This window comes from Euphorbia lathyris, chromosome 6 (assembly GCF_963576675.1).
Source record: "Euphorbia lathyris chromosome 6, ddEupLath1.1, whole genome shotgun sequence".
Lineage (NCBI taxonomy): Eukaryota > Viridiplantae > Streptophyta > Magnoliopsida > Malpighiales > Euphorbiaceae > Euphorbia > Euphorbia lathyris.
In genome coordinates, this window is record NC_088915.1 from 84,096,124 (window position 1) to 84,168,212 (window position 72,089).

General features: G+C 37.3%; 3 protein-coding genes across 4 annotated transcripts; 1 reads left to right on the forward strand and 2 right to left on the reverse strand.

The window, feature by feature from the left end:
* The first annotated feature begins 9,431 nt into the window (after positions 1 to 9,431).
* LOC136232169 (beta-glucosidase 46-like) lies at positions 9,432 to 17,376 on the forward strand. 2 transcript variants are annotated; one of them, XM_066021207.1, is made up of 11 exons: positions 9,432 to 9,623; positions 10,713 to 10,779; positions 10,966 to 11,024; positions 13,273 to 13,348; positions 13,579 to 13,653; positions 14,172 to 14,259; positions 14,900 to 15,152; positions 16,084 to 16,455; positions 16,536 to 16,638; positions 16,706 to 16,814; positions 16,918 to 17,376. In XM_066021207.1, exons 1-11 carry the CDS (start codon positions 9,486 to 9,488, stop codon positions 17,105 to 17,107), a joined length of 1,530 nt encoding a protein of 509 aa, XP_065877279.1. In that variant the 5' UTR covers positions 9,432 to 9,485; the 3' UTR covers positions 17,108 to 17,376. The 2 variants fall into 2 exon arrangements, with proteins under 2 accessions (XP_065877279.1, XP_065877280.1); XM_066021208.1 differs by having other exon boundaries at positions 9,545 to 9,623; positions 10,720 to 10,779.
* A 27-nt stretch (positions 17,377 to 17,403) lies between these two features.
* LOC136232170 (RNA pseudouridine synthase 6, chloroplastic-like) lies at positions 17,404 to 35,488 on the reverse strand. The gene is made up of 9 exons (XM_066021210.1): positions 35,230 to 35,488; positions 34,113 to 34,241; positions 32,576 to 32,830; positions 32,098 to 32,179; positions 30,810 to 30,925; positions 30,407 to 30,461; positions 29,860 to 29,971; positions 22,879 to 23,048; positions 17,404 to 18,586 (listed from the first exon to the last, which is right to left on the reverse strand). The coding sequence occupies exons 1-9, from the start codon at positions 35,448 to 35,450 to the stop codon at positions 18,209 to 18,211; spliced, it is 1,518 nt and encodes a 505-aa protein (XP_065877282.1). The 5' UTR covers positions 35,451 to 35,488; the 3' UTR covers positions 17,404 to 18,208.
* Positions 35,489 to 36,628: 1,140 nt separating this feature from the next.
* On the reverse strand, positions 36,629 to 42,749 carry LOC136232883 (RNA pseudouridine synthase 6, chloroplastic-like). The gene is made up of 9 exons (XM_066022342.1): positions 42,456 to 42,749; positions 42,218 to 42,349; positions 40,790 to 41,044; positions 40,588 to 40,669; positions 40,382 to 40,497; positions 40,145 to 40,199; positions 39,476 to 39,587; positions 38,389 to 38,558; positions 36,629 to 37,213 (listed from the first exon to the last, which is right to left on the reverse strand). Exons 1-9 carry the CDS (start codon positions 42,659 to 42,661, stop codon positions 36,929 to 36,931), a joined length of 1,413 nt encoding a protein of 470 aa, XP_065878414.1. The 5' UTR covers positions 42,662 to 42,749; the 3' UTR covers positions 36,629 to 36,928.
* Between the last annotated feature and the right edge of the window lie 29,340 nt (positions 42,750 to 72,089).

Below are 72,089 nucleotides of genomic sequence, written 5' to 3' on the forward strand. Positions count from 1 at the left end.
TTGAAACACCTTTCCACATAATTTTGATTTGACAAAATTGTTTAAGTATAATTGAAATACATATTCTAAACACACTAAGTTTAAATGCTTTGATTTATTCTACTAATGTGTTTGTTCAATGTTGAGTTAAAATTGTTTATAAGACACAAGAATTAAATGGCCTAAGCCCAATACGGAAGTCAAGGCCCAAGTCAAACAACTCAGTACAACTCGGCCCGCGTTTGTCAAGACGTTGCCATTTTGAACAAAACGCAACTCAGCAAAAGAAGGATCTAGAAGACCTTTGGGAACAACTTCAAGATGAAGCTGCTGAGTAGTCTCGACAAAGCGTACAAGACAGCAGCTGGCAAATGAAAACTTCCAGACAAAGTATTTCTACTTTGGGTAAAGTTCAGACGACACAGTATGCTGTCCAGTTGACTTTACCATAAAAGGAGAGACAGTCTGCTGAGCTGACCGAGGACAGAAGATACACAAATCTGATTGGCCGAGAGCTCTGAGCAAGTCAGGATGACAACGACAGGAAGCCGTTTCCCTCCAACGGTTATTTCAAAATTTGAAATGACTGATGCCCAGACGTCTCTATAAATAGTGCCATCAGAAGCTTCACTCATACAGAACTTGATCAACCCATTACGCTGACCAAATTTCTACACAAGTTCTGCAAGCAAAGAAGCAAAGCAAATCTTACACTACAATTCTTATATCTGTGTAAAAGTCTAGAGTGATTGTTTCAATCGTCTAAAGTGTCTTAGCAAATCTTTGTATAGGACAAAACACTTATCATTTCTAGAGATAGAAAGGAGAGGCTGAGTACTCGGTTTTAGTACTCAGCAAGAGATTAGGATTGAGTAGAGGTATAGAGGAAGGTACTCTTGTCATACTCAGTTGCTAAGATTGTAAAAGGTTTGAGGCTCTACCTTTAAAGAGCTCAGTAGAGGATTCGAAATCTCGGAACGTGTTCCGGGGACAGGACGTAGGCTTAGAAGAAGCCGAACCTGGATAAATCTGCTGAGTGAAGTATTTCTTACCTTTAACTCCTTATATATATTGCTTGCTTAAAATAACCAAAAACTGACCAAGTAAGGAGGTCAAGTTGAGTTGTGCGCGTTAAACGTCTGAGCTCAGGAATAGACTCTAAGTGCTATCTCCTGACTCAAGCTAAGAAACTGACCTAGTCACCAGTTGACTAAGCCATTATCTTGCTGTTTACTCAGCGCCGCTGTTAAAAACCTTTTTCTTTAGAAAAAGAAGTCTGCCCTAATTATCAAAAAGTTTAAATAGTTCCTAACCCCCCCTTGGAACTATACTTGCAACCTTACAAGGGACCAACACACTTGCCCCTAAGTAGTCGTAATGTCTAGTAGAGTTAAGAGCAATTTATAAAGATCACATCCATAGATATAGAGTTCGCACTCATAATATATATATTTCGTCATAGAAACTCTACCACTAGGCGTCGCGCTATCACATACCATCCTCAAACGAATGGTCAAGCGAAAATATCAAATAGAGAACTCAAATGGATACTTGAGAAAACAGTTTCGTCTTCTAGAAGAGACTGGGCACATAAACTTAACGATGCATTATGGGCATACCGTACTGCATTTAAAACACCTATAGGAATGACACCTTATAGACTAGTCTATGGTAAAGCTTGTCATTTACCAGTAGAGTTAGAACATAAAGCATATTGGACTATAAAAACCCTTAATTATGCAAAGCGCAGGAAAAAAGTGTTTGTTCGACTTAAACGAGTTGGATGAATTACGCTATTTATCCTACGAAAATGCAAGGGTTTATAAGGAAAAAGTTAAAAAAAATGGCATGATGCCAGAATTAGAGTTAAAAGCTTTAATGTTGGAGATAAAGTCTTACTTTTTAATTCCAGATTAAAGTTATTTCCAGGTAAGCTCAGGTCTAGATGGAATGGACCGTTTGTGGTTTTAACATTTGATTATGGAGCTTTAGAGCTAGAAAATTCCAAAGGCGATCGATTTAAGGTTAACGGTAATCGATGCAAAATTTATTACGAAGGAGCTCCAATTCAAGCAATTGAATTCGTGGACGAATTCTATGAGGATTAATTTATTTAGTTTTCATATTTTTAATTTTTAGTTTTTCTTATTATTTGTTCATAATTTTTATTTTTCTTTCTTTTTAAATTAATCTATTTTTATTTTAATTTTTAGGTTAATTTATTTTTTTTATTTTTTTTTTGAATTTGTGTACAAATAAGATTTTGTAAAATAAAATTTCAATTTAGTCATGTTTTGAAATATTTCTTAAAGTATTAAGTGTTTTTGAGAAAATATATATTTAGAAATCTCTGTGGAGATTCTAGAAATCTCAGTTGAGATTCTCCATGTTTTAGAATTAGGAAATTCTCAGTTGAGATTCCGAAAATCTCTGTTGAGATTTTCAGTATTTTAACATTTCAAAATAACTGTAAGAGATTACAGAAATCTCAGTTGAGATTTTTAGTCAGTTTTATCCAAAATGTATCAGTTTGATACCTTTTCATTTTCAACAAACACAACTTTTCACTTATGTAACCTATATATTCCTGTAGATTCAGAATTCTTTCATTACATTTCATCTCTTTCAGAATTCTGAGTGTCTTTCATCATTTCTAAAGGCTACAGACACAATCTTATTTCACAAACATGACCAAATATGCTAGGAAGAACACTTCTGCTCGTGGCAAGCGTGTAGATATCTCTTCACGCTATGGAGCATGGTTTCCCATCTACAATCATGATGAGGGAAGACGATATTTGCAGTTTAGATATGCACAGTTTTGTGGAATGCTATATATGGACGAGTTCCTGAACGAAGAACTCGGGATAAGCGATGACATGAATCGCTATCTGACAAACTTGGGATGGACCAAGTTTGCATCCATGAAGTTTTCTATTATTGGAAACTGGGTTCTAGAGTTTCTATCTACTGTTCGTTTCGTCAATAAGAGGCGTGTTCGTCTCAGTTTTTGTTGTGAGGGTAAGATATTCACTTTTGGATATCCTGAACTTCATTCTTGGTTTGGTTTTCCACCACGGGACACCACTCCGCACCATCCCAGCAGAGATATGACTTCTACAGATATATGGAGAATGTTGACGGGATTTTGGAGATTCAATCCACGTCTTGCCTACAACGAATCAATAAATTCTAACTCCATGCTGTATCTTCACAAATTTCTCTGTCATAGCCTGTTTGGTCGAGTCAGAAGCAGTGTCGTGCAGGATACATATTTGTATGTGCTAGGTGATATTTTCCAAGGTAACACAGTTAATTCCTCAAAGATTTTGATGGAGGGATTAGTTGCCGCTTCCCGTTCGAAGAATCAGAAAATAGGGTTTGGGAATATTATATGTGGAATAATTCTAGGAACCAAGGGATCAATTTCTGTTCCTTGGACTGATAAGGAACCCTTTCCTATTCTTAATTACGCGTTTTTGGAAAATGAGGGACTTGTCAAGAGAGTTTTTCGTTCTGGTCCAAAATTTCTTTCTCCTGGAGAAAGACAAATCTTCATTCAAGCGAAGATTGAGAGGGCCACTGCACGTCGTATTCCAATTCATAGGGATAATGTTTAAATTTATGTTATTTGATTGTACATAGTGTAAATATGTTTGTTGTTTATGTACATAGATGTTTTGTTTTTATGTATATATCTAGTAAGGTATTCAATGTAATTATCTTCATTATGATTAATAAATTTTCATTTTCTTTTCATCATTAATGTATCTTTTAATTAAGGCAAAACCTTTGGTTTTCCTTCAATTTAATGTTTCAGTTTTTGTTTTCAGGAATTAAACTTAGCATTAATGTTACTTAATTACAAGAGGAGTTGAATTAATCATGTTGATATTGTAAAAAATATCCAATTTTTAGCCAGCAATTCCGGAATCTCGGTTGAGATTCTGAAATCTCAGTTGAAACAGCGAAAGAACTAAGTTTTAGGAGAATTACATCCCCTGTAGGTCTTGCTGTCGCGACTAAGATTTTGAAATCACAGTCGCGACACACGACTTGTGTGGCGGGATTTGGGCTGAATTTTGCATTAATTCCTATTCCTACTCTAATTACATACCTATTAATCTACCCTATTTAATCCCTATAACTTAGACCTATATACATCACCTCTATTTTCACCAATCAATCATCTTTTACTCTTCCCAAAACCAAGATTCACTCACCTTCCCAATATATCTTTACCCTATTCATCTTCTTCTTCTCTAAATCACCACCATTATCTTTACTCTACCATTTATCTCTTTCAAATCTCTTTATCTCTTTCACCAATTTCACACAAAAATGCCTAGAGAAAAAAGAGTTGCTAACAAAACCAAAGCCACTAAAGTCAATAGATTATGAGTTCAATATGGAGCACCGTTCGATATTGCGATGGAGGCAGAGGGACGTAAATTTCGCCACTTTTCTCATCACAAGATCGAGTTCATCGATATGCCTTTTATCGATACTGACACGATAAACGTATTTTCTTTTACCGAATGTATTGATGAATTTTTATCCGTTCTTGGTTGGACAAAATTTGCTAGTATGCGTTTTCCTAGTAGTAAATCGCATATTGTGGAGTTTTTAGTCATTCTCACTTATGACAAGAACCGCGGTATTATTTCTTTTCGAAATAATGGGATTCGTTTTGAGGTCGGGTATGCGGCGATGGGCCGATGGTTTGGTTTTCCTACTCAAGATTTTTATTCAAAACCAAAGACTTTTGATGCACACACGTTTTGGCAATCTTTAACTGACTTAGATGCTTTTCATCCGAAGAACATGTCTAGCAAATTAATTAAGGATAATTGTATCTTTTTCTTTCACAAATTTTTATCCTTTTCTTTATTTGGTCGGGTTGAAAGTTCAAAGGTGCAAATCCGTGACTTGTTTGTGTTAGATTGTATTTTTAAGAATTTGACCATTGATAGTATTGGAATGATATTTACTAATTTGGTCCGAGCTTCCGCTTCACGTAGTAAGCAAGTGCCAATGGGTAATTTAATTACCGACATTGTTTTGGGTGCTCGGGGTGAATTAGCGGATTATCAAAATTTGCCTCATGTTGGTTTGCCTTCCTTGGATATCACGGTACTTCAAAGAGCCAATTTGTTGAAAAAATTGGGACCACCCACATTTATATCATATGAGGATCGTACAAGACGTATTTTTGCTACTTTGGGTGGTGAAGCTTCAAGTTCTCAAGGATTAGATGCCCACGAAGATGATGAGGAACATGATGAGGAATTTTATGAAGAAGAGGAGGAGGAGAATGTTGATGCAAATGCCCAAGAGCAAGCAAATGAGCAACCAAATATTGAAGAACAAGTTGGATGGCAACGTGTTTTGACACCAATGAACGAGAATAACCATCAAATAAATTTGCAGTTAGATGAAGTCGTTGCCAATAATACCGAAATGAGTTCGAGGATAAACACGGTGGATGCCAATATCACTACTTTGAGACGTGAGCACAAATCTACTCGTCGCCGGTTACTATCTTTCTTCCGACGCTAAAGAGTTGAGACTACGCCTTCACCACCGAGTTCACCTTGATAGGTTTTATCCTTTCTTTCTTTAACTCATTTTCGTTATTTTTATTATGTTGTGTTCAGTTTGGTACAATATTTCTAATTATGTTTGGTACACTTATATTTCTTATTATGTTTGAATGTTATCGTACCATATTTTTAATTCCCATTCGTATGATTTAATTTCGTACTATTTTTCGTGTTTTATCGATTTTTGCACCAATGAGGACATGGTCCAAATTAAGTGTGGGAGGAGATATTTCATATTCGTTTTAATATTAAGTACGAATGAATGCAACGAATGAGAATGAATGCTATTTATTTAAGTATAAATGCATGTTGTTATTAATGTTTAAGTAATGTACATAATGCAACATTTTCAAAACAAAAATGCAACATTTTTGTATAAAGTGCAAGTTTTTCAAAAACAATGGCATTTTTCATAAACATAATTTTTTGTTAAGTATATATTTCATATGTTTCAAATAATTCAACTTTCAAAATAATGTTTAACATATTTTAAGGTTATCATTATCGTTAGAAATAATATTTCTATACGGGCAATATCTTTTTGAAATATTTTTACAAATCTCCGAAACGATAAAACGTCTCGAGTAAATATATAAAAGTAAAATTTCTTTAGTTTCAAATCTCTATTTTATATCATGAATTCATGATAGATATAAATCTTATTTTCAATTTTCAATTAGGTTTATAGGCATAAATCGAACTAACAACTTTAGCTTTGTAGCTCGATATGATTTTCGTCTTACATTAAAAACCAATTGAAGTTTTTAAGGAAACTTTAGTCATAATACATGTTGAATTTCAAGTCAATATAGGATGAATGTGCTATTTTTCTTTCCCAATTTTATTTACATGTTAATTAAATTAAGTAGTCGTATTCTTAACTTTTGGCCACGATTGAGACCAACCTTATCACAATCGAGGTATGAAAGGAAAGAAAAAGTAAACAAACGGTACTTTTGGCCACGATTGCGACCACCCTTATCACGGTCGAGGTATGAAAGGAACGTTAGAAATTAAAACAAAATTAATCGTGTTTAAAGTTTTAAGTAACGATTGCGTCCACCCATGGCATGGTCGGTACCTCTTAAACGAACACAAAAATAAATGAATTCATATAAAGTCACGGACGAGACCACCCTTATCACGGGCGTGACTAAGTAAATATATTAAACCTAAGTCCTTAATAAATCTATATTTGTAATAGTTTAGGTTTGGGAAAGGAAAATTTTGTGCTTTGAAATGCCTTGAGAGAAAAGATTCAAAAACATGCGTGCTTACACCATCCCGAATACTTCAATATAAAAATTGAGATACAAGACGAATGATATATCTCTTTTACACTAGCTAGTTTGATACTTTGCGTATAAATTTACCATGAAAAGTTTTTCTTTCGGTTTAACTAATTTAAAGAGGAATATATGGATATATGTTCTATTTATAAAGAGATTGATTAAAGAATAAATTTAGTGAAATTTTGCTCGGGACTAGCAAAAGCTTAAGTGTGGGAGTTTGTTAAGCCCAAAATATACCTAAAATATCATATATAAATACGTAAAATTTACATTGAAATCATGCTAATTATATTCATTTAGAATATTTTTACGTCTTTATATACTTCTTTGATGCAAGGTACTTAATTATTTGATTAAATCCAAATAGGAGCTAAAACGGAGCTAAAACGAGGGAAAAACCTGAGTTACGTGCCAAAAATACGTATTAATCAGAAGACCAACTCAAGGAGACAAGAAGCGGTCGAGAGACGGGGAAAACGTCCCTGTCGCGACTGAGATTCTCAAAATCTCAGTAACGACACGCTAACCTCAGTCACCAAAAATTCGACTTTCGTCAGCCTTCTTCCATGCCCCCTGTCGCGACTGAGATTCTCGGAATCTCAGTTGAGACAGCGAAGAATTCTGCACAGCTTTCACATGTCAGAAATCCAAAAAACACATTTATTCGTTTGGATAAAAGCGACCCTTCACCAGCGGACACGACCCCTCATTACAACCATTCACCAACTATAAATAAGTGATTCATTTCAGAATTCAAGGGTTGGAAAAATTGGAGAAATGATAGTTTAGAGAGTTGTTATTATGTTCTGATTCAGAAAAGAGTTAGAAGTTTAGATACATTTCTATAAAAACAAACTTGATGTACATAAGTTGTTCTTAGATTAGTCATAAACACAGTAGTGATTAGTTTAGTTTCAAAGATTGTTCAGAGACAAGTTCTCATTCTGGTAGTGGACCTAGCGGTCTCTATTCCGAAGATTCAGCGAGAAGAACTAACGGCTGAAGCGCAAAATGGTCTGACAAACCTACGGAGATTGAGGGAAAGATTGACAACCCGGATCTCAAAGTTTTCGTCAAAATGCTATCCATGTTTCTTCCTCTCTGTTAACTTGTGTAGATTAACAATTCATCAATAATACATTTATCTTATTCAATATATTCTTCCTGTTGTTATTTTGATGTTGTTCTGACAAAATGATTTTCAAGATGATAAACTGGTGTTTTTATTAAAACGTTTTATATAATTATATTTACAAAGAAACTTTGTGGAACACTTGAAAGAATTAGTTTTTACGGATGATATGATCGTTAGCGCGGCTTATCGGATAAAAAATACTAATTTGATTAAGGTAGAAATCTGTTCCGATCCAGAGAGATTTCTACAGTTCGAAGCCATTTAATTGCATAAATTCTTGAATTATTACATGTTCATAATCTTACCAAAGTTATAGTTGCTTTCTTTGCTTAATGCGAATAAGTTTTATACATATTTCTATTTCACGAAAGCTTCTGGCTTGTGATTAATTCTCAAGACAGAATTGTACTCTAAGTTAATATAACATTCTCATCTAATCCTAATTAATCCAAACCAATACAATTAATTAAACGATTTTCTTAAAGTTAAACCTAAAGACGTGAATAAAACTGAATTAAAATAAGTTTTAGTTAAAAAGCGTTCCCTGTGGGTTCGATATCTTTTATTACTACAATCGTATACCGTGCATTTGCGGAAATCGCTCAACAGGCTCTGACACCATATAATGGAACCAATTGAACTAAAAGCTCGAGCTGGTAGTTGAGGCTCAATCTTAGATCTTATATTAATCTCTGACACACCCCACACGCAAATGCGCCTTGGGCTTGCAGCGTGCACAACATAGGCACATCCCACCATGTGTTTTAATTCCACAAATTTGCCAGGACTCGAACCTTCGACTGTTTGATCCTAGAGGCTCTGATACCAATTGTAACATCTTGATCCAATACCATGTAGATACTGTCCGCTTTATCCCAAATCCAACACCTTGTGCCTCGCGGCTTTAAAACGCATCTGAATGTATTGGATTCTCACTTTATTAATAAGTCTCAGTCACTCTCTCTCTCTCAATTTTCGATGTGGGATTCAGTTCATTCCTGCCCCCATCGTCATCCCTTAGGATCGCTCCTTGCTCAGGTCTTCTACCTCGACGCCACCCACTCCGGACCGGATCGTTACAGTAAATATAACTATGCTTACTAATTTTAATGATAAAATAATAAATAATGAGTGAATATGAAAAATATTGTTAGATTAGATATGATATGTCTTAATCGCCCTTCAAATATTATGAGTTAATTGTTTATATTATTTCCTGTGGATTAAGAATCCCTCAGAAATACTCATACATCAATGAATCAAATCAAAAAATTAATAAATTAATTAACAAAAGTTAAAGTAGGTGATGATGCTTTTTTGCAATTAATTAATTAATCACTCTACACAAAGTGGAAAACATGCCTACATATTCCTTAACTTTCTCTATTACCTCAACTTTTTTTTATTTAATCAGAGATTTCCATCTTTTTCTACACAATTTCTGATCATTAGCTCTAAATTAATTAAACTCCATTAATGGGTTTTGTTTCCTTGTATGGAGTTCTACTTCTTTTACAGGCAATTAATTTGTCAGAGTCATCTCATCTGAAATCTGTGAAGGATTCACCATTTCCTCCAAATTTCCTATTTGGAACTGCCTCTTCTTCTTATCAGGTATTCTTCTTCTACTCTTCTCTTCTTTTGTTCATATATCCAGTAACGGAGTCAGGAAAGAGAGTCTGCAGAAAGTACTGCAAGATTCTCTTTTTCGAAAAACGGCTGTCTGAAACCATCCCTTCTAAGATTGACTCTGTTCATCAGGCAAGGGCAGAACTACAAAGGGTCATGGAGAGTTAGGGAGAAAATAACGAAAAATTATACTTACCGACATAAAATTCCGTCTTTAATTTTCATCGGTAATTATGAATATTTCTAAAATTTGGGACTAAATTTTATGAATTTGGGACGGATATTCAGTTTCTGATTTTTTATCCTAAAAAAATATTGTGTTGTTTTACTAATTTGTTCACTGATTTTCCGAGTTTATGGTTCTGGTTTCGGCACTGTGATTAGGAGTACAATAGGATTTGGGAGTATATACAGTGGCGAATATAGGATTGTTTGTTTAGGGGGCCGATTTTACATGTGGCGTGTAAAAAAAAAATTGCTAAATCGAACTTGTTCAAATTTTTTTTTTGTATATATACATGTTATAATCTAAATGGTCAAAAACCAATTTTTAATTATCAATATAAAAAAATTTGTGTCTAATAGAAAAACTCGGATTTAGGGTAGCCTTAATAGGTAAAAAAAAAAATAGAAATTTGGATTTAAGGAGAGCCTAACACATAAAAAAAAATATATATATATATAGATTTAGAAATACTTAACTGGGCAAAAAAATTAGAATTTTGGATTTAAAGAGATGACGTGTACCTGGGTCAATTTTAGGTACTAGTTCAGCACCCGATCTAAATTCTTTTTGGAGATAGGGGAACCGGAACTACCACAGTCTTAAATTTTATAGAGATATGCCTGACTGAGGGGATGAATACAGCCCTCGGAGGCTTGGGGGTGCCAATTTTGCACCCCTAGCCTCCTTTTCTCTCAAATAGAGGAGCTAGAACTGCCCTACCAGGAGTGATTCTTGCAGCCGAGAGTGTTGCGACCATCCTCTGTTTCCGCCCCTGGACCCGTGTACCCCTCCCTCGGCCACCGAACATATTTGATTATCTTTATATTATGGTATGTTAATATTTTCAGTTTGAAGGTGCTTACTTGAGTGATGGTAAAGGTTTGAGCAACTGGGATGTTCATACTCATATTCCAGGTAAGAAAATTTGTCTTTCTATGGACTAAAACAAAACTTACTAATCTCGTAATGTATTTTCGATGATACGATGAGGATCGACTAGTGTAATTTGTAAAACATTAGGGACTAATAAGTATTTAGCCTTTACTTTTTAACAATAATACCCACTACACCTTTTTATGTTTTCTTTCTGTTTGTTTGTAGGGAAAATAATTGATGGAAGTAATGGAGATGTTGCAGTGGACCAGTATCATAGATATCAGGTATATATATATATATATATATATATATATATATATATATATATATATATATATATATATATTTTACAATTTTTAAATATTATCATATTGGTCCAAAATAAATTTTATATTATCAAATTAATCCAAAATTGATATAGGCCAATATATGATTTGTAGTTTATGATATATGTCATTATCAAAAAAATTTAAAGGTTTACATTAAATAAAAGAAAATTATATTAAAGATAAAGAAAAACCCTCAATTTATCCCACCAACGTGATTCCAACCTATGAGATTTATAGTCATATATGTCATTATCAAATAATTGGATCCAAAATGTTCAAAAGATAATTCAAAATTAATTATGCAATTCATGTTAAAAGATCAAATTTTCTGTTTATGAAAAATATAAGGTACAAAACACCCTTTTTAGTATCGGGAAACGGTATAATTGACAGGTAAAATTGGTAAGTTGAGCAAATTTCATATATTAGCGGAGTCTTCTCTTCAGTTACAAATCTCGTTATCTCAACTTTTATTTTTACATTATTTATAAAGTTTGAGATACAAGACATAATTCTGCTCCTTTCTCTGTAATAATAATAATAATAATAATAATAATAATAATAATAATAATAATAATAATAATAATAATAATAATAATAATAATAATAATAATAATAAAAAGAAGTGGGGTACAAAGATCCTACTTTTGAATACATAAATGATGGTAAATGCTATGCTTACTCTGTTTTTAACAAAGTAAGCCTTACTTTGTGTGTTTTCACCATTAGATAGCAAGAATACAACATAAATGATAAATTAATGGGTGGGGTTTAGTGGAGAAAAATATATCGTACTTTGATTACAAAAAAACTAAAGGTATCATCATTAAAAATAGGAATAATATTTGACGGATGGGAGTAAAAGAAAGAAACTCCAATCTCAAAATAATTGTAGACTAACCAATCAGGATTGATCGGTTGGGGCCGTTTTTACATGTGCGTGTGAACAAAAAAGTTTTTTTTGTTAAATCGAATTTGTTTAAAAAAAAATCGTATATATACGTGTTATAATCTGAGTGGTCAGAAATCAATTTTTAAATACCCATGTAAAACTTCTCAAAATTAAGTTACAGTGTGTTTAAGATTTTTAACATATAAAAAAATTGTGTCTAACATAAAAAATCGGATTTAGAGAGGAGAGTCTAATAGGCCAAAAACACTTAGAAATTTGGATTTAAGAATGGCCTAACATGCCAAAAAATTTAGAAAATTGGATTTAAGGAGGGTCTAATAGGCCAAAAAAATAGAATTTTGGATTTAGAGAGAGCTTAACAAATTAAAAAAAAATAGAATTTTAGATTTAGAGAGCGTCTAACAGACCTGGTCCAATTTTGTTGTGCTAATTCAGCACCCTATCAAATTTTCTTGGAGACAGGGGATCGGAACCACCATAGTCTCAAATTTTGTGGAGACAGAGGGACCGAAACTACCCCTAATTATAGTGGTTCCAGAGGCCGGAGGTGTCGGGCCCACTGGGCCGCTCCCTGTATTCACTCCTGAACAAATCCCAACTTGTTTAAGTTGGGCTTCATCTTATTAGAATTCAGTGGCTTGCAGGGGCAGAGACAGCTGAGGGCTGCAGCCCCCAGTCTCAGGCACCACCCTGAGTGAGAAATAATTATACATATAAATATGAATGTGAAATAAAACGAAAGAATAATTTAGCACATTTAGTTTAAGGAGTTAAAAACCTTTCCATGTCTAAGGAGTTAAAAACCTCTATATGCTTTTCAAGTTGGACACTTTGAATTTCATAGTTACCGCACCAAAACGAAGAACTTTTGTCCTATAAGAGGCTAAAAAAATTTGCTCAGCCAGTCAAACATTGGACACTTTTAATTTTATAGTTAATACACCAAAATGAAAAAGTTTATCATAAAAGAGGCTAATTTACCCCCTAAGATACGAAATCATGACCCCGCCACTGGTGGCTTGGTAAGAATATACCAGTTAAGCACGTTATGTAAGATATGAGATCATTTAATAAGCATTCTCTAACAATTAATGTGATAGTCGATAGCAATGTTCTTTGTTTATTCATAAAACACCGGATTTGAAGCAATGTAGTTGCTCATTGATTATCAAAGTGAAAATCGGGATGAATTCTCGATTTTAAGCGATTAAGCGATCCAGGCGCCTTGGTTTTCAACAACGTATATTCAGTTTCAATTCAAGTTCTACATGTCTATTTTTTTGTAAACAGGAAGATATAGATTTGATGGTCTCACTGGGAGTCAATAGCTACAGATTCTCAATATCGTGGGCACGAATTTTACCTAGTAAGATTTTATCAACTTCACCACCACTTTTTATTTCCAAGATGCATATAAAAAAATCTGGTTTTACATATTTGTAAGTAAAGAAATGTGTTATATTCATTATAAAAAATTGATGTTATGTTCGTTATTAATTAAAAACAAAAAAACAAGGTAAAAATATATTTTTAGATTTCTAATTATTGTGATTTCGATGGATTGAGTTTTTTATTTTTTATTTCAATATATTTCAGAAGGAAGATTCGGAGATGTCAATTTTGTTGGTATCCGCTACTATAACAAGCTCATTGATGCTCTTCTTCTCAAAGGTTTAAAAAAAAACATTCTCATAATTATATAGGATGAATTATATTCATATTTCCTGAAGTATAATCTTATCAATATTATAATCTATAAACTTTTTTTAATATAAAAATTCTTAAACGTTAACATCAATAAAAAAAATCCGCTATAAATTAATGAAATGATTATACGGATAAATTTAACTACATTATTGATTTATTTTTATCTACATCACCATAAATTTTGATCAAATACCTATTTTTATGTTTATATATATAATGAATTATATAAGGATAAAATAGGTATTTGATCAGAATTCATAGTGATGTCAATTAAAAAGCCAATGATGTAATTATATTTGTGTAGATCTTCATTTCGTTAATCTTTTAACGGGTTTCTGTTGATTTGAAGTTTTCAGAAATGAAATTTAAGCGCAATAATATTAATAATGGTATAATTCAGCGGCCATAAATGTATTTCACCCAATTGTCATAATAGATTTGGTTAAGGTAAAATAAGAAAAATCTTTACCTATTATTTTCAGGGATCCAACCATTTGTAACATTAGTTCACTTTGATTTGCCTCAAGAATTGGAGGCCAGATATAAAGGCTTTCTAAGTTCTGAATCTCAGTAAGTAATAACTTTTTAACTAATTCGAAAATTTCTATAATGAAATGGTACCAGTAATGGTTCCTTCCACTCAGATGATTCCACATCATCTCAACAGCTGATATGACATTATCTGAGTGGAGGGATCAATATTGATCCTGCTGTAGAGTAGAATTTCTCTAACTATTCTATTGATTTTACAAAGCCGTGAACTTTAACAGTGAAAATTCTTGAACAGTCCGGGTCCATTTGAATGATCTGACCAATCATGCATGGACACATCAACATATAGTGTTCTCTTAGTATTGAAAAAATACTAAAAAAGGTCTACTTCCAAGTTGTTAAATTAGTCCAAAAATAGATGGAAAAATATGTGGATCGCTAAATACCCTCCCCATTTGGACATTTTTGCCTTCTCATAATTTTGATCAAAAACTGAAAATTCTTTCTCTAAAATTACAAATCTGAACAATAATTGAAATTATGAAAATAATTGATTCGTGACAACTCGGGAACCCTGGAAATAGATGATTACGAGTCGGAAACATTAAAATTTACGTAATAATGTATATTTTTTGTGACGATTTTGTATTTTTCGTCACAAAAAATTAGACAATTTTGTATTTTTCGTCACAAAAAATTTGACGATTTTGTGTATCAGGAAGGATTTTGGATATTATGCAAACATATGTTTCAAGTATTTTGGAGATAGGGTCAAGCTCTGGGCCACCTTTAATGAACCAAACTATCAAGTCATCTTAGGTTACCGGTCAGGTCAATTCCCGCCATCTCGTTGTTCCAGCTATTTTGGAAATTGTACGGAAGGAAATTCAGAAAATGAACCTTTTGTAGCAGCACATAACATAATCTTGTCACATGCAACTGCAGTTCAAATTTACAGAACCAAATACGAGGTATTCAAAACCAAGACATATTTTCGGGTTTCATTTAGCTGTCGTTGTTGTTGCAGTTAGCTGCAAGGGTGAAACCAAGGTAAATTTTTTCACAGGATATGATGTCGCCAATTCAAGAAAATTTGTCAGAAATTCTCTCCGAATTTTTTTTCGCGACGTAATCTATAAATTTTATTTTGGGATAAGGTGCAAAAGTACCTCCTAAAGTTTACATCCATGAGCAATTTTACCTTTAACGTCTAAAATGGTACAATTTTACCCCTAATTTTGCCAGTCAAGAGCCATTTCACCCCTAACGTTGTCAAGTTGGATCAATTTTAAAAATAATTCATCAAACTGTCTTCTCGATCATGAATTTTATCATTTACATTTCACATGTAAGTCATTTTATCATTTATTAGTGACAGATCATAGACGTGAATTTTTTTTTAAAAAAAATACTGTTTATTTTATGAGTTTGACAAAAAAAATTCAAAATATTTCTCCGAATTAATAAATATTAACCTCCAATTCTATTATTAAATCATAGAAAATATAAATTTTTTTTAACCGAAGTGATATGCAATTAATGCAGAATAAGAAACAAAATATATGTGTTTTATAATAATGTCTGAAATTGACCCAACTTGTCAACTTTATGGGTAAAATTGCTCTTCGATGCCAGCATTAGGGGTAAAAATTATACTATTTTAGACGTTAGGGGTACTTTTGCACCTTATCCTTTTTATTTTTGTTATTTTCTATCCGGATTCCGAGGGTTATAAACCCCCATGACCCATTTATTTACATACTTTGCTCCATATATATAATGTTAGACCTCACATCAAACTATTTTGTACGTTAAATCTAAATTTATTATTCCCGAATAGTCATAAAATTGTATCTTATCACACGGATTAACGTACTTACGACGTTTGTATATAAAAACCAGAAAGATCAAGGAGGCAGCATTGGAATTGTGGTGCATTTCCACTGGTTTGAACCTATCAGCAATTCCACAGCAGACAAGTTAGCTTCTGAAAGAGCTCAAGCTTTCTTCTCCAACTGGTTCTTGGATCCGATAATCTTCGGAAAATATCCTAGAGAAATGGTTGAAATTCTCGGTTCAACTTTACCCGAATTTTCGAATAATGATCAGGAGAAATTGAAGAACGGACTTGATTTTATTGGTATTAACCATTACACTAGTTTCTATGTCCAAGACTGCATGTATTCTTCGTGCAAAATCGGCAGAGGAAGCTCCGAGACAGAAGGTTTTTGTCGCCAAACTCAACAGAGAAACGGAGTTCCCATCGGTCAACCTGTATGTGATCTAGATGGTTTTAGGCTTCTTTTTGTAGCGAAAGGTTAATATTTATTTGTTCATTTTGTCGGTAATTGCAGACGGATTCGGATATACTATACGTCTACCCCGACGGAATGGAGAAGATGGTCACCTATGTTAAAGACAGATACAAAAATGTACCTATGATCATTACAGAAAATGGTAAGTAGAGAACTTAGAGTTACGACGAAGTTTTTTCCGATGTAAGATTAATGAACAATGCTTGTAGGTTACGACGAAGCGAACAACCCGAAACTAAGCATTGAAGAAGTTGTTGATGATGTGAGAAGGGTAGAGTACATATCCGGTTATTTGGACGCGTTAACTACTGCAATGAGGTGAGGAGAAATGCTTGTTTTCGTAATATGTAGATATAGATATAGAATGTATAACACGATTATGAAACAACAATCTGTTTTGAAACACATAAAATTTTACCAGGAAAGGAGCGGACGTAAGAGGCTATTTTGTGTGGTCATTGCTCGATAATTTTGAGTGGACAGGAGGTTATACACATAGATTTGGACTTCATTATGTTGATTTTGCGACACTTGAGAGAATTCCAAAATCGTCAGCAACTTGGTTCAAAGAATTCGTTGCAACGCATAAGCTATCAAAATCCAACATCTGACGATGAACTCCCCGACTCCGGAGAAAAAATAATTAGATGTACAGATGAAAATTTTCATTGCTAAATGTATAATTTTTACATGAAATTTCACTCTATTTAGAATATAACGGTTTTAGCATCACTGACAGAATCTGAGACGGAAAAATCGTCTATGGTCCGAAAATATATGTAATTTTTAACATATTTTCACTCCTTGGTCCCGAGCATTTTGTTCTGACTCTACTATTACAGAGCTTACTTCCAAAGTCAAACAGAGATCTCTTTATAGTATCTAACTCTATTTACGCTTTAAAATGTAGACAGCGGAACAATGTCTCAATAAGATCACAAAAGTTTATTTTACATCAATAAATTAATTCCCTTTACATTTTGAACCGAAAAAGTCACTTTAACGTTTTTCGACCAAATTCTCGTCGGGAATGTTGACTAGAACGCTTAATACATTCAACTTAGCCACCTAAGCACCACACGTACTACTTTACTGCCACGTGACACTCACTTTCTCTTACCTCTCAACGACGAATTAACCTCAATTTACCTAACTATTTTAGCAAGTAAACTAACCAACCCCAAACTCACCGGTTAATTGTATCCAGGGTCCTCCAAGTACCCGAAATGGAACGCCAATGCCATAAAACTTCATTTCTGAACGTCAAACTCATCCAATTTCTCATTTGATTTCTTCTATAATCATTTTGTCCGAATTCCGACAATAATAGTCAATGAAATTGTCACGTCAGACAAATTTTTCACTTGACATATCACCAAGTCCAATCAAGCATGTTCACAAAAAAATGTCGACCCTGACCATTCTCCTTTTAACACAGGTCGAGTCGGTTCAATCAAGTTGTATTTGGTGACATGTCAAAAAAAAAATCCACATGCAAAATTTGTCTTATGTGTCGTCCAGGTGTCCATTCCGGTGACTGTTATTGCAAGACTCCAGTTAAAATGACTATAAGAGAAATCAAATACAAAGTAAAGTTAGATGAGTTTAATGTTCAAAACTGAAGTTTTATGGCATTAGCTTTCCATTTCTGATACTTAGAAGACTATGGGTGCAATTAACCCCGAACTCGCTATCAAAATTGACTAAAAGTTCTAGTCAGCATTTTCGGAAATTCTACGTCTCCACCAGGGAGATCCAGCATTGTAAGTGTGTTTTCCATCGTCCCATGAAATTTGACAGGCCTGAAGACCAATAGCAATAAGTGGTTCCTTTCCATGCTTTAAAACCCAGTCAGCAATAGCACTTGATTCATCATCATCTTCATCGTTGAATTGTTTTTCGTATTTTCCAAATGGTTTAATTCCATGTTCTTCAATCCATTCAGCAATATCTTCATCTTTATCATTGAATTGTTTTTTGTGTTTGCCAAATGGGTTAATTCCAGGATTTTCAATTTCTGCAATTGCAGCAGGCATATACATGGAATCACCCACTAATGGTGCACCACAGGCAGCAAACTGAGCTCGAATCTGCAGCACGTTAATTGGTTAGTAGCCTATTTTGCACGGAAACCGAAACAGAATATGGATAAGGTATCAAAACAGCTTCAAGGTTTCTGGGGAAGCGCCAATGTAGCCCAACCTAGAAAATAGCACAATTTTAGCCTCAACGTTTGTTAAATGGTGCAATCATAGTCCTAGGTAAAGGAACTTAGGACTAAATTGGTACCATTTTACAAACGTTTGAGGAGTCAAATTCCGTTACCCAAAGCTATAATTGCACCATTTCATAAACGTTGAGGCTAAAATAGTGTAATTTTGTATGTTGGGGGCTATTTTAGTACCTTATCCCTTACTTTTAGATAGTCTTCAAAGCACAGTTGTTAGAATCGAACTAGTCGATTCCATATGATTTCGAGTCGTATTTATGGTATGACTTGAAATCATACCTGAATCGGACATGAATCACATGAATTGGTGGTGAATCGGCCGAGTCCACCGATTCATGTTAACAGGAGACTCTACGAATTCTATTTCCAAAATCGGAAAACAGAGCATTAACTTGAAGAGGCATCAAGTCTCAACAATCAACATATATTGCCATCATCAAATATCAAAAAGGCACATAGATTTGAATTTTAACTTGGCTTGGTTGATAACTTGATATAACTTCTATTTTGACAATAAAATTGCATTTTTAGACTAATATTTAAAGTTAAACATGGTTAATATTTTATTTTTTATAATATTTGGAATTTGATCCGAATCTTATGATTCAGTTCGAATCACAAAATGACGTCATGAGTTGAATCTCGATTTAATAATTATGCTCTACTCTACTCAGAAATTGCACAAAACTGTGAAAAACACCTTACGCCTTTCTTTCTAGCAAAGGCTGCTGATTTTCATACACAAAACTTATCCTACAACACTACTTTTTACATTATCTACGGGTAAATTTCAACTATGGTGTACAACCTTTGCCCTATTTCACACTTTGGTGTACAACCTTCAATTTGTCTCACTAATATATACGAACTTAGGGATGCCCTCCCACTATGATGTACAGCCGGTGAAAATGACCGGTCAAACCTGCCCTGTCACGTTTTTCAACTCATTTTTTAAAAAATGTGGGACCCATCTTATATTAAATTACCATCCTATCATCTTCTTCATCACACTCTCTAAGTCTACAACTCCTCTTTCTCTTTCTAAAACCTCATATTTCATAATTCATTTCATCTCAGATTCGAAAGTATTACTGCAAATCAAGAGTTTCAACAGAAAATATGTGACATGCAAATCGGTTCAGATTGGGAAATTCAAAATCGCATGAAAAAGGAACTGCAAGCAACATACTGGATAAGTTTGGGTTGGAAAATTATCAATCTGCTGATTCATCCCTTTCCACAGCCTTCAATCCCAACAGGGTAAATAATAACAATAATTATAAGAATCAATAAAAACATAAATTTCTCAAAAAGAAGAAGGTATTTTGAGCACAGTGACCGCAAAAGTGGAACCAATTTCTGCACTTTGGCATTAGTACCTTCCTCTTTCCTAATTCTTTCATGTAATTGTTGAATTTTTTTTTTTGTAAAAGGTTTGCCTTTCTTTCATTCTTCAGAAATTCAAATGATTAAAATAAAAAATAGCCATCTAATAATTCCCAAAACCGTTCGAAGAAATCACACAGTAGAGATTGGGCGCTTAATTTCTCTACAGAAACTCTCATATTGTAGGGTTCCTTCTCTTCCCCATAAGTTGAGTGTTCATCGGTACTGTACTCATCCAACTTGAACTGTCGTTCAAATTGCAGAAACACCATTAAAATGTTAACCGTCTGGAATGGCCACGGGCAGCCGACTAGTCATCAACGCCCTTGTGAAATAGCTCAAACAAACTGAACGATGTCGCTTCAGTGAAGCAACATATTGATAATGTTCCAACCCAGTCTGAACTTATCCAATATGTTGCTTGCATTTTGCATCTCAGCCAGGTAATTCAATTATGTGTTTTTAGGCGTTTTTGCCAAATTTTAGAGAGAGAAAGGGAAAGGGAGAGGGAGAGGGTATAAAAGTAATTATATTAGGTGGTCAAACTTTGACTTTTTTGACCGGTCAAACGGCTGATGTGGCGTGTTGACTTTCGTGTTGACCGGTCATTTTCACCGGCTGTACACCATAGTGGGAGGTCACCTCTAAGTTCGTATATATTAGTGAGACAAATTGAAGGTTGTACACCAAAGTGTGAAATAGGACAAAGGTTGTACACCATAATTGAAATTTACCCCATTATCTACTAACATTTATTATACAATCTTTAAGGAGATGACAAATAATCAGATTATCCAGCATTGTGCAATGAGGAGAATAGTAAATCAACACCACATCCTACCGGTAACTGGCTTCGCGGGCCCATTTCGGTCCACACATGGCTGAGCTCCTGGTGCGGTGGCCTATCGTCAACTAACGAACTAGAATGAAGCAAGATTGGCTGAAAGAACAATAAATATAATTGATTAAGATTGAGAAACTTACTTTTTAATCCGTACCATCCAAGATTTGGGTACTGATACTGTTTTTAATAGTAAGACCGAGTAGAATGACAACCGAGCATGGCTTTTGTTCCAACTTCAAAAAAATTAGCTTCAACCAAGCTTTCCCATCCACTATTAAGAAATTTGCCACTGGACCAGTAGGTTTGATAACACATGCGAAATGATTTGTCATCGTCAAGATCATTTAAAAAGATTATAAGAACTTTTGACGCATCACCCCTGGGTATTTCTGTAGAAGTGCTTCTTCTACTGTGGCATTAAAAGTCTTCTTCTACAACCACAACCTCTGTTTGAGGTCACTTGCAATGAGGACTTTTACGAGCCTCCAATTAAGCAGTAGTTGTTTTTGCGTCAATTCTTATGGGTAAATTACACCCATGGCCACTAAACTTTACCCATTTTAACATTGTGGCCACTGAACTTCAATTCTTAACGGTATGGCCATTAAACTTTATACTTTTTAACATCGGTGGCCACTCAACTTTAACCAAGTCCTCAAAATGACCGTTAACGACCTCAAAATGAAAATATTCAAGAATTAAAGTTGTTGAGAACGACATTTACCATGAAACCACATTTTTTATTTTCCAAAATCACATTTTTTTGAGCTTTATCTCTCTAAAAATTCACTCTCTCTCCTAACCAAACAACACCTAAATGACCTCAAAACGAAAATTTTCAAGAATTAAAGTTGCTTAGAATATCATTAACTCTTCGAATTTTTTATTTTCAGACCGTCAGTGGTCGTTTTGAGGCGTTGAATGGCCACCAGTGTTGAAAAGTGTAAAGTTCAGTGGTCATACGGTTAAGAATTGAAGTTCAGTGGCCATAATGTTAAATGGGTAAAGATCCCCAATTCTTATATCAGTTTTTATACCGATACGAGAATCAGCACAAAAACAACTATTGATGAATTGGAGACTCATAAAAGTCCTTGCTACAAACGACATCAAACAGAGGTTATGCTCGGAGAAGAAGACTTTTAAAGCCACAATAGAAGAAGAACATCTGCATAAATAACCAGGGGGTGATGTGTCAAAAGGTCTTACAAATTTTTTGATACGATCTTGACGATGACAAATCATTTAGCATGTGTTATCAAAAATACTGGTCGGGTGGTGAAGTTCTTAATAGTGGATGGGAAACCTTGGTTGAAGCTAAAAGTTTTGAAGTTGGAACAAAAGTCATGCTCCGTTGGCATTCTACTCATGGTCTTACCATTAAAAAACAGTAGCAGCACAGCACCCAAATCTTGGGTGATATGGATTACAAAGTAAGTTTCTCAACCTTAATCAATTATATTTATTGTTTTACTATTCTGCCCATTGCATAATGTTGGATAATCTGATTATTTGCCATCTTCTATTATAACAAATATTAGTGTTTTTTATCTCCTTAAAGATTGTCTAATAAAGGTTAGTAGATAGGATAAGTTTTGTATATGAAAAATCAGCAGCAGTTGCTAGAAGGAAAGGTGTTTACTTCTATTGTTTTTCACAGTTTTGTGTATGAACTTATGCGAGCAACTCACGAACAGAATGTTGAGCTCGAGCTCGTCCATTTTCTGCCAAGCCGAGCATGAGCAAGCCAAAGTTTGGCTCGATTACAACCCCACAATTGTTTACCTTAAGCAAATTCAAATGGTTAATAGCTAGAAAGAAAACTTTTTAGAAATAATGTTTCCTGGTATCCGTTTCCGTGATAGCCACAAAGAAAACAACTCAAACTTAAGCCGAGGAAAAAGGAAGTATGGGTTATTAACCTGATGTGTTCGGCCAGTGAGAAGATTGACCTTACACTCATAGGCATAATCTTTAGTGGGCCACCAAGAATCTGAAATAGAATATTCTTCTTCAGTTATAGCATCTGGCCAAGGGACCTTTTTGCATTCTAAGACCTCAAGCTTACACAAGGTCCATCCTTTAACAAACTCTGCATACAATCAATAACACATCTTTTAAGCTTATTTTAAACTGGAGTTGGTAATTATGTACACGGAACGAAATTTAGTAAGTTTGTATTTTATTAAATAGGTAATGAGTCATTTCTAGGGTAACATGAAATCGACATGTAACTTTTTGAGTTGAGTTAGAGTTTAACTTACTAACTTAAAAATGACAAGAGTATTTAAAATTACTATTATATCCTCATGTTTTTACATGTTGCCTTAATAGAGGTAATAAAATTAAAAGTGACTTGCAAACGTGAGTTGAACCTCCTATATTTTATATGTCCTCCCTAATAGAGATACCTAAATTACCTGTGATCTGTTAGCACATTACACAAATCCAACATAATATTAGTTTATCCAGAGTTTATTAAATAGATTTCCTCCAAGTTGGCCTTCAAAGCATATTTCCCCCAAGTTGGCCTTAAAAGAATGTTGGCCCCCAAACTTTGAAAAGACTGATTAACTTTTTAAAATTGCGCTAAGTCGCATGATTAACCCCCTAAGTTCTAGGTGGCAAAGCAAAGTGGAGATTTTTAGACAAGTTGAAGGGCGTATAAGTTTAAGCAAATTCACGAGGTTAATAAGTCACTTCAAGCAGATTCAAGAAGTCAATAGGTTACTTTACCCTTTGTGATAAGGAAAGGGCTGCTAATGTGTTGGATCAACCCAGTAGGCCCAAGGAATGGAAAGTTTACACTAGAAAGAAGAAAGGGGGCCCACAAGTAAGTTAGTTACGGGAAATGCATAGCTGGCTAGTTTGTTAGGGAAAAGGGAATATATGTAAAGGGGAATGGGTACGGTGGAGGCAGGTATTGTTTAGCTAATTCTCTTGTTTGGCTGCTGTTAGCAGAGGATCTGCCTTATTGGTAGATTGGGAATTGGGTTCTTGCAATTCGATTATCTTGTTTGTTATTTCTTCCTTTTATTAAGTAAACATCAGTGGATTCCACTGTTTCTATGGATGAATGATATTAATAGCTGAAATTGGTTTATTTGAGAAGAGTTTTGATTCATTCCCTATCAATTTGGTCCGACCTGCCGGATCTCTTGGAGATGGGGAAATCAGTAGAAGGAGCACTACAAGCAAGGATAGAGAGTCATGAAGCACAGCTGGAAACTATGGAGAACAAGATGGATACCCTCAGCAGTTCGGTATCATCCATCCAACACACGGTGACGGTTGTACATCAACGGAATGTAGAACGTGATGAGAAACTTGATGTTATACAAACTGACCTGGGAGAACTGCGTGAACTACTCACGGGATTGATGAAGCAACTCGGTAAACGACCTATGGGAGAGACTGCGTTTGACTTCAAAGAGGCCAGTAAAAATGATACAGTTCATCATCAACATCAGTCCGTTGAGAATCAAGGAAGAAACCAGAACCAGGGGCACCACCAACACACAGGGTCGCCTGAGATGCGATTCACGATGCGGCCAAACCATTTCACCGACTCAACTTTCGCCTTGCAGAAGGTTAAGTTGCCAGTTTTTTCCGGTCATGATCCTCGCGGGTGGATTACGAAAGCAGAGCTGTATTTCAGCGTTAATGATACTCCCAACCAGCGTCAATTATCACATGCTCAGATGTGTATGGAGGGACCAGCAATACATTGGTTTTCCATTTTGATGGATTCTTGTCCGCGAATTCAGTGGGACCAGTTTAAGGTCGAACTTATGAGCCGCTTTAGTGGCGTGGTCTTGTACAATGCCCAGGAAGAATTGGCAGCGCTACGACAAACGGGTTCTATTACAGAATACATAGATGCATTTGAATTAATTGCATCACAAATGCGAGCTCACCCATCTGAAGATTTTCTGGGTTTATTTATCAATGGGTTACGTAAGGAGGTGAAGGGCTGGGTTCGAATCATGAGACCATCAACTAGGGTTGAGGCCATGAGGGTGGCTAGAGATGTGGAGTCCTCCAATTTAGCACCCGTGTCGACGGCGACTATTCCTTATAAGGGAACAATGAATTCAAGCAGAGACGGTTACAGGGGATCTCACAGCCACGTGACAATGGTTACAAGGATAGAAGAGACAAAGGCAACGGGTCAGATCCGAAATTAAATGGAGGATCCGAATCCTTGAAATATCCAGTGGGAGGATCCGAATCTTTGAAATACCCAGAACGCAAAAATAACGATAGGTATCGTAATGACCGCCATATTGGAATGAGGGAAATGGAGGAGCGCAGGCGGCGGGGTTTATGTTTCAAGTGTGGGCTTAAATATAGCCCTCAACATCGATGCACAGAGGGTAGTTTTCGATTGATTGTTGTTGATGATGAAGCGTCGGACGATGGGGAACCAGACCAATTTGTCGATGCTAAGGAATCCGAGGTTGAAGAAGGTGAATGTCATCTATCGGAATTCAATGGAATTTCTGGGGGTCCAGATTCTGCTATGCACACTATCAAACTGAGGGGCGAGTTACACGGGATACCGATTTTATTGATGGTTGATTCAGGTGCTTCGCATAACTTCGTCTCTACCAGGTTAGTGCGTATTTTGGGTTTGGCTTGTGTTCCAATTGCCCCCATTAGCATTCAATTAGGCGATGGACACCGAATATTGGTCACAAAAAAATGTCGGCAGTTACAATTGAAATTGGGAGCCATGGATTGCGACCTTGATGCATTAGTGTTTGATTTGGGTACCCTTGATATGGTTTTGGGCATGGCTTGGCTTCGAACTTTGGGAGTGGTAACCCATGATTGGGATTCCAAATGGATGAAATTTATTTACAAAGGGCAGTCAGTTCAGTTACAAGGGATGGGAGATCAGTCCCTGGCAGCCGACTCTCTCCATATGTGGTTGAAAGGGAAACATGGGCAGTTGTGTCAAGTTGAGACCAGTTCTGTCCCTACCCTAACTGATAAACAACAACAGAGGATGGGTTCTTTGCTTCAACAGTTTTCCGTGGTGTTTCAGGACCCTCAAGGTCTTCCACCCAAAAGATCCCATGACCATGCGATTAATCTACTGCAGGGAGCCGGTCCAGTAAGTGTTCGTCCCTATCGTTATGCCTATGCGCAGAAAACTGAAATTGAGAAGCAGGTGGCAGAGATGTTAGGACAGGGTATTATACGGGTCAGTCAAAGTGCATATTCGAGCCCAGTACTTCTAGTCAAGAAGAAGGATGCTTCCTGGAGGTTATGTATCGACTATCGGGAGCTAAATAAGGTTACTGTCCCTGACAAATATCCCATTCCTGTAGTTGAGGAATTATTAGATGAATTGTCTGGATCTAAATATTTTTCTAAGATCGATTTAAAGTCGGGATACTACCAAATTCGAATGAAGGAAGGGGATGAGGCAAAAACGGCTTTCCGGACTCATGATGGCCATTACGAGTTCTTGGTCATGCCCTTTGGGCTAACCAATGCTCCGTCTACATTTCAGAGTGTCATGAATGAGATTTTCAGACCTTGGCTCCGCAAGTTTGTCTTGGTATTCTTTGACGATATCCTTATCTATAGCCCTACTTGGGATACTCACCTCCAACAAGTTGCAATGGTGCTACAAGTCTTAGAACATCATGGTTTTAAAGCGAATAGAAAGAAATGTTCTTTTGGTCAGCGTGAGGTTGATTATTTGGGTCATGTGGTTTCAGAATCGGGGGTAGCTATGGACCCGCATAAGGTGAGTGCTGTTCAACAATGGCCAATTCCGAAGAATGCGAAAGGCGTTCGAGGATTTTTGGGGTTAACGGGTTATTACCGTAAGTTTATTAAAGACTATGGGAAGCTAGCAAGACCGCTCACGGAGTTGACCAAGACGAACAATTTCGGTTGGAATGAGCATACCCAACAGGCGTTTGATACACTGAAAGCCAAGTTAAGTTCAGCCCCAGTTTTAGTCCTTCCCAATTTTACCAAACCATTCGCTATCGAATGTGATGCTTCCGGTTCTGGCATAGGGGCTGTCCTAATGCAAGATAAACAACCAGTAGCCTATTTCAGCAAGGCCCTCTCCGAGCGTACCCTTGCTAAATCAACTTATGAGAGAATTAATGGCACTAGTCCTTGCAATTCAGCATTGGCGGCCATATCTCCTGGGCCAGCGCTTCATGGTTTATACAGACCACAAGAGTCTTCGCCACTTGTTAATGCAACGGGTCACTACGGCTGATCAACAAAATTGGTTAGCCAAGCTGATGGGCTACCAATTTGACATTCAATATAAACCAGGCCACACAAATGGAGCTGCTGATTCGCTATCCAGACAACAGGAGGGGGGCGAGTTGACAGTTTTACTTTCTACGCCTCAGTGGCCGGACGGGAAGAAATTATTAGAAGAAAGTCAACAGGACCACCATTTGCAGGCCATTGTCTCAGCTCTCCAACATGATCCCGAATCTAAACCCGGTTATCAAGAAAAAAATGGTGTTTTATACCATAAAGGCAGGTTGGTAATTTCTTCTTCCTCCCGTTGGATTCCTGTGTTACTGCGCGAATTTCACAGCTCCCCCACCGGTGGCCACTCCGGTTTTTATAGAACTTACAGACGGTTGGCTGCTAACATTTTCTGGGTTGGGATGGTTAAGGCTGTTAAACAGTTTGTGCAGCAATGTGATACATGTCAGAGGTATAAGTCGTCCACATTGGCCCCTGGCGGGTTGTTGCAACCTCTGTCAATTCCAGATATAGTTTGGGATGAGATCTCCATGGATTTCATCACCGGCTTACCTAAATCTCGGGGCTTCGAAGCCGTTATGGTCGTCGTGGATCGTCTGTCTAAATACAGCCATTTTGTGGCACTCAAGCATCCTTACACTGCCCGTACAATTGCTGAAATCTTTGTTAAAGAAATCGTGCGTCTGCATGGGATCCCTCGTTCGATTGTGAGTGATCGTGATCCATTGTTCATTAGCAAATTCTGGCAGGAGCCTTTAAACTGCAGGGTACTCATTTAAAATTCAGTTCGGCCTACCATCCCGAGTCTGATGGTCAAACGGAAGTCATAAATCGCTGTCTCGAATCCTATTTGCGTTGCTTCGCTGCGGAACAACCAAAAACATGGTTCCATTGGTTGGCATGGGCAGAATATTGGTATAACACCACCTATCATATTTCGACGGGTACCACCCCTTTTGAGGCTGTTTATGGTCGGAAACCACCTGTTATTTCTCAGTTTATCCCGGGGGAGATCCATGTGGAAGCTGTGGCACGAGAGTTACAGGACAGGGATGAAGCCATTCGTCAACTCAAACGACACCTATGGCATTCTCAACAACAAATGAAGCGGTCAGCCGACCACCATCGTCGCAATGTGGTCTTTGAGGTGGGGGAATGGGTGTTCTTGAAACTGCGGCCCCATCGTCAACAATCTGTTGTACGCCAGATTTGTCCCAAGTTGGCCCCTCGATTTTACGGACCATACCAGATTGTTGCTCGGATTGGCAATGTTGCATATAAGTTGCTGTTACCAGATACTAGTAAGATTCATCCGGTGTTCCATGTTTCCCTGTTGAAACGTGCTATTGGACAGCATTCCACCACCACACCTCTGCCTCCTGAATTAGAAATTGACACGTCTGATACCATGGTTCCAGCAGCGGTTTTAGCCAAACGCGTGGTTCAGAAACACGGGGACACCATCTCCCAATGGCTTATTCAGTGGCAAGGCCAGCCGACGGACAACGCGACTTGGGAGGATGCATTTACTATGCAAGCCGAATTTCCTACTATTAGTCTTGTGGACAAGCCTCTTTTTGAAGATGGTGGTATTGATAAGGAAAGGGCTGCTAATGTGTTGGATCAACCCAGTAGGCCCAAGGAATGGAAAGTTTACACTAGAAAGAAGAAAGGGGGCCCACAAGTAAGTTAGTTACGGGAAATGCATAGCTGGCTAGTTTGTTAGGGAAAAGGGAATATATGTAAAGGGGAATGGGTACGGTGGAGGCAGGTATTGTTTAGCTAATTCTCTTGTTTGGCTGCTGTTAGCAGAGGATCTGCCTTATTGGTAGATTGGGAATTGGGTTCTTGCAATTCGATTATCTTGTTTGTTATTTCTTCCTTTTATTAAGTAAACATCAGTGGATTCCACTGTTTCTATGGATGAATGATATTAATAGCTGAAATTGGTTTATTTGAGAAGAGTTTTGATTCATTCCCTATCACTTTGTTTGAGAGTTGGGAGGTTAATGGAAGTGAGAGTTAGAAGAGACAATGGAAGGGAAAGGAAAGGGAACTGATGGAAATAAGGTTAAAAAGTTAACCTTTGTTTTCGAGTTTATAGATGTAAAGGCAGGTGGGAGTTTCAACAACAACAACAAAGCCTTAGTCCCGAAATGATTCGGAGTCGGCTAACATGAACTGTCATACGAAACCGTGAAATCAAATCGTGTCAGCGACATAAATTCTCTCTCTCCACTCCGTCCTATCCACTACTATATTTTCCCCAATCCCCAATAAACTCATATCACTCTCTCTCAATCACCTTCTTCCAAGTTTGCTTAGGCAGGTGGGAGTTTATGGACAAAAATTTATAAAGAAGCTTACATTACTCCCATTAACACCCAATTTGGAAGTTAAAGTTTAGAGGATAACACGAGTAAAAAGTTAACTCCCATTAACCTTCATTTACTCTCCAAACAAAACTCTTAAACAAGGTTGATCTAATAGTTTACATTCCATTACTACTCCCAAAAAAGGGCTTGAGCAGGTTTAGGGGGACAATAAATCGCTTTAAGCAAGTCCAAGGAGGATTGGGCAGCTAATGAGAAATAGATGTATTAAGCTAATTTTGTATGATGAATGTAATGGTGGGTGCAGATAATTACCTTCTGAAACAAGTCTTGGAGCAACATTAACCGGACGCATGTAATGTGTAATAACTCCAATCGGAAGAGGAGATGCAGAAAGAGCAAGATAAAGCTTCTGCACTGTTTTCTCCTGTTCTTCACAAAAAAAATAAAACTTACAATTATGCATTAAATTGTAATAATCTTAAAATTTTGTAGTCCAATTTTAATAATGATGCATTTAATTTATTCAATTTTGAACATATTATCTAATTCTAATACTACTATCATTTTACAATTATAATAATACTAAATAATAAATTATTATCTACTCCTTTTACAGCCTTAATAATACTAAATAATAATGCTAATATTCTTTTTACAATCATGATAATGCTAAAACCTTCATTAAAAATAGTAAATTGAGTTCGGTTCAATAAAAACCAAACTACATGAAAAATACAACAAACTGAATCAACGAACTATAAATTGGTTCGGTTTTTCGGTTTTCAATTCGATTTTTCTCACCTCTAGATAGCCTCTTTACAACTAACATATTGATATGAAGATAAAGTAATCAACTTACTCGGATTTTCCCATGGAAAACTGAGCAGTAACCCTTTGACCTAGCCAGGACCACACTGAAAATGAAGAAATAGCCATGGCTAAAGCACAGGTTCAAGCTCTAAAGCAGAAAAAGCAACTAAACCAATAACTAAAAGGATAAGGTACCGAAATAGCTTCAAGGTTTTTGGGAAAGTATCAATTTAGCCCCAACGTACAGAATAGGACCATTTTAGCCTCAACATTTGTGAAATGGTGCGATTATACCCCTGGGTAACGGAATTTGAGGCGTCAAGTTCGGTTACCTAGGGCTATAATTGAGCCTAAAATGGTCCTATTCTGTACGATGGGGCTAAATTGATACTTTACCAATTGAAGCTATTTTGGTACCTTATCCCATAATTAAATAAAATAAAAATATATACCAGCCCTCTGTGCAATTATCAATCTGATGGGTAGTCTTCAATGGGGTCGTTAATCCCAAGGCACGAGTGGCAAATGTTGCACAACTTTCTTCAATATTATCTATAGTTCCTCCGACCTGAGCCCAAGTTCAAATTAAATCAATCAATTTACAGATGTGGTTATATAACTCTCTAATTAAATAATGTGAGATATCTAATACACATGGAACCATTTGGATCATGAAGCAAATATCCATGGGTGACCAAACATTGAATACAAGAATCTGATACTATGTTAAAGAATCATTTGATTCAAAAGCTTAAGCTGATAGGTAAGGCTCAAGAATAGCTTTTATTATTATGTCCGACACACCTGGCGCACTAATGCACTTGGGCTTGGGCTTGAAACATATACAACATAAGCTCATTTTGTCATGTATTGAAATTTCATTAGCAAATGAAGTTATCAGGATTTGAATTCTCAACCACTCGGTCCAAGTGTTGTTGATACCATATGAAGGAACATATGTTGCACGGAAACAGAAACGAAAACGGACACTGGAAAATGTTATTTCTAAAAAGTATATAGCCAGGAAACGGTAATGGAAACAAAAACAGATATGAAACCTGAAAACACTAATGAAGAAGAGTTCCCAAGCAACATAATAAGGAACCATTTGACACAAAAACTTGAGCTCATAGATAAGTCCCAAGAATAACTTTTACTATTTTCTTTGACACACTCACACATGCGAATACCCCTTGAGCTTGAAGGGTGTACAACCTGATCTTACTATATGTTGAGATTCCATTAGCATATGAATCAGAATTTGAACTCTCGACCACTTAATCTAAGAGGCTCCGAAAACATTTGACTTTCTTTTTGAAACCCAATGCATATCACATTTTGATACAACCATATAGTAAAAAAAAAAAAAGGATAAGGTACCAAAACAGCCTCAAGGTTTTGGGGCAGTGTCAATTTAGCCATAACGTACAAAATAGCATTATTTTAGCCTCAACGTTTGTGAAATAGCACCATTTTAGTCAAACGTTTGTAAAATAGCACCATTTTAGCCTGAACAATGTGAAGTGGTGCAATTTTAGCCTCCATGGGTTAACGGTAGGTATATTTGAGGTGTCAAGTTCCGTTACCAGACGTATAATTGCACCATTTCACAAATATTGAGGCTAAAATGTTGTTATTTTGTATGTTAGGGCTAAATTGGCATTTCTCCAAAACTTTTGAAGTTATTTTGATAACTTATCCCTCAAAAATAAGAAAGCAAGCAATGGATGAATCACATACCGATGTACCAGCAGGTTTGTCCAAAACCACAAAAGTTTTAGTAACATCTATAATTCTTGATTTCCAATCAATTTCATAGCACCTGAATGAAATTTCAAACATCAATAAGCATCACTTTTATGGAAACTAACAAAAAAAATAATGCATCCATGGTCCTCCGGATATCAGAAATGGAATGCTATTACCATTTCTTAACCTAAAACTCGTAACAATTTCAATACGATGTCACCCTTTGTCCTTTTGTCTGGATCCCACCAAATATAGTCCCCCGAGGCAAAATTTTGCAAGGTGTCTCCCACGTGTCATCTCCAGCGACTTTATTTGTTGGAACCCGGATAAAATGATAACAGGTGCAGTGAAATGATATTCAAATTGTAATGGGTTTTACTTTAAGAAATTTAGATTTATAGCAACAATAGCATTCCATTTCTAATACTTAGAGAACCAATCAGGGGTGTCATTAACCTGTAAACATCACCTTGGGAAACGTTTCGGATGAACATGAACACGCAAATACATTCCAGGTTCAAGAAACTGGTCGGCATGAGTTACCCGAAACGTTTTTTGTGCTTCTCGTTTAGTTTTCCCTTTGATGGAAGCTCTGTTCTTCAGAACTTCTGGTGCTGTAACTTCCTCAAATAAGCTAACCTGCTCAGGCGTTGCTGTTGGAGGTGGCTGTGGACACACAAGGGCATAATGTACAGCTCCAAAATGGATAAGGTCTGCAACAAACCTTCAAAGAATGAAATTTCCTATGTATCACTCCGTCTAGATTAACATTCATACAAATATTACAGAAAATCAAAGAGTAATCCATAGTTATTAAAGGCGCAAGGCGCACTGAGTAATCCATAGTTATCAAAGAGTAATCCATAGTTATTAAAGGCCCAAAGCGCAAGTTGCAAGCACAGGTCTGCGCGATAAAGAAAATATATATACAAGGGTTAAGGTACCAAAATAGCTTGGAGGTTTTTGGGGAAGTGTCAATTTAACCCCAACATACAAAATAGCACCATTTTAGCCTTAATGTTTGTGAAATTGTGCAATTATAGCCCTAGCTACTGGAATTTGGGGATAAGCTGGTACATTTCACAAATGTGCGTTGGGGCTAAATTGGCACTTTCCCTAAAACCTTGAGGCTATTTTGGTACCTTATCCCTATATACAAGGACTAATACATGCAGTCCCCCCCAAGATGTCCATAAAAGGCAATTGACCGTCTCGAAATTTGAAAACGGAGGATTAACTACTTCAACTTGTCCAAATATCCTCTTGCTTTGCCATGTAAGACTTAGGGGGTTATAATGTAACTTCAAGCAACTTCAAGGGGCTAACTGGTCATTTTCAAAATTGAAGGGGTCATTAGACGTTTCTAGACAAGATTTGACCGGCTATGGATTTATTAAGCCTATATGAAATTACAAAAACATTTATAAAATGCAACAAATAGTCAAATACTTAATCATAAATTCTAGCATGAAATAAATTCCAAAATAACTATTAACTCTTCCATAACCATGATTCATAATAATAAATTTTAAATCTAAAGACTAAAGTTCAATCAAGGCCTAAGTTAAGTAATATTATAATAACTACTTTTCTTTGAGACTAATGTCTCAATTTGCAATAATTCAAAACTCTTCAAAATGGAAGAGCGTTTTTTTGTGTTGTTCTTTGCAATGCGATATTTCTACCGTCCAAATCTTCTTTCCTTTCTTATTTACTTCTTTTTCTTCTACTCTAATATCGGCCATGCATCATATAACTAGAAAAGGGCTGAAATTAAAACATCCTTTTTTAACTTGGATCCGAAAAAACACTATGTAGCTTATAAATTTGCACCTAGACACTCCTCCAGCATCTCAGAAAAGCACACTCAGGCATGCACCTCTTGAACAGAGCCTGCCTTTCGACTTCTCAAACGACATACTAGACCATCTTTTGGTCCTGAGGTGCGCCTTTGATAACTATGCACCAATCAATAAACATCTAGAAGAGAAGGAAGGAACACTTACAGTGGAGGAAGATCTAGTGCTTGGCAGATATAATCAAGTACACGAGTTTCCTCTAAAACAACCAAGTGTTCAACTCTTGGAGGTCTATTGAATGAGGGGCAAGGAAGCAATCGATCATACTCAAAGTGACTGAAACAAAATTAGAGTTCAACATTTCAAATCCACAAGAACAACTTTGTAATAAAAATCATTCCAAAGTCTAAACAAATAAACATAACAAAACAAGTAATGTGTTATTTTTTGGTTGACACACAAACTGAATATAAATAAACAGATTAGGGGTTTATTAAATAGATTTTTGGATCAAACTTTTGAATAACCTGCTGTATTATATCTTCTAATACTTTCAAATGTATGTAGCCTGCAAATACCACATGAAAATAACACTAATCCCATTGAACTGACATGATCATGGCAGAGAATTTGTTTGGGTTAATTTTGGATTTGATTCATTTGAATCACTAACCCCATAATTGACACGAACACAGTCTATTTACACGAATTATCACTCCCTAGGAATAAGAACGAGACAGAATTGAAAACTCCATTTCTCTTAAGTTATTATAACACCAAACCACAGTGGCAAACATAAGCAGCAGCAGCACCACATTTAACCTACCACAGCAGCAAACATAAGCAGCACCACATTTAAGCTATAAATTTAGACTCATTAACTAAACACTGAGTTTTTTCATGTGTAATTTCATGTTCTAATAGCTTTTCAACTTCCATTACTCTGGATTTAACTTAAGATAGACCTCAAAAAAAAAAAAAAAACTTAAGGTAGTACTGTATGTGGAGGCTAACTACACTCCCCAATGGTAAAGTGTCAAATAGCACCATTTTAGCTTCAACATTTGTTATTATAGCCCTACTTAACAGAATTTGAAGCCCCAACATTTGGGAAATGGTACCAATTTAACCTAAATTCCATTACTCAAGCTATAATTGCACTAAAACAACGTTATTTGTAGGTTGGGACTAAATTGACCGTTATTCAAAAATTAATTTGGTAGCTTATCCCATTATTAAACAAAAGCAATCAACCAAAACAAAATATCTTAAATCAATGGAAAAGCGTTAAAAGACAATAAAGTGAAGATAAAATATGAAGTACCCGTTAACAGAAGAGGTGGAAGTGGAAGTGTAAGCAGGTTCTAGATTGGAGGTTTGACAGGCGAAATCTCTCTTATTCGACCTGAAAGAAATTGCATTCTTTCTCCGGTGCTTAGTGATGGAATAAGAAGGGAGGAATGCTAAAGTTCGGAGGAGAGAAGCTGGAGCACCGAAATTCCGGTAGCCGCCGGCTAAAATTGAAGCTAAACTTAAAGATGTCATCTATACTCCGGAATCGGATAATGAGGGGCTGGTCTGGATTGTCGAAGATATATGCAGAAGCAGAAGATAGAGGGGGTTGGGTTTAAGATGGGTTTTACAGTGACTATTTGGGCCTTTTGCCATCCAAATTAATTGGTTTAATTTCAGTACTTCGATCCATGAATTAATTTCATGTTGGTCCAACAACTATCATGAAATATTGTAAATTTTACTCCATCCGTTTCAAAATAAATTACGTTTTAAAAGAATTTAATAAAAATTAAAAAATATAATTAATTTATTTAATAATTTAACTAAAAACTTTATTATTTTTATATCAATTACATCCGCTAATTAATTCGATATATTCTTGATAAAAATCAATGAAGTCGTATGGATTAAATAAAAAATATCATATATTATATCTACATTGAAACAAATTGAGTAAAATTTAATTAGATAAGGTCGAGTTATGGACAGACTCCGCCCCTTCACTCAACCTTCTTACATTATCATAACTACCCTTTATTTGATATCTTGCGCTCTGCGCCACCAATAGTTTAAAGTGGGAAAAAAAAATCGATTCAAGAAACGCAATAAGCATTTTTAAAGTTAAAATGTCATCAGCAATTTGAACAGACTATTTTAGCGATTTCAAATAAATTTGATAAATTAAAACAATTTCATGCATTTTGTCAAATCGTTTGTAACTATCCTAATAAACTTAATAAATTTTAGGGTAAAGTTCAAATAAAACCCTTGTAATTTCACTAATTTTCAGATAAATAACAGTGGTTTACTTTTTGTCAAAACGATGACTGAGGTTTTCAACTTTAGCAAAATAAGGATTTTTTCAATTGATACTATTAAAATCACCCTTAACAACTTCAAAAATGACATATTTTAAGAACTACTAATATTCTAAGCAACTTTAATTCTTCAACTTTTTTATTTCGAGATTATTTAGATGATGTTTGGTAAAGAGAGAGAAAGTTAATGTTTAGAGAAAGAAAGTTCCAAAAAAGATGATTTTCTAAAATCGAAAATGTAGTTCCATAGAAAATATGACATTGAACAACTTTAATTCTTGAAAATTTTCATTTTCAGGTTGTTAAAGATAGTTTTAATAGCATTATTAAAAGTGCGAAACCTCAGTTCTCGTTTTGACAAAAAGTAAACCACAATCCTTTATCTGAAAATTAGTGAAACCACGTGAGTTTTATTTGAACTTTCCCCTAAATTTTATACAGCTTTTTGTGATTAATTTATACATTACATACTTAATTTTATCTCTAAAAAAACAATTAAGAATTGGACCCCTTCAGTTGAGGAGCCCTAAGCGATCGTCCCATATATCACCTTCAAGGCCGGCCCTGGCGTCCTTTCCTTTTCCAATTAAAACTTGTTACATGTGTTAAGAATCGAATTCAACACCCAGCTTAAACGTCTATAAAGATCAGTCAACAGCAACAACAAATAGCAACCGTATCTTCTAACTTCTAGATATCTCTCCTCCACCAGGGAGATCCAGCCTTGTAAATATGGTTTCCATCATCCCAGGAAATTTGACAGGCCTGAAGAGCAATGGCTACATTTGGTTCCTTTCCATGTTGTTCAATCCATTTAGCAATAGCTATTGATTCATCATCCTCTTCATCATTGAATTGTTTCTTGTGTTTGTTAAAAGGGTTAGTTCCAGGATTTTCTATTTCTGCAATTGCAGCCGGCATGTACATAGAATCACCCACTATTGGTGCACCACAGGCAGCAAGTTGAGCTCGAATCTACATAATACTGGTATTAGGCTATGTTGTTTTTTACTGAAATTAAGTAAACTGAACTGAATTGAATGCTAATGAACTGAACTGAATTCTACTGAAACTGAAATAATAATATAATCCTTTAAAAATAGCAATAATTAAAATAAAAAGCTCATAAAAATAAAAATGCTTCTAATAATAATAAATAATTATAATAAATAGTGATATACTACTGAACTGAATACTACTGAACTGAAATTAGTGATACTGAAATTAAGTGACAAAGAATAAAGCCTTGCTACTGATAATTGTGAGTCATACTAACATTATAGCTTCTAAACTTCATTTATCAACATAAAAATCCTTAAATTTTTTACACTACTCTAACATTAAAGTCAACAAAACTCCGTAAAAAAAGTTAACAAAATGATGACCGGTATAAGTTTAACAACATCTTTTAACGGGTTTTCGTTGATTTGGATTTTAATGTTACAGAATGTAAAATTCGAGGATTTTTATGTTAAGAAATGAAGTTTAGGAGACACTTATAGTTCAGAAACCATGAATATAATTTACTCAAAAAACTATGAGCTCAAGAATATTGGGACAGGGTAAAAGGATACTCCTTATAGTTGTCAAGCCAAGAGCAATTTTACTAAATGGTACAATTAAGGACCTAACTTCAGGAAGTTGGGCCAATTTCTGTCAACGGAACCTCTTCTCAATAATGAATCTCGTTATCTCTCTCCACATATGTGCCATGTCATCATCTATAAGTACTAGGTCAAAGATATGTATCCACACACGGCATTGTATTGTAGGGGTCCTATATTGTTCGGATTCTGGGAAAAATTTTGAAAAAAACCCAAACAAAATAAGAATCTGGACAAAATGGAACCCATAAGAATGTTTTCGTGTTATGTACATCAAATGTGCTTCTAGGTTTACTCAGCTTACATCTCGACAGAATATTTGGTTTTCGTACTTTCTTTATCCAACACGTGATAAGAATCCGAACAAGATGAAATTCATACCATGTCACGAGCGTACACATCTCTTTATGAATGATGACATGACGCACAGGTGCAGATTGGAGGAAAGGGCACCGATTTGATCCTTAATTGTACTATTTATAACAATTATGGATAAAATTATTCTTGACTGGCAACGATAAATGTATTTTTATAAGGTTGACTAACCTGATGTGTTCGACCAGTCAAAAGATTGATCTTACACTCATATGCGTAATCTTTCAAGGGCCATCCACAATCTTCAACAGAATATTTCTCTTTAGTAACAGCATCAGGCCAAGGAACCTTTTTGCATTCCAAGACCTCAAGTTGGCATAAGTACCACCCTTTTCTAAACTCTGCATAACATATTTTGGAAAACAGTTTGTTTGAGAAATTGCCCAAACAGAAAGTAGTTGCACTACCTTCAATTTTAGTAACCATTATAATCCATTTATGTCATTCAGATATGATAAATGGAACTATAAAAGTTTGAAGCAACAACAAAGGCTTATACATCAGACTCCCCTGTAATTGTCCAGTTTATCCAATTTACCGATTCGGTCCCTGAATTTCGGAGATGTCTTATCAACTTGCTTAAAATGTCTAGTTGGTTTACACTATCTTCAATTAATACGTGTATCACTTTAAGCAAGTTCAGGAGCAAATACGTTATTATAACAATTTACGGGGCCAACGTGTCAGTTTAAGCAAGTTTATGACATTAATAATAATAAGACATCTCCAAATTTCTGGGCGCCAATCGGATAAGCTGGACAAGTACAGAGGGCTTCTGATGTATTAAGCCCAATAATGAATTATCAATATGAAGGAAAGTTAAAAGCTATTTGATAAGAGATGAGGTACAAAATACTCTTTATTGTTGCTAGTCATGAGTAATTATACTCCTAACGGTATAAATGGTACACTTATAGTCTAACGTTGATAAGTTGGGGCAATTTTAAACATTATTAATGAAACCTTCTTCTCAGGTATGAATCTTATTATCTTCACTGCACGTGACCTAACATCCTTAGTTTCTGAATTAACTGATGTGCAACTAGTGCAGAACATGTGACCAAACATTTAAGTTTTTTTAACGAAGACTAAAATTGGTTCAGCTTGTCATTTGTCAACGTTAGGCCCTCAATTGTATCATTTATGACGTTACAAGTAAATTGATCTTGGCAGGCAACAATTGAGATATAAACACTTTGACAAAGTCCAAAGTAATTTTGCATGGTCAATCATTGCTTAATATAAATTACTTTTTTACCTTCTGAAACAAGTTTTGGAGCAATACTAACAGGACGCATGTAATGTGTAACAACTCCAATTGGCACAGGGGATGCAGATAGAGCAAGATAAAGCTTCATCACTTCTTTCTCCTTATGAAAAATAAACATAACTTTCAGGTCATGAGATTAACGTGACGTGGGTTAATTATACCTATGGTCCTCTAACTATCAAGATAGAACAGAATTGTCATTAACCCTTTAATTCTTAACAAGAAACCCCTCGATGTTTAACTTTTTACGCCTTTTGTTGTCTTTTTAACTGGAAATCAGCAAACCTATTTGCCGTAGGTTCCACATCAACCATTTCTAACCACGTGAAAAATATTAAAAAAAAAACAACAATTTTCTTTTTCTTAGCTTCCCTAAATCTTAATGTGAAGAGTAGTGAATTTATATTCACGTGGCATCTCCGGTAAATGGATTTACTGGTTTGCGGTCAAAAGGATAACAGAAGAAACAAAAGCCAAACGACAAGGGGTTTCTTGTTAAGAATTAGAGAGTTATGGGAATTTTGTACTATTTTTGATAGTTCAAGGACCATAAATGTAATTAACCCGATAAACTTAAATGCATTAGCATGTCCTCCTTAAAGGTAAAACTTACTAGATCAAATATAAGAATAATAATGTAAAGTACAATCAATTTACTCTGATTTTTTTCTGGAAATCTGAACAAAACTCCTTGGTCCTAGCCAACACAACACTGCAAATGAAGTAAAGGCCATGTTTGGCTGATTTCCAGTCAAAAGGACAACAAAAGAAATAAAAGTCAAACGGTAAGGGTTTTCTCGTTAAGAAGTAAAGTGTTGTGACAATTTTGTTCTATTTTTAGTAGTTAAAGGACCATAAATGTAATTAACTCCAAATGTCATGAAAATTTTATACCAGCCCTCAGTGCAATTATCAATCTGATGGGTAGTCTTTAATGGGGTTGCTAATGCCAAGGCACGAGTTGAAAAGTTCACACAAGTTTCTTCAATGTTATTTGTAGTTCCGCCTACCTGATTGAAAGTTCAAAGCACTGAATTAATTAGTATCACAAAGCACAATTAAGGGTCAATCACAGATAAATTAGTGGATGAATCACATACTGATGTACCAGCAGGTTTGTCCAAAACAACATACGATTCAGTCACAGCAATAATTCTTGATTTCCAATCAATCTCATAGCACCTGACCAATAAATTGATCAACTGTCAAGTGATAAACATTAGGGGTGGCAATTCGTGTAAGTGAGTCGTGTTCGTGTTGTGTCAATTATCGGGTTAATGTCAAATGAAGCCATGATTTTACCTTGGAAAGCGTCTTGGATGCACATAAACACGCAAATACATTCCAGGCTCAAGAAACTGATCGGCATGAGTTACCCGGAACGTTTTTTGTGCATTTTGTAATGTTTTACCTTTGAGGGAAGCTCTCTTCTTGAGAATTAATGGCGATGTAAATTCCTCAAATAATCTAATCTGCTCTGCAGTTGCAGTTGGGGGTGGCTTTGGGGATACCAGTGCATAATGTACAGCTCCAAAATGGATAAGGTCTGCAACAAACCTTCACAGAATGAAATTTACTATCTATCACTCTATCATATCCTCATTGATAATGGACAAATTGCATTGACGGTTACTGAAGTTCGGAATCAATTTCACAAAGGTTACTGAATTTCGTTTTCTTTCAATAAAATCATTGAACTTTACTTCACATTTAATTTCAAAAAGTCATTCTGGCCAATATGTAAATAAGAACTAACCGCAATATTAACATGACACATAAGATAATTGTCGAAGCACCGCGCCGGACAAGGGGACAGGGGCTCATAGAGGGTCCATTGACCCCTGACTCAAGGGGAAAATAGAAAAATAAATAAAAATTACCAATGGCAAGTCTGTCACTGAATATATAACTCGTTGGTAATTTATATTCAGAATTTGTAAGAAAATTGGCATCACCGACAGAATCTGTGACAGAAATGTATGTCCTAGTTCTAATGCTTAGTCTCGAAAATATCTGTAAATTTTTATGTGGCTTAGGATCATGTGACACGTGGCACACACATGGCTACCACGTTACTGCCACAACAACCATAAATATCAAACATGTTCACCATGACGCTTAATTGGCATATAGACAATTGTCTACCGTGTCACGTCAACATTCCACTGAGTTTTTTTTACAAATTAACTTAAATGGCTTTATTTAAATCAAATGTGAAGTTTGATGAGTGAGTTATATAGCTCATTTCCATCCATTGAGATACTTTTTGGAATGAGTTGGACTTTTATTTACATGATATTAGAGTCGTGTATGAAATTCCGGGCCTCGTTGATATATGTATTTTGGTGAGTTAAGCATTTATTTACAAAATTTCAGTAATTTTATTAACGGAGACTGTTGATGGAATTTACTAGATTAGTACGGATAAGGTACCAAAATAACCTCAAAATTTCTGGGGAAGAGCCAATTTAACAAGCACTTATAAAACAGCAAAATTTTAGTCTCAACATTGATCAAATGGCACAATTATGGCACAAATTTGTAATTCTGGAAGATGCAAGTGATATTGGAAATGAAATAGGTAGCATCTCGGGGTAGGGAGTGATTAACGACACAGTGATCTAATGTGTCAATCTATGTTCGTGAAATTTACTCTATTGTTAATTTCAGAACTCCTGTGTCAGTCAGGCAATTTATCAAACAGTTAGAAGGCAGGAAAGCAACACTTACAGAGGAGGAAGTTCCAGAACTTTGGAGATATAATCAATAACAGGTCCTTCCTCTAAAACAATCAAATGTTCAACTCTCGGTGGTCTATTCTTGTATGGCGGACATGGAAGCAAGCGATCATAGTCAGAGAACCTGAACGCAAAATTAAATCTCAAGATTAATTAAAACTCTGTAACAAGGAAATGAAAACGCCTTTAATCAAAGAACAGCAGTAATCAAAATTGAAAGTAGAAATTACCTAGAAGAAGAAGAGGTAGATATGAAAGCAGCTTCAGGATTGGAGAATTGAAAGCGAAAAGTTGTGGTGTTTGAAATCAAAGAAAGCGAAGGTAAAGTATTCTTGCTGTGGTGATTATACAAGGAATAAGAATGGAGAGATGCTAAAGTGCACAGGGGGGCAACCGGAGCACCAAAACTCCGGCAGCCACCGGCTAAAGACGTCATCCTTACTTCATTAATTGGATTATATGGCTGGGTTGGTATTGGGAATTTGGGATAGACGACGATATATGGATTGTGGAATGATTGGCTCGTACGAGGATCGAAAAAGTGTTACACTTTTTTTTTTTTTAAGTAAAATAGGGAAAATGCCTCCAACCAGTGCCCTCATCCCAACTAGGCTGGCACTTCCAAACTCAGAGTAGATAAAACCCGAATAAAAAAAGGGACGGCTTGGTGCATTACGCGTCCCCACTAACATACCAGACATCAGCTTCCAGGCAAAGAGCTTGATCTTAGGTGGTAATTCCTCTCTCCAGAGGGCTTTCCAACCTTCAACATCTCCTTGGTTATTACGATTCACGGCCTGCAAATTATAGCCCGATTTTGACGAATACAGCCCATCTCTCGTGTAATGCCAGATCAATCTATCTGCTTTTTATGAGTAAGGAATAACCATTAAACCAATATTCTTTGCCACCTCTTCATTGAAATAGTTCCTCAGCTTCCCACGATCCCATATCCTTGACCCATCCACAAACAATTCCTCCACTTTTACTTCTCTATCTGTACTGTTGTTAAAGGGGTCAGGCAAAAGTCTGTCCTGATTCCAGACCCATGTATCCTCGTGTGCCATTACCTGATCACCCCTTCCAATACTCCAACGCAGGCCTGCTTTCAACAAATTAATAGAGCTCCAAATACTTCTCCAAATAAAACTAGGATTATTGCCTAATTTGAATTTAAGGAAAGTCCTTCCAGGGTAGTATTTAGCTTTGAACATTCGACTCACCAAAGTATTAGGCTCATCAATTAACTTCCAACCTTGCTTCCCTAGTAATGCTACATTGAAATCTCTAAGATCACGGAAGCCCAAGCCACCTGTACTCTTCTTACCACACATACGTTTCCATTCTAGCCAGTGAATCCGCTTACTCCCATCTCCCTTCGTACCCCACCAAAACGAGTTCATCATCCTATGTAGCTCTTCACAAGTAGATTTAGGGAGTAGGAACGTACTCATACAAAAAGTTGGAAGGGCCTAAGCTACAGATTTCAGGAGAACCTCCTTGCCTGCGGCAGACAGGAAACGGAAGGTCCAATTACTGAGGCATTTTGACAGTCTCTCCTTCAAAAAACCAAAAATGGACTTCTTCGACCTACCAATCAGAGAAGGCAGGACAAGATACCTCCTAGTATCCAAGGGAGTCTGGACCTGAAGGGTATTACAGATAGTCGTGCTTACTTCTCTCTTCACATTCGAACTAAAGAAAATTCCAGATTTGCTCAGGTTTACTGCCTGACCGGATACTTTCTCATAATTAGTTAGGAGGTCTTTAATTTGAAGCCCCTCTTCCGCTGAGGCATCAAAGAACAGGAAACTGTCATCAGCAAAGAAGAGATATGTTATACTGGGTGCCTCATTGCAAATACGACAACCCCTTATCCGGCCCTCCAATTCCGCATTTTGGATCATCTGAGAAAGGACCTCAACGCATAATAAGAACAGATACGGGGATAGAGGATCCCCTTGCCTGAGTCCTCTTCCAGGCTTGATAGGACCAATCAGATCAGAGTTTACCGCAACAGAGTAGGAGACAGTGCAAATACAGAGCATAATCCAACTAACCCATTTGTCACAAAAGCCCATCCTTTCCACTACTTCCTTCAGGAAACTCCAATCCACCATATCATAGGCCTTGCTAATGTCAATTTTCAGGGCTACTTGACCCTTGGCACCTCTATTATTTCGCTTCATAAAATGGATTACCTCAAAAGCCACCTGCACACTGTCAATTAATGATCTTCCAGGGACAAAAGCAGATTGGCTCTCCGAAATTACCTCAGGAAGAATTACTTTCAGTCTGTTTGCTAGGACTTTGGCGATCAGTTTATACAGGACATTACAAAGCGAAATCGGTCTCAACTCTATCATCTGACGTGGATTTTTGCATTTGGGTATCGGGGTAATAATTGTATCATTGAGATGTTCTGGGAACTCAATCTTATCAATCCATTCCACGCACGCAGTAAATACTTCTCTCCCAATTACTGGCCAGAAGTGCTGGAAAAAGCCCGGATTCAGCCCATCAGGTCCAGGGGACTTGTCATGGTGCATCTGATTAACCGCTGTAGTGAATTCCTCAAGAAGGGTTGTGTGAGAACATCATTCATTTCCAGCGACACCTTCACCGGAAGAGGGACAATCTCCTCTCTTCTTACCTCCTCCCCTTCCAAAAATACCTTCTCAAAGTAAGCTTTTGCCACATCTCCCAAGTCTTGTTTACCCGTAACCTCAATACCCTCATTGTTTACTAGGCTAGAGATTTTATTCATTTGCTTGCGTGCCTTTACACTAGCGTGGAAAAACTTTGAATTACAATCTCCCTCTTTTAGCCAAAAGGCCTTAGCCCTCTGGTACCAATAGTTTTCCTCCTGCTCGAGTAGCGCATTAAGCTCCCTACGGGCTTGTAGGAATCGTTCAATGCTGTTTGAATCAGTCCTATCACGTGTTCGTTCCAACACCAGTCTGCATTTGTTGATTTTTCTATCAAAACGGGCTTTAAAATGGCTTCCCCAAATTGCCATGGCTTTACAGCATAAGCCAAGCCTGTCTGCAACTCCACATTGTCGATTCTGTTTCCATGTGTCGGTCACCAATCCGTCAAAATCGGCTTCCTTAGTCCAGGCTCTATCAAATCGGAATCTGTGTTTCGTTTTCTTCTTCAGTGATCCTCCATGTTCAATTAATATCGGGGAATGATCAGAGGTACAAGAAAAAGCAAACATTTTGAAAATCAATTGATTTTAGAGAGATAAATTAACAAAGAACCCTTGATTTGAAACAACCAGAGAAACAAAGAACCCTTGATTTGAGACCACCAGTGAATTTTACTAGCGTTGTAGATGTTAAAGACAACCGGGTTATAGGTAATACAGAGAGTTCTGATGCGGCAGATGAAAAGTCTAATCGAAGAATAGGTGAAGAGGTTCTGAAACACAAAGAGGGAAATGAAATGGTGGTGTAGACACCGAGTCGGAGGACCTGTGATGAAAACCCATGGCAAACGGTTAGAGCGGTTGATTCTAATAATAAAAAATAAAAAAAAATAAGAATACGAAAGGGTCCGGAAGGATTGCGTATCGTCAAGTAGACGGCTCGCGAGTGCTCAGCGGCGTTGGGCGGGCGCCCAGCAGCGGCCGGCGCGCGCCCAGCCGGCGTTGGGCGTCCGCCCGACGCCTGTTGGGCGCGCGCCCAACCAAGGTTGGGCATCGCCCAACCTGCGTTGGGCGGTTGGGCGTCTCCCAACTTAAGGTTGGACGTCGCCCAACTTCATGTTGGGCGTCGCCCAACTCCATGTTGGGCGTGGCCCAACTCCGTGTTGGGCGTCCGCCCAACCCCCCATTGGGCGCACGCCCAACTTTGGGATCCGTGCCTATAAAAGGCACGGATCCCCATGCATTTGAGGGGGGAGGGATTTTTGGAGCTTCTCACTCTAGAAAATTATTTTTAGAGAGAGAAAGTGAATTTTTGGGAGAAATTTTTCCTAAAAAATCCAAATTTCCTAAAAGTTTAATATTTTACCAAAACACCAAAAAACACCAAAAAAAAATCATAACTCGTGGAATCGATCGACATCAAGCCGTCAATACCGATCTTGAGGTATTATCCGAGGACTAGACTCGTTTTATTTATTTCGTATATTTATTTTATTTATAGTTTTGTTTCTTTATTTATTTATTTAGTTATTTATTTATCACGTTTATTTATTTTCCCGTATTTATTTAATTCCCGTCTCGTATCAAATAAACGTTTTGTTTTGTTTTGAAATAAAAACCTCGTCTTAAAATCCCAACACGAACCGTGACCCGATTTAAGGGTAGTTCGGGATTAAGACGTTGTAAATATAGATTTTAAAAATATTTTTAAATAACGTTTTGAAATAAAACATCGTTTTAGGAGTCTCCGTTATAAACTATGATCCAATTTGGGTAGTTCGGAGATCCAAAATGATAGAATAGAGTAGATTTAAAGTGTTTGAATAAATCTGGAAACTATTGGGCTGGTTCTGTAATTCTCCACTTTCTGTCACTAAAGGCTGTTTACCGACGGATTTTCCGTCGGTAAAGCTGCTGAAACTTAAAAAATCCATTTTTTAACCTTTTTCTCATCTTTTTTGACATTTATTCTTGTATAGATATATGTATAAATAGGTAAGGTGTTTATTAAAATTATTTTCAAAATGTATAATTAGTAATAATTCACTATTAAATACTTATTTTGTATATTTGGAGATTATTTACATTAATTTGGTTTTGTAAAAGCTATATGTATATATATATATATATATGTTTTCCTTTTATTGTTTTTGGGGTGGGTTACTCTCTATATATTTATTATGTATAAAACCTATTTTGGTTTAAATATAGTTTTCTTATTTATGAATTTTATTCATTATTTTTACATATTTTCAAATTGGAATAAAAGTGTATTATATTTAGTATTTTTCATTATCATTATTATACATATACTTAGTTATATTATATATTATCTTTTACTTGTTTTTTAATCTATGGATATATCCTTATTTTTAGATAAAAATGTATATATATATAGGTATATTCACTCTACTTTTGAACATTTATATGTATATATTTCAAATTCGTTTTATTTGGTTAGTCTTGGGATTTAAATTGATCATTGTTATAATCATATTCAAGTAAAGGTTAATTGAGTGAAAAGAAGGAAATAAATCACAAAGAAGGGAGTTTAACTTGCTTATTTAAAATAAAGTTTTTCTAGATATTTATAAAGTGTAAATAAAAGGCTTTTTACCATTTCAAACCGTTTCCTAAACGTCATGTTTTAAAACCTTAACTCGTTCCAATGGCGGATTAAGCGAACCTTGTAATTAAAATTGTTTTCATTGTAAATAATGGAGTTTTGAATCATTTTCCTAACTAAATGGTTTTGTACAAAAATAAATGGACTTGTATGCTTAATCACGTTTTTTGGTTAAAACTTTTTGTTCAACGTTTTCACACGCTCGAGTCGTTCCAACGGTGATTCGAGTGAACATCATGTAAATTAACGGGGTTTTGAAACGTACTTAAATCGTTCCAATGGTGATTAAGGTACGAACCATGTAAATAAACTCGTTTTTGGGGAGTGAGATTAATGTAGATTTAATGTATAAAAGAAAGCATAACTCACGTGGTAAATAAACTAATTCTTCCTTCTATCTCCCTCTTTCTTCCATATACTCTAAGTTCATGTAAATGGGTGATTCTTTACTAATATGGCTTTCAATAATATATGCTCAAAACGGTTTCCAAAACGAGAAAGAAAAGGTTTCAAATGAATTTTAAACTTAAAGAAATATGTGATTAGTCCGTTAGCGCCTAACATGCTAAGTAGGAGGCCGGTGGTTCATAACCGGGCGATGTCGTGGTGCCTAGTAGCCTTTCTCTGGAAAGGAGCTAGCCTTCTCGGCTTGTACCTAAGTTTCCCGAACCCTCACCGGTCTCCCGCAAGGGATCGGTGTTCATTTCCCATTCGTGGGTGGCGACTCTTCCATACTCCGAGCTCCGGCCCTGCCGAGCAACTTGATTCCGCGATTGGTAGCTTTTGGCGCCAATCACAGCATCTGTCGTCAACGGTGTCCACCCCCCAGTCCGCCCGGGCGAGGCCGCGACACGGCACCTACAAGTGGCGACTCTGCTGGGGAAGCGAGAAATTTGATTCCGAAAGGCGTGTATTAAGCCCATAACGGGGACGGATCGTATTATTTCTTTTCGTATGCATTCATAAGCATTATTGCAAACCTTTTGGGTAATTTCCACGAAACCTCTATTGAGAGTCCATTCGTCGCTCGAAAGAGGCTAGTGTAAGTTCCCCCTTGCAGTAAGGCGCTAAAGGGTCCCCATCCATTCGCTAGGGGCGAATTTGTGCGGTCCTGTGAGGTCCCGCGATCAGCCGTGTCAGCATATAGTAGCCTTAGAAGTTGCCATAGGCTTACCCGTTACTATTTTTGATGTGATGAATGAATCAATTCGTGTTTTCAAATTGCCATGATACGTGTCTAATCCTAAAATATGTAAAGAAAATGAAACGATACGTTAATATATACTCTTAAACCGATATATAAACTACCCCAAAACACCGAAACGATTTGAACTAAAGACGACTTAGTCATCTCGTATGAATGAACTTGTGCGACCCGCCTGGTCCCTTTCCGCGTCCCGAAGAAGGCACATGTTCAGGAAATACGTTGTGACGTAAGCACGTATTAGTACAAGTCGGTTTGGTATTAAGGATAATTACATCTCGATTCAAAAGACTATATTAATGATAGCCGTTATCCACATTCTTTAAATACGTTGGGATAAAACGAGATTATGACAAAACGAAAACGAAGAATATTTCTGTTTTGAACGAACCCGTTGTAACATAAAGAGTTTCGTGAACGTAGCCCGTCCCTTCCGAATAAAAAACGAGCTCTTACGTTACGCCTCACGTTGTTCTAAAGAGAAATGGACGTATCCGCAAAAGTGACTAAGAAAATAAAAATAAAATAAAATAAAAATAAAAACGACCAAAAACATTCCGTATCTACGATATATGTCAATCCCGAGAGTAGTTAAAGAAAATGAACCAATGTCGTTAAATACGTGCCTCGAACTGGTATATACGCCGCTTAAAAATCACGAAGCTGAATTAAGCTAAACCGCATGAATGCACCATATGGAAAAGACTGTGCGTTTGACTAATGGCTCGATCATTTCGACCGTTACCAAAACTACAAGAAATATGGCCCGACCTGCATGTTTGCTTAACTCGTGCCTAAATGGAAAAAAAACGGTAATATTCCTGCTTCGAATAAGCATGCGATTAAACGAAACGTTGACTTTCTATAACCACGCTAGGATGTTATATCCAGTAAATCGGAAGAAATAAAGAATTGTTACTAGCCGAAAGATTGACGTGCGCTCGAATAGGACTCACTGTCTTTTCACGTAGCCAAAACGAGCAAGCGGATTTTTGACGCTAGAAACAAACACGTTACGCGATGAGTCTGTTCCCTTAAAAAAAATCCAAAAGTGATATCATCACTAAACAAACACGGGGTTACGTCTCTCGATAGATCCAAAAGATCCCGTCATAATCCAAAAATCGAGATACGAACCCACGTGAATAAAAGGGGAACGAATCATTGTCAATAACGAATGATTGAACCAAAAGAATAACTCGTACCACGTCTAAATCCGAGATGCGCTCAAAGGGTGTCAAAACCCGAACTAATGCGTCTCACGAAATAACAAAAGACGAGTTATTCAAAAGGACAATCCAATTTGGTTGATATCTTAGTCACTGAACGCTGATGCGTTAAAACGAATTGTATTATTTGATGAATGATTTATTTTTCCGCAATAATCGATGGCATTACGCGTCCTCTGGACCACGATGTGAGCCCATACCAAAATCCTAGGAAAGAGACTTGGACCAACGAGTGTGTGGAGGAATAAGGATGGAAGAGAGATGATGTGATGATTGTGATTGTTATCTAACGTTTTCTTTCTCTTATTGCGATCTAATTACGCGTTATGTACGATTTTCGCTAACTAGTTTGTTCGTATAGATTTATATCTTGTTGTACATCAGTCGAGTCAGATTTAAGTTATAATGCATTCTATGCTTAACGAATCATTGCAATTATACCATAGAGAGCGTTGCATGCTAACTAAATTGCGTGCAGCCATTCTAGGTTTCGTAGACTTAGGACGTGTTTATTAGGAATGTGAGAAAGAGTCGACCCAGCGTCGTATGTCCATCAGGAGGCATACCAGTTATGTCGTGACGTATCCCATACGTCTTTGCCTTGTCGTACCTATGTGTTGGGACGCATTCTATGCGTCCTTGGCACGTCTCGTGCGTCTTCACCGTGTCGTTTGTATGCTAGCTAGGAGGCATGTCCATAATGTCGTGACGTATCCTATGCGTCTTTGCCTTAGCATGCTTTGCGTATGGTAGCGTACCTCGTACATTTCTCTAGTATCCTAGGCAATAGTCAGAAGGTACGACCCTTATGTCATGGCGTATCACCTACACCTTTGCTTTGTCATACCCCGTATGTCACGGCATATCCAATATGTCTTTACCCTGTCAAGAGGTGCATTGTTCTCCCAGGATGTATCCCCGATGTCCTTGCCTGGTCATGTCATTGTTGGAAATTAGGCTAAGGTATAACATCGGAAATATAAAATTTTTAACCTATTTCCATTTAACCACAAGATCCGTTAACCGTTATTTCATATAAAGAGGGATAAGAAGAATTACCTCTTGATGATCAATCTACCGTTGTTAATGAAGTGCCCACAACTTCAAAAGAGATAGAAACTGTCTACCAATCTTTCCCTATCCGAAACAGACCTTCTAGACCTCCGAACGATAATCCCTTCGGTTGAAACGTGGAAGAATATGTCTAGAAGCTCCTGTCCAAAAATCGCGACGATCCGACGGTTCAATCTCCGGGAATCCGCGAAATCGTGAACTGACCTGATGTAGGATTAGTAAAACGAATTTCTCCCTTTTGTTTGTTTTTCTTCTTCGAGTTCCCAAACACGAAATAAAACACGGGAAGATTAATTTAGTATCAACCGTTGAATAGCAACCAAAGTAGATTGCCTCTAACTAATCAACACAAGATCAAGGATAAAAGAAATAGATGAAAATCAATTGATCAAACGAAGCCGTAGAGAAATCTCGTCCTCGAACTAGGGGTGTCGAATTTTCTCTCTCTTGGACTAGGTGAATTTAGAAAATCACAAGTAGGGTATGGCTTGCTTGGATTTCGAAAATCTCAAGGGAAGGGGTATTTATAATCTCTTGTATCTAATCCCTAGTTAGATAGAATTAGGTTACTGAATAGGAATTCCATTCGGAATAGAATTCCTAATTATTATCTCACTATATATCTAATATATTAAGGATAATAATAATAACCTCATTGGATAATAATAGGAGTATATTAATCTAATTAAAACTCCTAACTTAATTATCTCTTAATTAATTTAATTCATATTCCTAATCTAATTAGGATTAACAAAATCAAATTAATTATTCATGTATATCACTACATGAATTTCGACCCCCTTATGTCCATGGGCCTTATTGGGCTCAATTGGGCTTCTATCAATTAATTAACATCTATCTCTCTTTTAGGTTCCAAGTCTTATGTGTGATCCATTAGGTTCTTATTACTTCTAGCCGTATGCAACGTTATTAAATTAATTTTTAAAGAATTATATTTAATCTTTGCATAACGGAATGATGTACAGAGTATGTGATTAGCAAGTCCGTAATCATTCCCCCAGAGCTATAAGAAGACAGGTTGATTCTGTCGTTAACCTTTCCATATTAGTTACAGTATAATTCGATCATTTATCAACTACATCCTTGAACTGAATCTTATGACTATGGGTGATGTCAAGTCACATATAGCGAGACGTTCATTTTACTTGTACAGGTCGAGTTAACTCAAAAAGATAGGTTAAGTGAAATTTGTATTTCTTACTCTTAAGCTATCACCTTGCAAGGATTTAGAGTCGAGTCTTCCACAAGCGATCCATGGATGTATCTCCCATTTATCGGGAGTGATAAATGCTCAATCCAATATATAACGACTCCGCAATTACTTCCTGTGATACCCAACGTCTACTGTTCATACCCTAGAGTCATCTCTGTTAAGGATCGTGTTACACCAGAGTCAAAGCATCACATTCCGTAATCCAGAATACCAATTAATATTCCTTTGAGTCTGAGGATCAGTTATACCTATTAATACCAATGAGATGAACAGGTGATAAGGATGAATCTACCCATCCTGTTATCTCAAATCGGATCCCCAATCCTAATGAACAACGTTTCATCGGATCTATGTAACTGTCCAGATATCTGTATATATGAAGCTTGTGAGATCAGCTTTCTATCGGATAGGAGACATTGTTACATACAAGTCTCAACAGTGATATGTCAATCCCAAACATATCACTTGACTTGGGGTGGTTTTAAGTTTATCAGTTTACTATAAAGTTTTGTCTCACTTCATGCTTGTATGAACACTTTATAATCACTTTAAATAAACTTACGGATTTCCTTTTATTAGACTTTATTTAGTGCTTAAAAGGGATTGCCTTTATATAGTTATAAAACATATATCTCATTAAACAAATGATATAAAGAACAATTCATTTAAATTAAGTTTGTATCCTAGAACAATTGTCTATAGGACACTAAACCCCAACATACTCCCACTTGAACTAAAGCCAATTGTTTCTAAAACTTATTCCAGTAGAAGTTAAATGACGATCATGTATTCTCTGGGTTAAAGGCTTTGTCAACGGATCTGCAACGTTGTCCTCTGTAGGTACTCTTTCTATTCTCACATCTCCTCTAGCCACAATCTCTCTAATGATGTGGTATCGCTTAAGGTAATGGTTGGATGCATTATGAGACCGTGGTTCCTTTGCTTGCGCAATGGCTCCATTGTTATCACAGTACAGTGTAATGGGATTGACAATGTCAAGCACCACACCTAGTCTGTAATGAACTTTCTAATCCAAACCGCTTTCTTTGCTGCTTCCGTAGCTGTGATATACTCTGACTCGGTCATAGAGAAAGCTACGCTTCCCTGCTTGGAACTCTTCCAACTGACCGCTCCCCCATTCAAGATAAACAAGTATCCTGATTGGGATTTATAATCATTCTCATCTGTGAGATGACTTGCGTCTGAAAATCCTTCTATTTTCAGATCACCTTCTCCGTACACTAGGAACATATCTTTAGTTCTTCTCAAGTACTTAAGAATGTTCTTGATGGCAATCCAATGCTCGTCTCCCGGATTCCCTTCGTAACGATTCGTTACAGATAACGTGAACGCTATGTCAGGTCTAGTGCATAGCATAGCATACATAATCGAACTGATTGCGCTGGCATACGGGACTACAGCCATACGCCGTTTATCATCATCGGTTTTAGGACATTGATGATTGTTTAACTTTACTCCATGTAACATGGGTAAGTTACCTCGTTTCGATTCAAGCATGCTAAACAGATTTAGCACCTTTTCAATGTATGTAGCCTGTGAAAGACCAAGCAGTCTTCTCGATCTATCTCTATAGATCTTTATACCAAGTATATAAGCTGCTTCACCAAGGTCTTTCATTGAGAAGTTACCAGATAACCATACTTTCACTGACTGTAAGAGAGCAATGTCATTTCCCATTAATAATATATCGTCCACATATAGTATGAGAAATGCTATAGAGCTCCCACTTGCTTTCTTATAAATGCAAGCTTCTTCGCAATTTTGTTCAAAACCAAATTGTTTTATGGTTTCGTCAAAACGCTTATTCCAGCTTCTAGATGCTTGCTTGAGTCCATAAATGGATCTCTGAAGTTTGCAAACTTTATTTGCATCCTTCGATATGAAACCTTCAGGTTGAATCATATATACATCCTCAAGCAGGTTTCCGTTTAGGAAAGCTGTTTTCACATCCATTTTCCAAATCTCATAATCGTAGTGAGCGGCAATTGCAAGCATGATTCTGATTGATTTGGACATAGCCACAGGAGAGAAAGTTTCGTCATAATCAATTCCTTGCTTATGACGACATCCTTTCGCTACTAACCTAGCTTTGTAGGTGCTAACCTTTCCATCCATGTCTGTCTTCTTTTTGAAGATCCACCTGCACCTAATGGGTATTATCCCTTCGGGTGGATCAACCAAAGTCCACACTTGGTTAGTATACATGGAATCCATTTCAGAATCCATGGCCTCAAGCCATGCTTTAGAATCTGGACTAGTAAGAGCCTCTTCATAGTTTTCGGGTTCGTCGTCTAACACAGGAACCTCATTATCATCTCCCACTAGAAAACCATATCTAACTGGGAGTCACGAACTCTTTGTGATCTACGAATAGGTGGCACTGAAGTCTCATCTAATGGGACTCCTTCGGGTACCTCAACCGCCTCTGTTGTTTCAGTCGGTGTTTCTTCTTCTTGAACTTCGTCAAGTTCAATCATGCTTTCCTTTTGTGTTTCTTCGAGAAACTCTTTCTCTAAGAAGGTTGCGTGCTTGGATACGATTACTTTCTGATCATCTGGATGATAGAAGTAATATCCCATAGTTTCCTTAGGGTATCCAATGAAGAAACATTTATCAGATTTCGAAATCTTGTTTGTCGGACGCAATGCGTTTGACAAAGGCTGAACAACCCCATACTCTCATAAATGAAAACACGGGTTTCCTACCAACGAACAATTCATATGGTGTGGAACTAGCGGATTTAGTTGGTACTCGATTTAGGGTGAAGATGGCAGTTTCTAAGGCATAGCCCCAGAACGTCTTTGGAAGTAAGGCCATGCTCATCATGGATCGTACCATATCTAATAGGGTACGGTTTCTCCTCTCGGACACACCATTGTGTTGTGGTGTATAGGGAGGTGTCCATTGTGAGCATATCCCACATTCAGTTAGATAATTCAGAAAATCATCTGAAAGATATTCGCCACCTCGATCAGATCGAAACGTCTTTATTTTCTTTCCTAATTGATTTTCTACTTCATTCTTGAAGCATTTGAATTTCTCAAAAGCTTCTGACTTGTGCTTCATCAAGTAGATGTAACCATATCGGGTATGGTCATCTATGAAGCTTATGAAGAATCTGAATCCTCCTCTTGCTTGGACTGACATAGGACCACATACATCTGAATGAATGAGTCCTAGAGTGTCTGATACATGCTCACCTTTATTGCTAAAGGGTGTCTTTGTCATTTTACCTTTTAAACATGATTCGCATGTTTCCAATGATTCGGGATCGATTGGATCTATAAGCCCATCTGAATGTAGCTTTAGCATGCGTCTCTTGTTTATATGGCCTAAACGATAATGCCACAAGTAAGTTGAATTATCTAGCTTATGTCTTTTGGTATCAATTGCATAAGAAAGAATTTTGTTATCTAACACATAAATCCCATTTTGTGAAATTCCTGAAAAATAAAAGATCGAATCTTTATAAAAATTGCAACTCTTGTCTTTTATTGAAATATGAAAATCGTCGTCAACAAGACGGCTAATAGAAATAATGTTGCGAGACATTTGAGGAACGTATAAATAATTCCTTAATTCTATTACAAGCCCAGAGGGCAAATTTAAAACATAATCTCCAATTGCGAGGGCGGCAACTCTTGCTCCATTTCCTACTCGCAAGCTTATGCTTTCTTTCTTTAGTTCCCTAGTCTGATTTAGCTCCTGCATATTTGTACAAATATGAGATCCACATCCGGTATCTAATACCCAAGATTCAGACAGTGAAACTGTATTTATTTCAATATAAAACATACCAGATGTTGAAGCACCGCCATTTCCCTTCTTAAGGGAGGCTAGGTACTCCTTGCAGTTCCTCTTCCAATGCCCGTCTTTACCACAGAAGTGGCACTCTCCTTTGGGCTTCTTCACTTCCTTTCCTTTAGCTTTGTAGGGCACGGCTTTCTTACCTTTCTTGGGATAATTAGGATTGGGATAGCTCCATTTCCTTTTCTTTGATCCTTCAATGACAAGAGCCGGTATGGCTTTGTCTTTCTTCATATTGGGCTCAACTGACTTGAGCATATTTGCAAGCTCTTCAAGAGAGGTTTGCAAGTCATTCATCTGATAGTTCATAATGAACTGTGAATAACTTTCTGGGAGGGATTGAAGAATTAAGTCTATACTTAATTCGTTATCCATCGCAAATCCAATACTAGAAAGTTTGGTAATGTAGCCAATCATCTTGACACAATGTGTCATGACAGATGTGCCCTCTTGCATCCTACTACGATATAGCAACTTGGATATCTCGTAGCGTTCGCACCTGGTTTGTTTCCCAAACAATTCCTTTAGGTGCATGATGATGGAATAGGCATCCATTTCCTCATGTTGCCTTTGTAATTCCGGTATCATCGATGCAAGTATGATGCATCCGGCATGATCATCATCAGCCTTATGCTTCTGGTAAGCATCAATTTCCTCAATGGGAGCATCATCAGCAGGGAGAGGGGGTATCGATGTATCAAGTACATACCCTATTTTATCGAACTTCAAAACAATGTTGAGGTTACGAAACCAGTCGGTGAAGTTTGAACCATTCAATTTGTTATCGGTAAGAATGTTTTGCAGATTGGTTTTAGTCATGATTATAAGAGTGGGTTTAATTAAACCTGAGAGTGAGAAAGAGTAAACATATGTCATTCATTTGCTTAAAGTATATCAATCTAAAATTATAGGCCTTTTAGTTTATTTTAGATTGCTCCCACTATTTTGCCAAATTAATAGCCCTCCATATTAATTCGAAGAATTTCACAAATCCTTTAGTGAGTCAGGATCCTAACTCCTGAGATTTCGCCTTGAGTTTACTCAACAAGTTAGTCTCATTCATTAGGTAGATTCATGTAATCAATCACATCTTTAATGTGATTCCTAGGTTATTGGGTTACTAACCACATTAGTAACTAATATGCTATTCATATTAATCCCAACCGTCTTGCCCATTAGTTTATGACAACATGAGTTTACTCATCCAATTATCATAATCTAATTTAAGTATTACCCCATATTCATGAAAAATGATTTTCGATAATTCAGGTGTTACCGAAAGGACCCCGAGCTTGAGTTTACTCAACAACCCAAAGGCCCTCAGCACTGCCGGCTGAATTATAATATTAGGGAGGGGCAGCCGATTTTAATAACTTGTTTATTTACTTAACTTTTTAATGAGGGATTTTATTTTAGGTCTCATAATCTAACTTAGTCTTGATTTGCTTTAGCATACATCAGACACATACATTGGCGTTATGGACATATCATCTAAATTATTCCATCGAGCCAGAGACGGAATAAAAGGGCAAACCTAAGGAAATACTAACTATTACATATTTCTCTTTAGGTCCTCCGTCTTCTCCATGGCGCCTTGAAATTACATATTAATTTCTATACTACTAAAGAAAACTTCAATTGAATTGAAGGGAATCAGATGAGAGGAGAAATTACAATAGATAGTAGAAAGGCAGGACTCGCAGGCCCTATTTCAAAAATACCAAAAGACTAAAGAGGGTCCAAATATGTCCATAACTCCAAACATGCATAGACTCAATTAAATAAATTTAATTGGTTGATTACATAACTATCTTATGTAATATTTATGTTAATCACATTAACTTATCAATTAACTTTCATCCAATTTTACTTCTAATAGTTTTCGTATCTTTTATATTAATCTTTAGATTAATATAACTATACAAAACTTTAATTATGCACGTCCCAATTATTTTGATTTTAATTCATTTAACATTTTGATTTACAAATTGGTAAAACAAACTTTTAAACAAATTTTCATTGGATAATCAAAACAGAAAACTATCAATTTCTGAAACATATATATTTAAATATAAAAACGATTTTAAATATATATATCAGTTCTAAAACGGTTTTAAAATGATTTTCAGAAAATAGGAAAAACTACTATAGATTTCCGTTTTATCTTTAGAATTAATAAAACTGATTTTATCAATCTAACTATAAAACTAATAGATTTTGTTATAATGATTATCAACCAAAATAATTAGGAACATACGCATAATCTGTTTTAATTAACAATTAATTAAAACTTATTTATCTTTAGAATTAATTAATCAAAACAATTTGTTAATTAATCCTAACTATAAATATTCATTCAATCCTATTGAAAACTTCTAAATTTTCATATATGAAATAACGGATTTAACGATGGCTCTGATACCACTGTTGGAAATTAGGCTAAGGTATAGCAGCGGAAATATAAAAATTTTAACCTATTTCCATTTAACCACAAGATCCGTTAACCGTTATTTCATATAAAGAGGGATAAGAAGAATTACCTCTTGATGATCAATCTACCATTGTTAATGAAGTGCCCACAACTTCAAAAGAGATAGAAACTGTCTACCAATCTGCCCTTATCCGAAACAGACCTTCCAGACCTCCGAACGACAATCCCTTCGGTTGAAACGTGGAAGAATATGTCTAGAAGCTCTTGTCCAAAAATCGCGACGATCCGACGGTTCAATCTCCGGGAATCCGCGAAATCGTGAACTGACCTGATGTAGGATTAGTAAAACGAATTTCTCCCTTTTGTTTGTTTTTCTTCTTCGAGTTCCCAAACACGAAATAAAACACGGGAAGATTAATTTAGTATCAACCGTTGAATAGCAACCAAAGTAGATTGCCTCTAACTAATCAACACAAGATCAAGGATAAAAGAAATAGATGAAAATCAATTGATCAAATCAAACGAAGCCGTAGAGAAATCTCGTCCTCGAACTAGGGGTGTCGAATTTTCTCTCTCTTGGACTAGGTGAATTTCGAAAATCACAAGTAGGGTATGGCTTGCTTGGATTTCGAAAATCTCAAGGGAAGGGGTATTTATAATCTCTTGTATCTAATCCCTAGTTAGATAGAATTAGGTTACTGAATAGGAATTCCATTCGGAATAGAATTCCTAATTATTATCTCACTATATATCTAATATATTAAGGATAATAATAATAACCTCATTGGATAATAATAGGAGTATATTAATCTAATTAAAACTCCTAACTTAATTATCTCTTAATTAATTTAATTCATATTCCTAATCTAATTAGGATTAACAAAATCAAATTAATTATTCATGTATATCACTATATGAATTTCGACCCCCTTATGTCCATGGGCCTTATTGGGCTCAATTGGGCTTCTATCAATTAATTAACATCTATCTCTCTTTTAGGTTCCAAGTCTTATGTGTGATCCATTAGGTTCTTATTGCTTCTAGCCGTATGCAACGTTATTAAATTAATTTTCAAAGAATTATATTTAATCTTTGCATAACGGAATGATGTACAGAGTATGTGATTAGCAAGTCCGTAATCATTCCCCCAGAGCTATAAGAAGACAGGTTGATTCTGTCGTTAACCTTTCCGTATTAGTTACAGTATAATTCGATCCTTTATCAACTACATCCTTGAACTGAATCTTATGACTATGGGTGATGTCAAGTCACATATAGCGAGACGTTCGTTTTACTTGTACAGGCCGAGTTAACTCAAAAAGATAGGTTAAGTGAAATCTGTATTTCTTACTCTTAAGCTATCACTTTGCAAGGATTTAGAGTCGAGTCTTCCACAAGCGATCCATGGATGTATCTCCCATTTATCGGGAGTGATAAATGCTCAATCCAATATATAACGACTCCGCAATTACTTCCTATGATACCCAACGTCTACTGTTCACACCCCAGAGTCATCTCTGTTAAGGATCGTGTTACACCAGAGTCAAAGCATCACATTCCGTAATCCAGAATACCAATTAATATTCCTTTGAGTCTGAGGATTAGTTATACCTATTAATACCAATGAGATGAACAGGTGACAAGGATGAATCTACCCATCCTGTTATCTCAAATCGGATCCCCAATCCTAATGAACAATGTTTCATCGGATCTATGTAACTGTCCAGATATCTGTATATATGAAGCTTGTGAGATCAGCTTTCTATCGGATAGGAGACATTGTTACATACAAGTCTCAACAGTGATATGTCAATCCCAAACATATCACTTGACTTGGGGTGGTTTTAAGTTTATCAGTTTACTATAAAGTTTTGTCTCACTTCATGCTTGTATGAACACTTTATAATCACTTTAAATAAACTTACGTATTTCCTTTTATTAGACTTTATTTAGTGCTTAAAAGGGATTGCCTTTATATAGTTATAAAACATATATCTCATTAAACAAATGATATAAAGAACAATTCATTTACATTAAGTTTGTATCCTAGAACAATTGTCTATAGGACACTAAACCCCAACAGTCGTCATGTGTCACCTGTCATACTGTGACATATTCCTTGCGTCTTTATTTTGTCGTACCCCGTAGGACGTAACGCACCGGACACGTCTTCCATTATTTACTTAGACACCGATCAGGAGGCATACCTCTTATGTCGTGACATATCCTATGTGTCTTTTCCTCATCATGCCTCGTATATGGTGACCCATTTTTTGTGTCTCTACCATGTCATTACACGCCAGTCAGAAGGTGTACTATATGTGTCATAACGCATCTTGAACATCTTCACCTCTTTAAATACGTCGAACGAGGGGCATGAGATTCGTGCCCCGTATGTCGTGTCGTATCATGTGTTTTTTTATATACGTTAGATGAGAGGCATACCTTTTGGGTCGTGATGTATCCTATACGTCCTTGCCTCGTCCCACCTTCCATATCGTGAAGTGCCTCATGCGTCTCCATCACGTCAGCTATACACTAGTCAGGACGTGTACTCGATGCGCCCCCATGCATCGTGTACATCCAGGTATTGTCAAGGTCGTACATCGCGATAGGTCGCAGATGCGTCTTCCATATCGGATACACTAGTCTAGAGCTATACCCCGTATATCATAACCTGAGTTCTCGCTTTGCTAGGTGCCTAACAGAAGACATACCCCATATATCACAATGTATCTCGCGCGTCTTTACCATGTCTCACATGCCCATCAAAAGGTCTACCCCGCATGTTATGATGTGTCTCATATATTAGTCCGGAGGAGCACCTTTAGACCCTGAGGTATTCCCTATGTCTTCGTCGTGTTATACTTTGTGTGGGATACGCCGCACACATCTTTATCGTCCTGTTTATACCATTAGGGGGTATACCCTGTGCATCGTGACATATCACATACGTCTTTGCCACCGTGTTTCAGTCATTCGGAGACATGTCCCATGTGTCATGACGTACTCCACCTCCCTCTATCATGGTTAGGAATATTGTTCGTTAGATATGTATCCTTGTCGGATCCAAACTACTTGGTGGTCATACCTCGATTGTCATAACATTCGCATCGTGGGGTAGATTCTGTTCACTTTCCGCATGGTCAACTCGAGACATACTATGTGTGTCGCCACGTCGCTGACAACATATCAATAGTTAAAAAAAACATTGTCACGGCATCGGTTCCCCCGAGACTCGAATTAACCATTCATCACATGTCTCATACACGTCCTACTTACGCCTCAAGACATACCATGTATGTCGCTACACCTTAGCCAACACATCTCAAGTTTATGACCGGTACCTTGAACTCAAATAGAACCATAATCTCACGGGTCGTCGTCACCTCCCTTTCGCATCTCAAGACATACCCACGTATGTCGCCACGCTATACACAATGCCCATGTGATTCCAAATTACGCTGTTATATCATCCGTGCCTCTCATCTCGTAAGTTGTCATCATGACCTTCATACACTAAGACATGCCACGTATGTCACCGCGTCGTGCACCTATACTCCAAAGTTACGTTGTTGTACGATCGGTACCTTAGGTTCGAGTCAGCTGTTTCACACGAATCTCGCTTACCTGTCGTCATTCGCATCTGGGGATGTAGTCCATACATAGCACCTCCGTATTTCAGAGTTGTGGGCAATACCCTGAGCTCTGAAATAAACCCTTAACTCGTGTGTTGTCCACACCTCCCATTTGTACCTTTAGGTGTGCCACGTGGGTCATCACGGTGCCCTCTCATATTTACATCGTCCCACTGTCCGGACCCCAGGTTCACATTGACCCTCTGACGCACGTTTCATACGAAGTCCTCGCGTCATATCCGCACTTTAACTGGCGCCTTATATATCGCCTCGTCACATCTAATAAATCCATGCGTCCTTATACTAACCTCTTAGCTAGTAGGTCATCGTCATAGCCCATTGGTACCCTCGGTCGTACCTAGTATATCGACACATCATTGTACTAAGGTAACCCGCGCATCCTTGACCTTATTAAGACACCCTGTCGCATCTTCAAAATGGGCAAATCGATATGAGACATACCAGGTGTGTCATCATATATCGTAACACATCAGTATTCCAAACACGTGACACTGGTGCTTCGAGCACGTATCAGCTTTCGGTGCATATCCCGTATGTCACCACTTGCACTTTAGTCATACGTTGGACCTTGTCAAAATGTGCCCCGCATGTCGCCTTGTCATCGGCAATATTTGTAGTCCGCGAATATGTCATTAGGCTATCCAATTCTAGACCGGCCTTTGACGCGCATTCCGTATGTCATCACTCGCACCTTACTCACATATCAAAGGCTGAGTAGGGTTAAGCTTGGGGCACATACCCCCATACGCGGTTTGGTACGTCCCATCCGCATGTCAAATGTCGAGTCATTTATGTCATCGAGTTCAAGTCGAATCTGGGGCAAGTATCATATATGTCATCATGTGCATCTCGCTTACATCTCTAATGTCGAGTCATTTGTATCGTCAAGTTCGAGTCAAACTTTTGTCACGTACCTGTTATATGGAGTGATTCATGTCATCGAGTCCAAGTCATACCATTAGGTACGTACCCTATGGGCCGTCTCAGGCGTCTCGCTCACACCTTGACACACTGAGTCGTTCATGTCGTGAGACTCCTGTCAAACTTTTAACGTACGCCCCATAAGTCGTCACTCATGTCTTGAGTACGCCTCAAACAGCGGTTTGTTTATATTGTCAAATCCTCGACACGCTCCCCCTACATCATTGCTACCGTTGTCCATGCGCCTCAAACTCCGAATTGCCTTATTTACGAGTCTGAGACATATGCCCTATGTGTCGCTATTTGGGTCTCGCTCGTATCAGTAGTATCGAGTTGTTCGTACCGCGTCTAAATCCAACATTTGGCACTTACCTCGAAGGTATTGGTTTGCGCCTTCGTTGCTCCTCGAATTGTTCATAGTGATAGGTTCCAGTCGAACTATCGACGTCTACCCTGTGTGTCATTATTGGTATCTCAAATATCGGTGATGGACCAAATACGTCATAAATATCCACGTAAGATCTTTAGGGGTTCTCATAAAACATATCATCGTCGGGTTTGCACTATGAAACAAATTGACCTTTGACACATACCAGGTAAGTCGTCGTTTCCATCTCGTTGGTACCTCGATCGGATTAGGACACCTCTCATTCTACCAGATGCACCGATGTCCGCAAATTCATCGAGGTATTTGTATCTCTAGCTTGAGTTAATCCTTAGACTGCACCCTGCGTGTCGGTATCGCGTCTAGCTGACATCTCCAATGTTGTTAAGAGGTACCTCTTGAGTCATCTCTGTGCGTCATCTATGCCCAAAGTTGGTTAGTTAACACGTGTGTCGTATGTGTACCCTATTCGTGTCTTGTACCTAATATGTCGGATTTCCCCCGCGACGGTCGAAATCCCAAAATTAGACCATCACATTGTTCGTAAGTTGTGTATAAGTCAACCATGGGGGCACATCGAGTGTGACTCCCATCATGCCTTTTGGCTACCTCTGAAGCACACTATGTACGTCACCGTATTTCCTAAAGGCACCGGGTTTCAAATCACTCTGTCGTGATATTAGTAAGCCAAGTAGGAGTTAATAACTGGCACATACCTCGTATGTTGACGTATGCATCCTATTCAGACCTCGAGTATCGGGTATTCCGTGTTCATTGTCCCGTCAAATGATACCCATCATTGTAATAGTTGCTTTCCGAGAGAAACTGACAATTGGCGCACATCACGTATGTCACTCACGTCTTCCTTATTCCTTGACCTGTTTAGGGCACATCCCGTGCGTTACCACTTTCTACATAGCACACCAAGATTCCGCTGGTACATCTACTAACCATTGACCCACACTCCATGTGTGGTGGTCGCATCCCGCTTGCTTCCTGTTTAGGACACACCCTCTATGTCGGCTTGTTTCAGGAAGCTTGTGTTTCCCAGAAATGCGGTTCCCCGCTATCAATATCGATACCAAGTAAACTATGGATACATGCCCCGCACATCTTCATCATGGGCTGTTTAAGTCTCAGATGTACCATGAGCGTCACATCAGCCTGTGTAACGCCCCGTATCTTTGAAGTACGTCATTACCACCGATGATGATAATCCATCACATACATCTCATGAATAGTCGCTTATGTTGTCTTTTTTTTAGATCGTGAGTCGTGTCGAGGTACCAAGTATGTCATTCCCCCCACTCATGTCGCTACCCCTCGAACATATTTACCCGTCATGAATATCACCGGGGTACACTCTCATTTACCTAGCGTCCTAGTGAATTTTACACACCAATAAGGGTCGTCTCAATCTCACAAGCGTCAGTCGTGTCGAGCATCATTCAACATTGTATATCTTGTAAAGCATTGCATAGTAGACTCATAGGGTTCATATTAATGTGTGTATAACAATTGAAATGGTTTCGGGCATCCGCACTTCCAAACAGGTAAGTTAGCATAGACGACTGAAGCGCTGCCGATAGCTCTGGTAAAAGGGGAGTTTAGCTCTATTCAAAATCGTTTTTATGTCGTAAGAAATAAAGCGCACACCACGAATCATGCATAAATCATACATCCATCGATAAGAGGCACAAGTAGATAGCCCTGGCATTCGCATCACACGTACATCGCATCATCAAAAATTCATAATGCCTAAAAAGCTCCACTCACCCATCCTTTCTCTTTCCTTATTAGAAACCCAACTCATGGCCCAGTCCAGCAATTCAAACCACAATCTTGAGAGCCGTGTGCAAGGGGCTTTAGCCAAATACATCTTTTCTGATGAGTTCAAACATGCTCTTAATGATCCAGAGGTTGCTAAGAATGATGGGGTTGAAAGTTCCCAAGGGATGATAGGAGATTTCAATCTCAGAGCAGAAATCGAGCGAGTTCTTCCCGATGTCCTTGCTTTAGATGAATTCAAGATAGAGCTGAAAAGGTTGGTCCGGGAGGTCCTGAGTGAGTCACTGGTTGCGGAAATCCCGAAAGTTGCTGTAGAGAAACCTATGTTCCAGTTTGCATCACAATCTACCCCACAAACATTCACTCCACTAAGGGTAGCCTCACACCATGTTTCACAACAAGCTCCACCCCATCGGGGACATGATATTGCCAGGGTTGTTCGCCCTCCATCACCCGCTCAGTATAGAGGGGAGGGAAGGGAGTTCTCCACTTTCACTCAACCCTTATTTGAAGTGTTGGAGGGTCTACGAATGCATGACATACTTCATCCTCTGCCAGCCACGGGAGGTCAAACCACTGAGTTAGTCAAACGCAGGGGCTACTGCCACTTCCACCAGAAGTATGGTCACGAAACAAGTACTTGCATAAGGTTGAAGCATGAAATTCAAGATCTCATCGAAGCTGGAAAGATAAGTGACCCAGATCCTTCTAATCAGACGAAGCCTTCGACTTGTTCCTTGAACGGTGAAGTCTACAACGGATCAGGATGAGCTAAAGAAGAAGTTCTTGAGATTGAGGACACTTATGAAGTGGAAGAACCTGAAGCTTCCTGAAGTGGCATGAGAGAGAGGATTGCACTTGTAGTCTTTATCCTTGTCTTTTATTTTATCTTCTATTCCACAAGATGTTATTAATTAACCTCCTTTTGATTTCAATGAAATTTCGTTTCCGCAAATTTTATCCCAAACATACGTACTTACATTTGATATCCACTTAATTGAGATATTCCCGATTCTATCATGGCACAGACATAAGCTCTAGAATATACTTATTGCTCAGTACTTAACCACTGAATAGAGAAAATTAAGAGAGTAAAAAAAATAAAAATAAATAAATCATGAGAAGTGATTCCCTGGCTCTACGATGATAAGTCGGGCTTAGACCCATCAAACGAAGGGTTCTCACTGGCTTGTGCTAAAAAGAAGAATGAGCGAGAATCAACAAAGTCCAAAAAGAGAGAAAAAGAAAAGAAAAGAAGGAGCAAGCAACAAGCCCTCAGAACCATGCTAGCACTAAGGCACCGACAAAAATTTCTCCCCTCAAAGGGGACACCAGTACATGAGTGCACCATTCAGAACAAGACGGGGGCAACTAACCTATCAACGATAAAGGATCCTGTTCCAGGATCAACGAAAAGGTTCAGATCTATGATGACTCAAAGTAAAAAAAAAAAAGGTAATGCTGAAAAGGCTCAGGGGCAAAGTCAAGCCAATCAGAGGTAAAAGAAAGTTATTCAAATAAAAAGCAGACGTGACTAGCCAAGGAGCGCCAAGGTGACAAGAGCGGTTGACATTGCCCAGCAAATGGGTGATCAAATGTACGAGAAAAGCTCACTTTAGCAAAGAAAGATCAAATGCGTAGTCGAATGAAGACAAAGGCGGCGACAAAGTTTAGAACTACGGTCAATCTCAAAGGAACCAAAGAATCTTTCTCATGAAAATTAAAAAAAAAAGAAAGAGAATCCCGATAGGTTGAAAATCCGCAAAGGACGGCCTATGCAACAATAAGGGACACCCCAATAAGTGAAAACCCCACGGGGCACTTATTTGAAAATTCCGGGGGTAAAAGGAGAGAGTTAAAATAACTGAAATGTGAAAACCCGAAAGGGCATACTTTGGTGACAGTGGTTAATAAACTGAGCAGTAAACAATTCAATGTATGTTTTCCAAGTGCTTTATTTAAGCTAGACGGTTGCATTTGCAATGAAAATACCCGCATCAATAGACACCTCATCTCAACTGAAATCACCTCAACACCCATAAACCAATCCAAAATCTAAAAAAAAAAAAGAAACTAAACAAAAAGAGACTATTCTTCTCTCTCATGCTCCATGAAGTTTGGTTCCCCTGCTTCTCTGTTGTCCTCTCAAGAGTCAAACTTCGACCGAAGCGACTACTCCCAACGGCAGTATCCCTAGCTTGAATGCATAAGAAATCTCACCTCGAGTTTGTAGGGGCATGCGCTCGCATCAACTTCTCATCCACACCAAGACGGTAACGTCAATCGGGGGCATGACCATGCAATCGGATCACCATCCATCTCGCTCCGGAAGCTTCTCCATTAACAAAGGCATCAGACATGAACTCATCGTCAAATGCTCAGCATAGAAGTGGCCCGTAGATATGAACCCCCTGTGCTATCCGGTATCATTTACGATCAAGGAAAAAAGAAGAAAAAACTGAACAAAAAAAAGAGTTAGATTGAAAACCTCAAAAGAGGCGATCCAAGCAAAATAAGAGATAAAGAAAATCTGTGAGATATAGAAAAGATGAATTGAAAACCCCTAGGGGCGGTTCATGCAAAAGGAGAGATAGAGAATATCAAAGAGATCCCGTTGAGTTGAAAACTCGAAAAGGGCGGCTCAAGCAAAAATTAGGGAAAAAATGAATACATCAATCTCTGGTTAAAGGCGATAGCCCCTTGACACAAGCTCATCAAGACCAAATCCCCGTCCTTACAACCTTTGGTATCAAACTTATGCTCGTCCTTATCCTTGCACACCCTGGGGATGGCCTGAAACATCGTTTCTCGATCTGAAACTACCAAAACCCCCAAGCCTATGAAAAGGGAATCCATCCGACTAGCTCATCCGCACATACATAGTTTGCATACACACATGTCCATACATCCGCATAAAGCAAAATGCATAGGCCACGCTTACATACATTCAAACACACGCACAGTCTGCTGCATACACACACATAGGTGGTTACACGCATCTATAGATTAGGCTACATCCACCCATCTATATGCATCACTACACACCTGCGGTCGATTTAGAGACTATGGTCGCTAGAAAGAGCAATATTACATGCGGTCGATTTAGAGACTAGGGTCGCTAGAAAGAGCAATATTACCTGCGGTCGATTTAGAGACTAGGGTCGCTAGAAAGAGCAATATTACCTGCGGTCGATTTAGAGACTAGGTTCGCTAGAAAGAGCAACTTTACTTGCGGTCGATTTAGAGACTAGGGTCGCTAGAAAGAGCAACTTTACTTGCGGTCGATGTAGAGACTAGGGTCGCTAGAAAGAGCAATCTTACCTGCGGTCGATGTAGAGACTAGGGTCACTAGAAAGAGCAACTTTACCTGCGGTCGATTTAGAGACTAGGGTCGCTAGAAAGAGCAACTTTACCTGCGGTCGATGTAGAGACTAGGGTCGCTAGAAAGAGCAACTTTACCTGCGGTCGATATAGAGACTAGGGTTGCTAGAAAGAGCAATTTTACATGCGGTCGATGTAGAGACTAGGGTCGCTAGAAAGAGCAACTTTACCTGCGGTCGATGTAGAGACTAGGGTCGCTAGAAAGAGCAACTTTACTTGCGGTCGATGTAGAGACTAGGGTCGCTAGAAAGAGAAATTTTACATGCGGTCGATGTAGAGGCTAGTGTCACTAGAAAGAGCAACTTTACCTGCGGTCGATGTAGAGACTAAGGTCGCTAGAGAGAGCAACTTTACCTACGGTCGATGTAGAGACTAGGGTCGCTGGAAAGAGCAATTTTACATGCGGTTGATTTAGAAACTAGGGTCGCTAGAAAAAGCTACGGGAAGACGGTCGATGAAGAGACTGAAGACGAGGAAGGAACTTGCGACATGGAGATCAGGTATTTCTCCTCCCACTCTATATGTGTCTTTTACTTTAATATGTTTTCCATTGCATGTGTCGCATTCGCGAAAAAGTTTTTTTCGAAAAAGCACACACATCACTGTTAAAATAGGAAAGTAGGGGCAACTGTAGACACCGAGTCGGAGGACCAGTGACGAAAACCCATGGCAGACGGTTAGAGCGGTTGATTCCAATATTAAAAAATAAAAAAAATAAAAACACGAAAGGGTCCGGAAGGATTGCGTGTCGTCAAGTAGACGACTTGCTAGTGCTCAGCGGCGTTGGGCGGGCGCCCAGCAGCGGCCGGCGCGCGCCCGATGGCAGTTGGGCGTGCGCCCAGCGGCGCAGGGTGCACGCCCAGCGGCAGCTGGGCGCGCGCGCCCACCCTGCATTGGGCGTCCGCCCGACGCCTGTTGGGCGCGCGCCCAACTCCATGTTGGGCGTGGCCCAACTCTGTGTTGGGCGTCCGCCCAACCCCCCGTTGGGCGCACGCCCAACTTTGGGATCCGTACCTATAAAAGGCACGGATCCCCATGCATTTGAGGGGGGGAGGGATTTTTGGAGCTTCTCACTCTAGAAAATTATTTTTAGAGAGAGAAAGTGAATTTTTGGGAGAAAACATTTTTTTTCCTAAAAAATCCAAATTTCCTAAAAGTTTAATATTTTACCAAAACACCAAAAAAAAATCATAACTCGTGGAATCGACCGACATTAAGCCGTCAATACCGATCTTGAGGTATTATCCGAGGACTAGACTCGTTTTATTTATTTCGTCTATTTATTTTATTTATAGTTTTGTTTCTTTATTTATTTATTTAGTTATTTATTTATCACGTTTATTTATTTTCCCGTATTTATTTAATTCCCGTCTCGTATCAAATAAACGTTTTGTTTTGAAATAAAAACCTCGTCTTAAAATCCCAACACGAACCGTGACCCGATTTAAGGGTAGTTCGGGATTAAGACGTTGTAAATATAGATTTTAAAAATATTTTTAAATAACGTTTTGAAATAAAACATCGTTTTAGGAGTCTCCGTTATAGACTATGATCCAATTTGGGTAGCTCGGAGATCCAAAATGATAGAATAGAGTAAATTTAAAGTGTTTGAATAAATCTGGAAACTATTGGGCTGGTTCTGTAATTCTCCACTTTCTGTCACTAAAGGCTGTTTACCGACGGATGTTTCGTCGGTAAAGCTGTTGAAACTTAAAAAATCCATTTTTCAACCTTTTTCTCATCTTTTTTGACATTTATTCTTATATAGATATATGTATAAATAGGTAAGGTGTTTATTAAAATTATTTTCAAAATGTATAATTAGTAATAATTCACTATTAAATACTTATTTTGTATATTTGGAGATTATTTACATTAATTTGGTTTTGTAAAAGCTATATGTATATACAGTTGCGTTCACATGGACCCTGATGACCACGTAAATTTAGTCATTCACCGTTAGATCTAGACGGATTAAATATAAGCCTTAGGATGTTTTGAATCTCCACCTTAGGATTTTAATCCGTCTAGATCTAACGGTGAATAACTAAATTTACGTGGTCATCAGGGTCCATATGAACGCAATTGTATGTATATATATATATATATATATATGTTTTCCTTTTATTGTTTTTGGGGTGGGTTACTCTCTATATATTTATTATGTATAAAAACTATTTTGGTTTAAATATAGTTTTCTTATTTATGAATTTTATTCATTATTTTTACATATATTTAAATTGGAATAAAAGTGTATTATATTTAGTATTTTTCATTATCATTATTATACATATACTTAGTTATATTATATAGTATCTTTTACTTGTTTTTTAATCTATGGATATATCCTTATTTTTAGATAAAAATGTATATATATATATATATAGGTATATTCACTCTACTTTTGGACATTTATATGTATATATTTCAAATTCGTTTTATTTGGTTAGTCTTGGGATTTAAATTGATCATTGTTGTAATCATATTCAAGTAAAGGTTAATTGAGTGAAAAGAATGAAATAAATCACAAAGAAGGGAGTTTAACTTGCTTATTGAAAATAACGTTTTTCTAGATATTTATAAAGTGTAAATAAAAGGCTTTTTACCATTTCAAACTGTTTCCTAAACGTCATGTTTTAAAACCTTAACTCGTTCCAATGGCGGATTAAGCGAACCTTGTAATTAAAATTGTTTTCATTGTAAATAATGGAGTTTTGAATCATTTTCCTAACTAAACGGGTTTGTACAAAAATAAATGGACTTGTATGCTTAATCACGTTTTTTGGTTAAAACTTTTTGTTCAACGTTTTCACACGCTCGAGTCGTTCCAACGGCGATTCGAGTGAACATCATGTAAATTAACGGGGTTTTGAAACGTACTTAAATCGTTCCAACGGTGATTAAGGTACGAACCATGTAAATAAACTCGTTTTTGGGGAGTGAGATTAATGTAGATTTAATGTATAAAAGAAAGCATAACTCACGTGGTAAATAAACTAATTCTTCCTTTTATCTCCCTCTTTCTTCCATATACTCTAAGTTCATGTAAATGGGTGATTCTTTACTAATATGGCTTTCAATAATATATGCTCAAAACGGTTTCCAAAACGAGAAAGAAAAGGTTTCAAATGAATTTTAAACTTAAAGAAATATGCGATTAGTCTGTTAGCGCCTAACATGCTAAGTAGGAGGCCGGTGGTTCATAACCGGGCGATGTTGGGGTGCCTAGTAGCCTTTCTCTGGAAAGGAGCTAGCCTTCACGGCTCGTTCCTAAGTTTCTCGAACCCTCACCGGTCTCCCGCAAGGGATCGGTGTTCATTTCCCATTCGTGGGTGGCGACTCTTCCATACTCCGAGCTCCGGCCCTGCCGAGCAGTTTGATTCCGTAATTGGTTGCTTTCGGCGCCAATCACAGCATCTGTCGTCAACGGTGTCCACCCCCCGGTCCGCCCGGG

What these genes read in the sequence shown, in the direction of transcription:
- LOC136232883 (XM_066022342.1), bottom strand. Translation starts at nt 42,661, where the DNA reads ATGACGTCTTTAGCCGGTGGCTGCCGGAGTTTTGGTGCTCCGGTTGCC. An exon ending in CATCCAAGACGCTTTCCAAG is followed by an intron (nt 40,670 to 40,789) that starts GTAAAATCATGG and finishes TTTATTGGTCAG; the next exon opens with GTGCTATGAGATTGATTGGA. An exon ending in ATTTCCAGAAAAAAATCAGA is followed by an intron (nt 39,588 to 40,144) that starts GTAAATTGATTG and finishes ATTTTTCATAAG; the next exon opens with GAGAAAGAAGTGATGAAGCT.
- LOC136232169 (XM_066021207.1), top strand. Translation starts at nt 9,486, where the DNA reads ATGGGTTTTGTTTCCTTGTATGGAGTTCTACTTCTTTTACAGGCAATT. An exon ending in CTGCCTCTTCTTCTTATCAG is followed by an intron (nt 9,624 to 10,712) that starts GTATTCTTCTTC and finishes TAATATTTTCAG; the next exon opens with TTTGAAGGTGCTTACTTGAG. An exon ending in TGATGCTCTTCTTCTCAAAG is followed by an intron (nt 13,654 to 14,171) that starts GTTTAAAAAAAA and finishes TATTATTTTCAG; the next exon opens with GGATCCAACCATTTGTAACA.
- LOC136232170 (XM_066021210.1), bottom strand. Translation starts at nt 35,450, where the DNA reads ATGACATCTTTAAGTTTAGCTTCAATTTTAGCCGGCGGCTACCGGAAT. An exon ending in CATCCGAAACGTTTCCCAAG is followed by an intron (nt 32,180 to 32,575) that starts GTGATGTTTACA and finishes AATTTCATTCAG; the next exon opens with GTGCTATGAAATTGATTGGA. An exon ending in ACAAACCTGCTGGTACATCG is followed by an intron (nt 30,926 to 32,097) that starts GTATGTGATTCA and finishes ACTTGGGCTCAG; the next exon opens with GTCGGAGGAACTATAGATAA.